We start from the raw sequence: 60,948 nt of genomic DNA, 5'->3' as shown, positions 1-60,948 counted from the left end.
GGTTGTGTCCTCTCAGGGGGCGGCTGTGTCCTGTCACGGGGGGGGGGGGAGGCTGTGTCCTGTCAGGGGGGGGCGGCCGTGTCCTGTCACGGGGGGGGGGGAGGCTGTGTCCTCTCAGGGGGCGGCTGTGTCCTGTCGGGGGGCGGCTGTGTCCTGTCACGGGGGGGCGGCTGTGTCCTGTCACGGGGGGGGCGGCTGTGTCCTCTCAGGGGGCGGCTGTGTCCTCTCAGGGGGCGGCTGTGTCCTGTCACGGGGGGGGGGCGGCTGTGTCGTCACGGGGGGGGGCGGCTGTGTCCTGTCACGGGGGGGCGGCTGTGTCCTGTCACGGGGGGGGGGGGCGGCTGTGTCCTCTCAGGGCGCGGCTGTGTCCTGTCACGGGGGGGGCGGCTGTGTCCTCTCAGGGGGCGGCTGTGTCCTGTCACGGGGGGGGGCGGCTGTGTCCTGTCACGGGGGGGGGGGGGCGGCTGTGTCCTCTCAGGGGGCGGCTGTGTCCTGTCACGGGGGGGGGGGGGGGCGCGGCTGTGTCCTCTCAGGGGGCGGCTGTGTCCTCTCAGGGGGCGGCTGTGTCCTGTCACGGGGGGGGGCGGCTGTGTCCTGTCACGGGGGGGGGGGGGGGCGGCTGTGTCCTCTCAGGGGGCGGCTGTGTCCTGTCACGGGGGGGGGGGGGGGGCGCGGCTGTGTCCTCTCAGGGGGCGGCTGTGTCCTGTCACGGGGGGGGGGGGGGGGCGCGGCTGTGTCCTGTCACGGGGGGGCGGCTGTGTCCTCTCAGGGCGCGGCTGTGTCCTGTCACGGGGGGGGCGGCTGTGTCCTCTCAGGGCGCGGCTGTGTCCTGTCACGGGGGGGGGGGCGCGGCTGTGTCCTCTCAGGGGGCGGCTGTGTCCTCTCAGGGGGCGGCTGTGTCCTGTCACGGGGGGGGCGGCTGTGTCCTGTCACGGGGGGGGGGCGGCTGTGTCCTCTCAGGGGGCGGCTGTGTCCTGTCGGGGGGCGGCTGTGTCCTCTCAGGGGGCGGCTGTGTCCTGTCAGGGGCAGGTTGGGCTCAGCGGTCTTATGCTTCTCTGCAGGAGGTGAGGGGGTCACTCAGCTCTTTTCAGGATACACACAGGGGTCAGACTCCTCGGTGAGCGGCTGCTGTGCTGTTAGTATGAGTGACGCTGTCACTGAGCACACAGCCGGCTCACTGAGGATCCATCTGCTGCAGGGACTGGACTGCAGCCTGGCAGGACACCGGCCAAACACTAATAACACAAGCTTAGACACTCACCAGGGAGGCTGCGCTGCTGCTCAGTGCGTCTCTTGCTGTGACTGTGTGACAGGAGAATACTGTCACTGCACGAAGCCCGCACTCAGCCCGGATTGGATGCTGGAAAGTCCCGCCCTCCTGTTTCTCAGCACTGGCTGACTCTCCCAGCTGTCTGGAGGAAAGAAGGTTTCAGCATACTCACAGACGCGGATTCTTTACTGTAAGAGCAGTGAGACTATGGAACCCTCTGCCGTATGATGTTGTAATGAGTGATTCCCTACTAACATGTAAGAAGGGACTGGATGCCTTTCTTGAAAAGTATAATATTACGGGGTATATACACTAGTCTCCTTAATATTGCGTTGATCCAGGGAGCTAGTCTGATTGCCGTATGTGGAGTCGGGAAGGAATTTTTTTCCCCAATGTGAAGCTTACTGTTTGCCACATGGGTTTTTTTTTGCCTTCCTCTGGATCAACATGTTAGGGCAAGTTAGGATAGGATATGGGTTGAACTAGATGGACTTAAAGTCTCCCTTCAACCTTAATAACTATGTTACTATGTCACAATGACTCCTGCTCTCTCCACACACAGTGCTCCGGTTTATGAAATTTCTGACCGCGGGCCCCTCCAGCTCCCGGGCCCCTTACACCAGTAAGGGTAGTAATGCCCTGATGGCGGCCCTGGGTGTAGGTCCACTGTGTTCTCATTGGCTGTAAGCCATAATCATCAACATTACCAGAAATAAACCCGTGACATAGATCACTCTGTGTGTAATGACTCTATAGAATAGAGAAGAGTCACTTCTGTATTGAAGAACTGAAATAAATTCACTTTTTGATGATATTCTGATGTTGTGAGATGCACCTGTGTCTCCCTAGTGCTGGCACAATTCACTCGTTTTTGGAGCTTTGCGCTGTGTTTCAGGTCAGATTCGTGTATTCATCCTTTGTACTCCTCTATCTATATGGTGACACATTATTGGTGATTGTACCCTCTTCTGTCTGATGGGGCTGTGATCTTTGCCCTGGGGAGGACCTCATTTGGTCTCTTCGTCAGCCGTTTTGGTTTGTAAATGTTATTATATTCTGGTGTATATCTGCTTTTTGTTGTGTCCAATTAAATTATTATTATTTATTATTATTATTATGCATTTATATAGCGCCATTTATTCCATGGCGCGTTACATGCAAAAGGGGAATTATAAGGGTAGTAAGGGTAATAATGCCCTGATGGCGGCCCTGGGTGTAGGTCCACTGTGTTCTCATTGGCTGTAAGCCATAATCATCAACATTACCAGCAATAAACCCGTGACGTAGATCACTCTGTGTGTAATGTGTGTAATAACCTTTCTTTTCTACGGTGATCCGTATTTGTGCGCACGCGCCTTGTTCTCTCATTTTTTCCACGTTTTCGTATGCATAAAGCGGATCCCTGTCCATTATTGGTTTCTGTGTATATTTTGGGTGGTGCCCACTAACCCTCTACATTATAATTACTGACGTGCTGACGTCTTTTATACTTTTCCTCTGATTGTTCCTCTCCTGGTTACAAATACTGATGTAAAATACTGACCGAATACTGAGCGTGTGACCGCGGCCTTAAGGCGTTAAAGGGAACCTGTCAGTAAGATCACCCACCGTAACCCATGTACAGGAGCATGCAGGACAGCACGTGGCATTTTTATATCCAATATTTGTTGCCTGAATTTGGGAAAATCCAAAATCACAATATGCCAATGAGGCACTAAGTGCTTTGTTCCACCCAGAGCACTTAAGAGTAACCACAGTTCTAAAAAATATTTTCACAAATCAATAATATGTGCGAAATAAGAGACTGTACTAAATCTGATGAGATACATCTGAATCTGTCTCCTCCAGAACGGATCCTTCTCTCTCATCTCACAGGAAGAATTCAGAATTCTCATACTGAGATGAGATGATGGTTGGTGCTCATGAAGTTCTACGGAGAACTAGCAGTAACTCTCAGTACTGTGTGCTTGTGTCTACCATGGGGTCTGTCTTGTTTTGTATTGGGAAGTCTGGTGGCGTCTTCAGTAAGGTCCTGTATGGATCGTACTATAAGGCGGCGATCACACATGCGAGAAACACGGCTAAGGCTCGCATGTTAATACCCGGCACTCGGATCGGAGCATGCGGCCGCATAGCAACACATGGAGCCACACGCTCTGCTCCCCAGTGCTGCTGGCAGTTTTCTGTCCATACAGTTCTAGAGATATTTGAGCCTTTTTATTTGGTGCTGATTTTTATGTTCTTTTACACGTCGGTGTGGCTCACAGATCTCTGGGGGGTGTCCTTAGGCCGTTTTGCATAATTACCCTATGTGCCACATCCCCTCGTAAATACCATAAAAATCAACAGTAAAGAAAAAGGCGCCGATCTCTGGACCCATATGGACAGAAAACTTGGGAGCAGCGGAAATAAAACAACAGTAATAATAAAAGTAAAAGCCCCCGATCTCCGGATCTGAATGACGAACTGTAAAAAAACAAAACAACAAAGGTCACCGGGAATAAATAAGACAACACACCGGCCACCTCTGACCCGGGGACAGCGCCTCTGTATTACTATGTCTCAAGTGGGGTACCACAGGGCTCTGTCCTGGGCCCTGTATTGTTCAATATCTTTATCAACGATTTAGATGAAGGAATTGCGGGTAAACTGATTAAATTTGCTGATGACACAAAGCTAGGAGGGATAGCTAATACTAGAGAAGAGAGAGAGAGGATTCAAAAAGATATAAATAAACTGGAGAAGTGGGCAGCAACTAACAGAATGGTTTTTAACAGGGAGAAATGCAAAGTACTACATCTGGGCAATAAAAATGAAAAAAGCATATACAGAATGGGAGGAATAGGGCTAAGCAACAGCACATGTGAAAAAGACTTGGGTATACTAATAGATCACAGACTGAATATGAGTCAACAGTGTGATGCAGCAGCAAAAAAGGCAAATGCAATTCTAGGATGTATAAACAGAAGCATACAGTCTAGATCACGTGAAGTCATTATTGCCCTCTACTCCTCTTTGGTCAGACCTCATCTGGAATATTGTGTTCAGTTTTGGGCACCACATTTTAAAAAAGACATCAACAAACTGGAGCAAGTTCAGAAAAGAGCGACCAGAATGGTGACCGGTCTGCAAACCCTGTCTTATGAGGAAAGGTTGCAGGATTTGGGAATGTTTAGTTTGCAAAAGAGAAGACTGAGAGGAGACTTAAAAGCTGTCTACAAATATCTAAAGGGCTGTCACATTGTAGAAGGATCAACTTTATTCTCATTTGCACAAGGAAAGACTAGAAGCAATGGGATGAAACTGAATGGGAGGAGACACAGATTAGATATTAGAAAAAACTTTTTGACTGAGTGATCAATGAGTGGAACAGGCGGCCACGAGAAATGGTGAGTTCTCCTTCAATGGTGAGTTCTCTCTTCAAACAGAGGCTGGACAGACATCTGACTGGGATGATTTAGCGAATCCTGCTTTGAGCAGGGGGTTGGACCAGATGGCCCAGGAGGTCCCTTCCAACTCTGCGATTCTATGATTCTATGTGATGTGATTGTAAGCGTCAGTAATGGGCCATCTTCTGTCCTCCAGGTGAAGATCCCGCACCTTCTTGTGTCTCCACAAAGCTCCATCATGATGGTAAGTGGACTTTACAGTGAGATCTGGGCGACTGCAGGAGGAAACTAGGAATATGTCTGTGAAAGTGCGGGAACCTCGGAGGCGTCAAAGCGTGGGTACCTCGTAGGCGAGCACCGACTCTGCCGCCACCTCTGGAGCCAATATATATTATATGGTGTATTATTTATGTCACATTTCTTGTTTTTTTTAGAATATTTCCGACTTGTTACTTTACTACAATATGTGATGTTTTATCATTTATATAGGAAGGATTATTCCCCCATAACAAGTTCTTCCCCATGAATAGGGTCGTGGCTCATCTGCTGACTGCTGGGGTCGGACCACTCACGACTTCAGGTCTCTGGTCACCCGCATGCTCGCCCCCGCATCATTCATAACCTATGGGACTGGCAGACATAGCTGAGCGTGCTCCGGCCGTCCTATAGACAATGAGCGGAGTATGCGGGTCACCCGATACCTGAGCTCATGATTTCTGGGGGTCCCAGTGGTCGGACCACCAGCAGTCTGCACTTGACACTTTAAATGTTTTTTAGTTGAACATTTTTACCGTTTTATTTTGTTTCAATCATTTTGGGGGCATTTTGATTCTAAATAAAAGCTCGTCATGAAGTTGTGGTGTGACTGTGGTCCTGCCGCGGTGCTGGATGATCTCACGGAGGTTATGTTTCTCTTTCAGGCCCTGACACTTCTTCTCCTTTTGTCTGCCCTGTCTCCAGGATTGTCAGGTAATGACAGGGAATAGACCCCAGATATTACAGCCGGGGGTGCACTTATTTTCTACAGACCCCAGATATTACAGCCAGGGGGTGCACTTATTTTCTACAGACCCCAGATATTACAGCCGGGGGTGCACTTATTTTCTACAGACCCCAGATATTACACTATGCCCATAAGTTTCTGCCAGGTATATGTCATTAGGAAGTCTTCCTCTATGGGGACATTGCACATCCACCTCCGGAGCCTCTGCGATATCTAATAACGGCCTACTTGGATGGGCTGTAACGTCATGCACCGCGGTGACACCGTCTACCTGGAGTCAGCCCGAGAATCCTCTCTTCCAGTCCGGTGACACAATAGTAATGTGGTCTTTGTAGTAACGTCTGGTAGATGTATCGATGACTCGGGTTCCTTAAATCAAGTTCTTCATTTTTGGCCGCCAATACCTGGAGGTTCCTGGCATCTTTCATAGGAGATAGCGACTTAAAAATCAGAGGATGACAATGACCTCAGACCATGACTGACCACCGCTGGCTCCTCAGTAGCTCCCTCTTGTATTTCCAACCATAACACAGAACCTGGCGCGGGTCACTGTGGACTATGATGAAGCAATGGAGGCATTCTGCAGATCCCGACCAGTCTCCTCGCTCCTTGGCCCTACCATGACTCGTTACTGTCCTATGCTCGGCCGCGGACAGGGCTCCACGGCACCGTCTGTCCAGCTATGGCCCTAATGAGATATTTACTTCACCCCTTAGACCGTCCATTATCACCGTCCATGGTCTATGGAGAGATGGGAGGCCTCCGAGATGTTGGAGGCTGATGACGGGCAGATGTCACTGTCTGTCCAGCTATGGCCCTATGAGATATTTACTTCACCCCTTAGACCGTCCATTATCACCGTCCATGGTCTATGGAGAGATATGGGAGGCCTCCGACATGTTGGAGGCTGATGACGGGCAGATGTCACCGTCTGTCCAGCTATGGCCCTATGAGATATTTACTTCACCCCTTAGACCGTCCATTATCACCGTCCATGGTCTATGGAGAGATGGGAGGCCTCCGAGATGTTGGAGGCTGATGACGGGCAGATGTCACCGTCTGTCCAGCTATGGCCCTATGAGATATTTACTTCACCCCTTAGACCGTCCATTATCACCGTCCATGGTCTATGGAGATATGGGAGGCCTCCGAGATGTTGGAGGCTGATGGGCAGATGTCACCGTCTGTCCAGCTATGGCCCTATGAGATATTTACTTCACCCCTTAGACCGTCCATTATCACCATCCATGGTCTATGGAGAGATGGGAGGCCTCCGAGATGTTGGAGGCTGATGACGGGCAGATGTCACCGTCTGTCCAGCTCTGGCCCTATGAGATATTTACTTCACCCCTTAGACCGTCCATTATCACCGTCCATAGTCTATGGAGAGATATGGGAGGCCTCCGAGATGTTGGAGGCTGATGACGGGCAGATGTCACCATCTGTCCAGCTGTTGCCCTATGAGATATTTACTTCACCCCTTAGACCGTCTATTATCACCGTCCATGGTCTATGGAGATATGGGAGGCCTCCGAGATGTTGGAGGCTGATGGGCAGATGTCACCGTCTGTCCAGCTGTTGCCCTATGAGATATTTACTTCACCCCTTAGCCCATCCATTATCACCGTCCATGGTCAATGGAGAGATATGGGAGGCCTCCGAGATGTTGGAGGCTGATGACGGGCAGATGTCACCGTCTGTCCAGCTGTTGCCCTATGAGATATTTACTTCACCCCTTAGCCCATCCATTATCACTGTCCATGGTCTATGGAGAGATGGGAGGCCTCCGAGATGTTGGAGGCTGACGGGCAGATTTCACCGTCTGTCCAGCTATGGCCCTATGTGATATTTACCCCTTAGACCGTCTATTATCACCGTCCATGGTCTATGGAGAGATATGGGAGGCCTCCGAGATGCTGGAGGCTGACGGGCAGATTTCAGAGTCTCCTTAATGTCCATGTTCTTTGTAGGTGTCATTCCGCTATCACAGAAGACCGTGTCCACCTACCTCTACGGCACGGTCACGCTGCCCTGCCACGCTTCTTTTGTGGACGGTGTCGCTGGGTTGACCATGATCTGGATGAAGAAAGAAAACAGAGAAAATCTAATTCTTTACAAACTCCTCAGTGGAAAAGAAAATCTGGAGGAGCAGGATCCGCGGTACGGAGGTCGTGTGGAATTATCCACGGCGGTGTCGCAAGGAAATCTGGACCTGACGCTAAGAAACGTCTCGTATGAGGACGAGGGGTCTTACTTCTGCCGAGCCGCCAACGCCAAGGGCCACGGAGACAAGATGGTGACATTATCCGTAGGAGGTAAGCCCTTTCCATCCATCAGAGATTTTTCCTCGTCTTGTACGGCAGTGCTTTAAAGTTTGTGAACCCTTCAGGATTTTCCAAATTTCTGCATAAATTTGACGTAAAACTTCAGATTTTTACAAAAGTCCCAAAAGTGAATAAAGAACCAAATCAAAGAACTGAGTCAAAAATATTCCACTTTGTGATTTTTATTAAATGAGGGAAATGAACCGATATCAGACGTCAGTGAGAGGTAAAAGTATGTGAACCTTTAGGGTTAGCAGATAATCTCAAGAAGGGGAGTAGTGAGCGCTGACCACAGAAGAGCGAAGCTTTTAGAAATTAATATTCGACAGCTTTGTCTAAATTTTTCCCAAAAATGTAACTTGCAGCGAATCGTAAGTTCTGCAAAGCCTCCAATTACCTTGTAAAGCTTTGTGTAACGCTCGGGATGCCCTAGGACTGAATCCTGCCACTTTCAAGCTTTCTCACACAGACGCACATATCTGGATGGCCGTTCTCCTCTCGGTGCGGTCTCGCACTATGGGCCGGATTCTTCACTTGCGTTATTTTTCCTTTTTTTATCTTGTGGTATTCGCTGAGCTTTATTGTACCGAATTTATCAAAATGGCGAACACGGTTCATGAATTTTGCGCAGAGCCGAGAACAGTCGCTTTTCCTTTCTTAATCCTTGTTTGGTCTTTTAGAGCAAAATGTCGAATCGTTTTCAAAATGTTGCAAATGATGAATCAGACGAAAACATCTACAATGGCGGACTGAAAATCAGTGCACACGTGTAAAATCTATATAAAGAAGGCGCAAATGGAAAGATGAGCAAACAATAGATAGGCACAAAGCACCAAAAACTAGAGAAACTACAGGCGCCAATGCGATAATGAATCCGGTCCATCTGTAATGTTTATTCAGTGCTTATGGCTTTCTCTGCTGATCACTGAGCTGTGACGTCCTCTCACTATCCAGATTCACCCTACAATGGCTGCTGCATTCCCTGCTCAGCTTTTATACAGGCTCTGATAGTCCTTTGTGCTGGCTGGGCTATGCCATGTGATGTAAAAGCTGTAAGGCATTATGGAGAACCCCATGCAGCCTGAGGTCTTACGAGCCTCCTCTCACTCATGACTCTGAGCATTTTTTTTGATGATGAAGTCACGTGGCTTTACTAACTTTCGAGACAAAAATTGATTTGTATGCGATGGTGACGGCTCGGCTCCAGTTCTGTGCTGCTGACGACGTGTCGTCCCAGTGTGAGGACAGAAGCCATTCTCAGCTATGATAGTCAGACGCCAATATTTAACCTTCTCCGGTGGCAGGGACCAGGTGCCGGGGATCAGAGGCTGAGCCTCCACCAACATGGCGCCAAACCTGAGGATCAGGGTCAAAGTCATCGCCCTGGAATGTGAAGTTCTCTATTTCTGACGCCATATTCCTCTTTTTCAGACCTGGATGCAAAGTCTCCAACAATCACTCTGGTGACTGAGAAGCGACAGCTGAAATGTCTGAGCACTGGTGTTTACTACGCTCCTCAGATCCAGTGGATCACTGCATTCGGGGTGGATCTATCCATACACGGAAGCTTCAACGTCACCGATCAGGGTGACGGCCGGAAGAAGGTGGAATCTGTCCTGGAACATGACATAAAGGCAGAGGAACAAGTGTTGTGTCACATCCACGAGGGACGGCTGAAAAGATCTACTCGAGGCGTCATATCAGGTATCGTCCTCAGAAATAACACAAGACGTGACAGACGGGAGAGGAGATCAGTTACTGTAAGAGAGCTCTTACAGTAGAGAATCCACAGTGTGGCCGCTCTTACGGTAGAGAATCCACAGTGTGACCGCACTTACGGTAGAGAATCCACAGTGTGGCCGCTCTTACGGTAGAGAATCCACAGTGTGGCCGCTCTTACGGTAGAGAATCCACAGTGTGACCGCTCTTACGGTAGAGAATCCACAGTGTGGCCGCTCTTACGGTAGAGAATCCACAGTGTGGCCGCTCTTACGGTAGAGAATCCACAGTGTGGCCGCTCTTACGGTAGAGAATCCACAGTGTGGCAGCTCTTACGGTAGAGAATCCACAGTGTGGCCGCTCTTACGGTAGAGAATCCAGAGTGTGACCGCTCTTACGGTAGAGAATACACAGTGTGACCGCTCTTACGGTAGAGAATACACAGTGTGACCGCTCTTACGGTAGAGAATCCAGAGTGTGACCGCTCTTACGGTAGAGAATACACAGTGTGGCCGCTCTTACGGTAGAGAATCCACAGTGTGGCCGCTCTTACGGTAGAGAATCCACAGTGTGGCCGCTCTTACGGTAGAGAATCCACAGTGTGGCCGCTCTTACGGTAGAGAATCCACAGTGTGGCCGCTCTTACGGTAGAGAATCCTCAGTGTGGCCGCTCTTACGGTAGAGAATCCTCAGTGTGGCCGCTCTTACGGTAGAGAATCCTCAGTGTGGCCGCTCTTACGGTAGAGAATCCACAGTGTGGCCGCTCTTACGGTAGAGAATCCACAGTGTGGCCGCTCTTACGGTAGAGAATCCACAGTGTGGCCGCTCTTACGGTAGAGAATCCACAGTGTGGCCGCTCTTACGGTAGAGAATCCACAGTGTGGCCGCTCTTACGGTAGAGAATCCACAGTGTGGCCGCTCTTACGGTAGAGAATCCACAGTGTGGCCGCTCTTACGGTAGAGAATCCACAGTGTGGCCGCTCTTACGGTAGAGAATCCACAGTGTGGCCGCTCTTACGGTAGAGAATCCACAGTGTGGCCGCTCTTACGGTAGAGAATCCACAGTGTGGCCGCTCTTACGGTAGAGAATCCACAGTGTGGCCGCTCTTACGGTAGAGAATCCACAGTGTGGCCGCTCTTACGGTAGAGAATCCACAGTGTGGCCGCTCTTACGGTAGAGAATCCACAGTGTGGCCGCTCTTACGGTAGAGAATCCACAGTGTGGCCGCTCTTACGGTAGAGAATCCACAGTGTGGCCGCTCTTACGGTAGAGAATCCACAGTGTGGCCGCTCTTACGGTAGAGAATCCACAGTGTGGCCGCTCTTACGGTAGAGAATCCACAGTGTGGCCGCTCTTACGGTAGAGAATCCACAGTGTGGCCGCTCTTACGGTAGAGAATCCACAGTGTGGCCGCTCTTACGGTAGAGAATCCACAGTGTGGCCGCTCTTACGGTAGAGAATCCACAGTGTGGCCGCTCTTACGGTAGAGAATCCACAGTGTGGCCGCTCTTACGGTAGAGAATCCACAGTGTGGCCGCTCTTACGGTAGAGAATCCACAGTGTGGCCGCTCTTACGGTAGAGAATCCACAGTGCGGCCGCTCTTACGGTAGAGAATCCACAGTGCGGCCGCTCTTACGGTAGAGAATCCACAGTGCGGCCGCTCTTACGGTAGAGAATCCACAGTGCGGCCGCTCTTACGGTAGAGAATCCACAGTGCGGCCGCTCTTACGGTAGAGAATCCACAGTGCGGCCGCTCTTACGGTAGAGAATCCACAGTGCGGCCGCTCTTACGGTAGAGAATCCACAGAGTGGCCTCTCTTACGGTAGAGAATCCACAGCGTGACCGCTCTTACGGTAGAGAATCCACAGCGTGACCGCTCTTACGGTAGAGAATCCACAGCGTGGCCGCTCTTACGGTAGAGAATCCACAGCGTGGCCGCTCTTACGGTAGAGAATCCACAGCGTGGCCGCTCTTACGGTAGAGAATCCACAGCGTGGCCGCTCTTACGGTAGAGAATCCACAGCGTGGCCGCTCTTACGGTAGAGAATCCACAGCGTGACCGCTCTTACGGTAGAGAATCCACAGCGTGACCGCTCTTACGGTAGAGAATCCACAGCGTGACCGCTCTTACGGTAGAGAATCCACAGCGTGACCGCTCTTACGGTAGAGAATCCACAGCGTGACCGCTCTTACGGTAGAGAATCCACAGTGTGACCGCTCTTACGGTAGAGAATCCACAGCGTGGCCGCTCTTACGGTAGAGAATCCACAGCGTGACCGCTCTTACGGTAGAGAATCCACGGCGTGACCGCTCTTACGGTAGAGGATCCACAGTGTGACCGCTCTTACGGTAGAGAATCCACAGTGTGACCGCTCTTACGGTAGAGAATCCACAGCGTGACCGCTCTTACGGTAGAGAATCCTACGGTAGAGAATCCACGGCGTGACCGCTGTTACGGTAGAGGATCCACAGTGTGGCCGCTCTTACGGTAGAGAATCCACAGTGTGACCGCTCTTACGGTAGAGAATCCACAGTGTGACCGCTCTTACGGTAGAGAATCCACAGTGTGGCCGCTCTTACGGTAGAGAATCCACAGTGTGGCCGCTCTTACGGTAGAGAATCCACAGCGTGACCGCTCTTACGGTAGAGAATCCTACGGTAGAGAATCCACGGCGTGACCGCTCTTACGGTAGAGAATCCACAGTGTGACCGCTCTTACGGTAGAGAATCCACAATGTGACCGCTCTTACGGTAGAGAATCCACAATGTGACCGCTCTTATGGTAGAGAATCCTACGGTAGAGAATCCACGGCGTGACCGCTCTTACGGTAGAGAATCCACAGTGTGACCGCTCTTACGGTAGAGAATCCACAATGTGACCGCTCTTACGGTAGAGAATCTACAGTGTGGCCGCTCTTACGGTAGAGAATCCACAGTGTGGCCGCTCTTACGGTAGAGAATCCACAGTGTGGCCGCTCTTACGGTAGAGAATCTACAGTGTGGCCGCTCTTACGGTAGAGAATCCACAGTGTGGCTGCTCTTACGGTAGAGAATTCACAGAGTGGCCTCTCTTACGGTAGAGAATCCACAGCGTGACCGCTCTTACGGTAGAGAATCCACAGCGTGACCGCTCTTACGGTAGAGAATCCACAGCGTGACCTCTCTTACGGTAGAGAATCCACAGCGTGGCCGCTCTTACGGTAGAGAATCCACAGCGTGGCCGCTCTTACGGTAGAGAATCCACAGCGTGGCCGCTCTTACGGTAGAGAATCCACAGCGTGGCCGCTCTTACGGTAGAGAATCCACAGTGTGGCCGCTCTTACGGTAGAGAATCCACAGTGTGGCCGCTCTTACGGTAGAGAATCCACAGTGTGGCCGCTCTTACGGTAGAGAATCCACAGTGTGGCCGCTCTTACGGTAGAGAATCCACAGTGTGGCCGCTCTTACGGTAGAGAATCCACAGTGTGGCCGCTCTTACGGTAGAGAATCCACAGTGTGGCCGCTCTTACGGTAGAGAATCCACAGTGTGGCCGCTCTTACGGTAGAGAATCCACAGTGTGGCCGCTCTTACGGTAGAGAATCCACAGTGTGGCCGCTCTTACGGTAGAGAATCCACAGTGTGGCCGCTCTTACGGTAGAGAATCCACAGTGTGGCCGCTCTTACGGTAGAGAATCCACAGTGTGGCCGCTCTTACGGTAGAGAATCCACAGTGTGGCCGCTCTTACGGTAGAGAATCCACAGTGTGGCCGCTCTTACGGTAGAGAATCCACAGTGTGGCCGCTCTTACGGTAGAGAATCCACAGTGTGGCCGCTCTTACGGTAGAGAATCCACAGTGTGGCCGCTCTTACGGTAGAGAATCCACAGAGTGGCCTCTCTTACGGTAGAGAATCCACAGCGTGACCGCTCTTACGAGAGAGAATCCACAGCGTGGCCGCTCTTACGGTAGAGAATCCACAGCGTGGCCGCTCTTACGGTAGAGAATCCACAGCGTGGCCGCTCTTACGGTAGAGAATCCACAGCGTGGCCGCTCTTACGGTAGAGAATCCACAGCGTGGCCGCTCTTACGGTAGAGAATCCACAGCGTGACCGCTCTTACGGTAGAGAATCCACAGCGTGACCGCTCTTACGGTAGAGAATCCACAGCGTGACCGCTCTTACGGTAGAGAATCCACAGCGTGACCGCTCTTACGGTAGAGAATCCACAGCGTGACCGCTCTTACGGTAGAGAATCCACAGCGTGACCGCTCTTACGGTAGAGAATCCACAGCGTGGCCGCTCTTACGGTAGAGAATCCACAGCGTGACCGCTCTTACGGTAGAGAATCCTACGGTAGAGAATCCACAGCGTGACCGCTCTTACGGTAGAGAATCCTACGGTAGAGAATCCACGGCGTGACCGCTCTTACGGTAGAGGATCCACAGTGTGACCGCTCTTACGGTAGAGAATCCACAGTGTGACCGCTCTTACGGTAGAGAATCCACAGTGTGGCCGCTCTTACGGTAGAGAATCCACAGCGTGACCGCTCTTACGGTAGAGAATCCTACGGTAGAGAATCCACGGCGTGACCGCTGTTACGGTAGAGGATCCACAGTGTGGCCGCTCTTACGGTAGAGAATCCACAGTGTGACCGCTCTTACGGTAGAGAATCCACAGTGTGACCGCTCTTACGGTAGAGAATCCACAGTGTGGCCGCTCTTGCGGTAGAGAATCCACAGTGTGGCTGCTCTTACGGTAGAGAATCCACAGTGTGACCGCTCTTACGGTAGAGAATCCACAGTGTGACCGCTCTTACGGTAGAGAATCCACAGTGTGGCCGCTCTTGCGGTAGAGAATCCACAGTGTGGCTGCTCTTACGGTAGAGAATCCACAGTGTGACCGCTCTTACGGTAGAGAATCCACAGTGTGACCGCTCTTACGGTAGAGAATCCACGGCGTGACTGCACTTACAGTACAGAATCCATAGTGACCCTGTTCTCGTTCTAGTGGGTTGTTGATGCCCCTGCCGGTGCCCAAGAGGCCATGGACCCATATCTCAATGGATTTTATTTCTGACCTTCCTCTCTCTTAGAGAATTACTTATCTGGGTGATTTGTGATAGATTTTCGAAGATGGTCCATCTTGTACCACTCCCAAAGTTGCCATCTTCTGCTGAGTTGGTGCCCTTGTTTTTACAACAGGTGTTTCGGTTACACGGGATTCCTGAGAACATTGTGTCCGATAGAGGGGTCCAGTTTGTTTCCAGATTGTGGAAAGCCTTTTGTTCCAATCTGGGAATTCAGTTATCCTTCTCCGCGTTTCACCCTCAGACCAATGGGCAGACTGAGAGAACAAACCAGACCTTGGAGTCGTATTTGAGATGTTTTATATCTGCTGATCAGGATGATTGGGTCTCATTTATGCCCTTGGCCGAATTTTCGCTGAACAATAGAGCTAGTTCTGTCACTTTGATGTCACCCTTTTTCTGTAATTTTGGGTTTCATCCTCGATTCTCTTCAGGGCAAGTGGAATCTTCGTCCTGCCCAGGTGTGGACACTGTGGTTGTGAGAAAGCAGCAGATATGGGACCAAGTGGTGGATAAGTTGTCCCTCTCTCAGGAAAAGGCCCAGCGTTTTTCCAACCGGCATAGGACCATTGGTCCCCGGTTTAAAGTGGGTGATATGGTTTGGTTGTCGTCTAAGAATATTCCTATGAAGGTTGCATCTCCAAAGTTCAAGCCAAGATTCATTGGACCTTATAAGATTTTGGAGATTCTTAATCCTGTTTCTTTTCGATTGGCTCTTCCAGTTACGTTCAAGATCCATAACGTATTTCACAAATCTCTGTTGAAGAGGTTTGTGGAGCCAGTGGTTCCTGTGGCGGCACCTCGTGACCCTGTATTGGTTAAAGGCAATGTGGAATATAAGGTAGAGAAAATATTGGATTCTCGTTTGGTCAGACGGAGACTCCAGTATTTGGTCAAATGGAAGGGTTATGGCCAGAAGGATAATTCATGGGTCTCTGCTTCTGACATTCATGCCGATAGATTGGTTCGTGCTTTTCACCGGGCCCATCCTGATCGGTCTGGTGGCGTGGATGAGGGTTCGGTGACCCCTCCTCAAGGGGGGGGTACTGTTGTGAATTATCTCTCTGGCTTCCCTCTGGTGATTCCTGAAGATAGTGGAGCTGGTCAGATTGAGAGTTCTCTTTCTGGGCTCCCTCTGGTGGTTACTGGAGGTAATAGAGCTGATCTGATTGACAGAGTCTTGCCACCTGATAATGAGGAAGATGATTGAAGATCTGGGGTTTCTGATTGGGATTTAAGACAGCTGAGTCCCTCTATCCCTGCTGGTGATTTTCTCCCTGTGCCTCCTGAGGTCTGATGTCTCCTGCTCGTTCCCTGCATGTTCAGCTAAGTTGTTCATTTGCTATTCTGTTTGCATTTGATCTGGTTTTGTTTATTTCTGCTTTGTGCGGGTCAGCCAGCTCCGGCTGGGGCTGTGCTGAATCACCGCCCATATGTTACTGCTTGTGCCAGTTTGTTTTGTCCCCTTTTATATTGGACTCTTTTTGCTTTGCTTTCAGAATATACCAGAGTGCTGATATAGTGGGAGAAGTCGTGCAACTTCAGTATTTTTTGCATCAGACGTGTTGGGCTTTTTGCAGGGTTTTTTGCGTGATTGCAGACAGTGTCTTTTCCTGTCCTGTCCTGTCTAGTTAGTTTGAGCCCCATCGTTTGCTCATTTTATTTTTCTGCCTGCGTTTCTGTTTTCATCTTGTCTCAGCGACAATATATGTTTGGAGGCTATCTGTTCCTTTGGGGTCTGCTCCGGGGCAGTTTAGATTTCCCTTTTCTTGCTTTAGGCTCGTATTTAGTCTTCCGGCTGTGTCGAGGCGTCTAGAATCATCGTAGGTACACTCCACGGCTACTGCTAGTTGTGTGGATAGGATCAGGGGTCTGCAATCTGCATAGTTACCAACCTCTCTGGTTTTCTGTGGCTTAGCCGGGGCCTGCTATCCTCCTCAGTGACCCATTCATAACAGTGACCGCTCTTACAATAGAGAATCCACAGCGTGACCGCTCTTACAGTAGAGAATCCACAGTGTGACCACTCTTACAGTAGAGAATCCACAGCGTGACCGTTCTTACACTAGAGAATCCACAGTGTGACCGCTCTTACAGTAGAGAATTCACAGCGTGACTGCTCTTACAGTAGAGAATCCACAGTTTGACCGCTCTTACACTAGAGAATCCACAGTGTGACCGCTCTTACAGTTGAGAATCCACAGTGTGACCGCTCTTACAGTTGAGAATCCACAGCGTGACCACTCTTATAGTTGAGAATCCACAGCGTGACTGCTCTTACAGTAGAGAATCCACAGTGTGACCGCTCTTACACTGGAGAATCCGCAGCGTGACTGCTTACAGTAGAGAATCCACAGCGTGACCGCTCTTACAGTAGAGAATCCACAGCGTGACCGCTCTTACAGTAGAGAATCCACAGCGTGACCGTTCTTTCACTGGAGAATCCGCAGCGTGACCGCTCTTACACTAGAGAATCCACAGTGTGACTGCTCTTACAGTAGAGAATCCACAGTGTGACCGCTCTTACAATAGAGAATTCACAGTGTGACCGCTCTTACAGTACAGAATCCATAGTGGAGATTTGGGGTATGTTCGGGGTGGCAAGATTCTTACAGTAGAGAATCCACAGTGTGACCGCTCTTACACTAGAGAATCCACAGCATGACCGCTCTTACACTAGAGAATCCACAGTGTGACTGCTCTTACAGTAGAGAATCCACAGTGTGACTGCTCTTACAGTAGAGAATCCACAGTGTGACTGCTCTTACAGTAGAGAATCCACAGTATGACTGCTCTTACAGTAGAGAATCCAGTGTGACTGCTCTTACAGTAGAGAATCCACAGTGTGACTGCTCTTACAGTAGAGAATCCACAGTGTGACTGCTCTTACAGTAGAGAATTCACTGTGTGACCGCTCTTACAGTACAGAATCCATAGTGGAGATTGGGGGTATGTTTGGGGTGGCAGGATTCTTACAGTAGAGAATTCACTGTGTGACCGCTTTTACACTAGAGAATCCACAGCGTGACTGCTCTTACAGTAGAGAATCCACAGTGTGACCGCTCTTACAGTAGAGAATCCACAGCGTTACCACTCCTACAGTTGAGAATCCACAGCGTGACCGCTCTTACACTAGAGAATCCACAGTGTGACTGCTCTTACACTGGAGAATCCGCAGCGTGACTGCTCTTACAGTAGAGAATCCACAGCGTGACCGCTCTTACAGTAGAGAATCCACAGCGTGACCACTCTTACAGTAGAGAATCCACAGCGTGACCGCTGTTACAGTAGAGAATCCACAGCGTGCCCGGTCTTTCACTGGAGAATCCGCAGCGTGACCGCTCTTACACTAGAGAATCCACAGTGTGACTGCTCTTACAGTAGAGAATCCACAGTGTGACCACTCTTACAATAGAGAATCCACAGTGTGACCGCTCTTACAGTACAGAATCCATAGTGGAGATTGGGGGTATGTTTGGGGTGGCAGGATTCTTACAGTAGAGAATCCACAGCGTGACCGCTCTTACACTAGAGAATCCACAGTGTGACTGCTCTTACAGTAGAGAATCCACAGTGTGACTGCTCTTACAGTAGAGAATCCACAGTGTGACTGCTCTTACAGTAGAGAATCCACAGTGTGACTGCTCTTACAGTAGAGAATTCACTGTGTGACCGCTCTTACAGTACAGAATCTATAGTGGAGATTGGGGGTATGTTTGGGGTGGCAGGATTCTTACAGTAAAGAATTCACTGTTTGACCGCTCTTACACTAGAGAATCCACAGTGTGACTGCTCTTACAGTAGAGAATTCACTGTGTGACCGCTCTTACAGTACAGAATCCATAGTGGAGATTGGGGGTATGTTTGGGGTGGCAGGATTCTTACAGTAGAGAATCCACTGTGTGACCGCTCTTACACTAGAGAATCCACAGCGTGACTGCTCTTACAGTAGAGAATCCACAGTGTGACTGCTCTTACAGTAGAGAATCCACAGTGTGACTGCTCTTACAGTAGAGAATCCACAGTGTGACTGCTCTTACAGTAGAGAAACCACAGTGTGACTGCTCTTACAGTAGAGAATTCACTATGTGACCGCTCTTACAGTATAGAATCCATAGTGGAGATTGGGGGGTATGTTTGGGGTGGCTGGATTCTTACAGTAGAGAATTCACTGTGTGACCGCACTTACACTAGAGAATCCACAGCGTGACCGCTCTTACAGTAGAGAATCCACAGTGTGACCGCTCTTACAGTACAGAATCCATAGTGGAGATTGGGGGTATGTTTGGGGTGGCAGGATTCTTACAGTAGAGAATCCACAGTGTGACCGCTCTTAGACTAGAGAATCCACAGCGTGTCCGCTCTTACCCTAGAGAATCCACAGTGTGACTGCTCTTACAGTAGAGAATCCACAGTGTGACTGCTCTTATAGTAGAGAATCCACAGTGTGACTGCTCTTACCCTAGAGAATTAACAGCGTGTCCGCTCTTACCCTAGAGAATTCACAGTGTGACTGCTCTTACAGTAGAGAATTCACAGTGTGACTGCTCTTACAGTAGAGAATCCACAGTGTGACCGCTCTTACAGTAGAGAATCCACAGCGTGTCCGCTCTTACCATAGAGAATCCACAGTGTGACTGCTCTTACAGTAGAGAATCCACAGCGTGTCCGCTCTTACCATAGAGAATCCACAGTGTGACCGCTCTTACACTAGAGAATCCACAGCGTGACTGCTCTTACAGTAGAGAATCCACAGCGTGACTGCTCTTACAGTAGAGAATCCACAGCGTGACTGCTCTTACAGTAGAGAATCCACAGTGTGACCACTCTTACACTAGAGAATCCACAGCGTGACTGCTCTTACAGTAGAGAATCCACAGCGTGACTGCTCTTACAGTAGAGAATCCACAGCGTGACTGCTCTTACAGTAGAGAATCCACAGCGTGACCGCTCTTACAGTAGAGAATTCACAGCATGACCGCTCTTACAGTGCAGAATCCATAGTTGAGATTGGGGGTATGTTTGGGGTGGCAGGATTCTTACAGTAGAGAATTCACTGTGTGACCGCTTTTACACTAGAGAATCCACAGCGTGACCGCTCTTACACTAGAGAATCCACAGTGTGACTGCTCTTACAGTAGAGAATCCACAGTGTGACCGCTCTTACAGTAGAGAATCCACAGCGTTACCACTCCTACAGTTGAGAATCCACAGCGTGACCGCTCTTACACTAGAGAATCCACAGTGTGACTGCTCTTACACTGGAGAATCCGCAGCGTGACTGCTCTTACAGTAGAGAATCCACAGCGTGACTGCTCTTACAGTAGAGAATCCACAGCGTGACCACTCTTACAGTAGAGAATCCACAGCGTGACCCGCTGTTACAGTAGAGAATCCACAGCGTGCCCGGTCTTTCACTGGAGAATCCGCAGCGTGACCGCTCTTACACTAGAGAATCCACAGTGTGACTGCTCTTACAGTAGAGAATCCACAGTGTGACCACTCTTACAGTAGAGAATCCACAGCGTGACTGCTGTTACAGTAGAGAATCCACAGCGTGCCCGCTCTTTCACTGGAGAATCCGCAGCGTGACCGCTCTTACACTAGAGAATCCACAGTGTGACTGCTCTTACAGTAGAGAATCCACAGTGTGACCGCTCTTACAATAGAGAATCCACAGTGTGACCGCTCTTACAGTACAGAATCCATAGTGGAGATTGGGGGTATGTTTGGGGTGGCAGGATTCTTACAGTAGAGAATCCACAGCGTGACCGCTCTTACACTAGAGAATCCACAGTGTGACTGCTCTTACAGTAAAGAATCCACAATGTGACTGCTCTTACAGTAGAGAATCCACAGTGTGACTGCTCTTACAGTAGAGAATCCACAATGTGACTGCTCTTAAAGTAGAGAATCCACAGTGTGACTGCTCTTACAGTAGAGAATTCACTGTGTGACCGCTCTTACAGTACAGAATCTATAGTGGAGATTGGGGGTATGTTTGGGGTGGCAGGATTCTTACAGTAAAGAATTCACTGTTTGACCGCTCTTACACTAGAGAATCCACAGTGTGACTGCTCTTACAGTAGAGAATTCACTGTGTGACCGCTCTTACAGTACAGAATCCATAGTGGAGATTGGGGGTATGTTTGGGGTGGCAGGATTCTTACAGTAGAGAATCCACTGTGTGACCGCTCTTACACTAGAGAATCCACAGCGTGACTGCTCTTACAGTAGAGAATCCACAGTGTGACTGCTCTTACAGTAGAGAATCCACAGTGTGACTGCTCTTACAGTAGAGAATCCACAGTGTGACTGCTCTTACAGTAGAGAATTCACTATGTGACCGCTCTTACAGTATAGAATCCATAGTGGAGATTGGGGGTATGTTTGGGGTGGCTGGATTCTTACAGTAGAGAATTCACTGTGTGACCGCACTTACACTAGAGAATCCACAGCGTGACCGCTCTTACAGTAGAGAATCCACAGTGTGACCGCTCTTACAGTACAGAATCCATAGTGGAGATTGGGGGTATGTTTGGGGTGGCAGGATTCTTACAGTAGAGAATCCACAGTGTGACCGCTCTTAGACTAGAGAATCCACAGCGTGTCCACTCTTACCCTAGAGAATCCACAGTGTGACTGCTCTTACAGTAGAGAATCCACAGTGTGACTGCTCTTATAGTAGAGAATCCACAGTGTGACTGCTCTTACCCTAGAGAATTAACAGCGTGTCCGCTCTTACCCTAGAGAATTCACAGTGTGACTGCTCTTACAGTAGAGAATTCACAGTGTGACTGCTCTTACAGTAGAGAATCCACAGTGTGACCGCTCTTACAGTAGAGAATCCACAGCGTGTCCGCTCTTACCATAGAGAATCCACAGTGTGACTGCTCTTACAGTAGAGAATCCACAGCGTGTCCGCTCTTACCATAGAGAATCCACAGTGTGACCGCTCTTACACTAGAGAATCCACAGCGTGACTGCTCTTACAGTAGAGAATCCACAGCGTGACTGCTCTTACAGTAGAGAATCCACAGCGTGACTGCTCTTACAGTAGAGAATCCACAGTGTGACCACTCTTACACTAGAGAATCCACAGCGTGACTGCTCTTACAGTAGAGAATCCACAGCGTGACTGCTCTTACAGTAGAGAATCCACAGCGTGACTGCTCTTACAGTGGAGAATCCACAGCGTGACCGCTCTTACAGTAGAGAATTCACAGCATGACCGCTCTTACAGTGCAGAATCCATAGTTGAGATTGGGGGTATGTTTGGGGTGGCAGGATTCTTACAGTAGAGAATTCACTGTGTGACCGCTTTTACACTAGAGAATCCACAGCGTGACCGCTCTTACACTAGAGAATCCACAGTGTGACTGCTCTTACAGTAGAGAATCCACAGTGTGACCGCTCTTACAGTAGAGAATCCACAGCGTTACCACTCCTACAGTTGAGAATCCACAGCGTGACCGCTCTTACACTAGAGAATCCACAGTGTGACTGCTCTTACACTGGAGAATCCGCAGCGTGACTGCTCTTACAGTAGAGAATCCACAGTGTGACTGCTCTTACAGTAGAGAATCCACAGTGTGACCACTCTTACAGTAGAGAATCCACAGCGTGACTGCTGTTACAGTAGAGAATCCACAGCGTGCCCGCTCTTTCACTGGAGAATCCGCAGCGTGACCGCTCTTACACTAGAGAATCCACAGTGTGACCGCTCTTACAATAGAGAATCCACAGTGTGACCGCTCTTACAGTACAGAATCCATAGTGGAGATTGGGGGTATGTTTGGGGTGGCAGGATTCTTACAGTAGAGAATCCACAGCGTGACCGCTCTTACACTAGAGAATCCACAGTGTGACTGCTCTTACAGTAAAGAATCCACAATGTGACTGCTCTTACAGTAGAGAATCCACAGTGTGACTGCTCTTACAGTAGAGAATCCACAGTGTGACTGCTCTTACAGTAGAGAATTCACTGTGTGACCGCTCTTACAGTACAGAATCCATAGTGGAGATTGGGGGTATGTTTGGGGTGGCAGGATTCTTACAGTAGAGAATTCACTGTTTGACCGCTCTTACACTAGAGAATCCACAGTGTGACTGCCCTTACAGTAGAGAATTCACTGTGTGACCGCTCTTACAGTACAGAATCCATAGTGGAGATTGGGGGTATGTTTGGGGTGGCAGGATTCTTACAGTAGAGAATCCACTGTGTGACCGCTCTTACACTAGAGAATCCACAGCTTGACTGCTCTTACAGTAGAGAATCCACAGTGTGACTGCTCTTACAGTAGAGAATCCACAGTGTGACTGCTCTTACAGTAGAGAATCCACAGTGTGACTGCTCTTACAGTAGAGAATTCACTGTGTGACCGCTCTTACAGTATAGAATCCATAGTGGAGATTGGGGGTATGTTTGGGGTGGCTGGATTCTTACAGTAGAGAATTCACTGTGTGACCGCACTTACACTAGAGAATCCACAGCGTGACCGCTCTTACAGTAGAGAATCCACAGTGTGACCGCTCTTACAGTACAGAATCCATAGTGGAGATTGGGGGTATGTTTGGGGTGGCAGGATTCTTACAGTAGAGAATCCACAGTGTGACCGCTCTTAGACTAGAGAATCCACAGCGTGTCCGCTCTTACCCTAGAGAATCCACAGTGTGACTGCTCTTACAGTAGAGAATCCACAGTGTGACTGCTCTTATAGTAGAGAATCCACAGTGTGACTGCTCTTACCCTAGAGAATTAACAGCGTGTCCGCTCTTACCCTAGAGAATCCACAGTGTGACTGCTCTTACAGTAGAGAATTCACGGTGTGACTGCTCTTACAGTAGAGAATCCACAGTGTGACCGCTCTTACAGTAGAGAATCCACAGCGTGTCCGCTCTTACCATAGAGAATCCACAGTGTGACTGCTCTTACAGTAGAGAATCCACAGCGTGTCCGCTCTTACCATAGAGAATCCACAGTGTGACCGCTCTTACACTAGAGAATCCACAGCGTGACTGCTCTTACAGTAGAGAATCCACAGCGTGACTGCTCTTACAGTAGAGAATCCACAGCGTGACTGCTCTTACAGTAGAGAATCCACAGCGTGACTGCTCTTACAGTAGAGAATCCACAGCGTGACTGCTCTTACAGTAGAGAATCCACAGCGTGACTGCTCTTACAGTAGAGAATCCACAGCGTGACTGCTCTTACAGTAGAGAATCCACAGCGTGACTGCTCTTACAGTAGAGAATCCACAGTGTGACTGCTCTTACAGTAGAGAATCCACAGCGTGACCGCTCTTACAGTAGAGAATTCACAGCATGACCGCTCTTACAGTGCAGAATCCATAGTGGAGATTGGGGGTATGTTTGGGGTGGCAGGATTCTTACAGTAGAGAATCCACTGTGTGACCGCTCTTACACTAGAGAATCCACAGCGTGACTGCTCTTACACTAGAGAATCCACAGTGTGACTGCTCTTACAGTAGAGAATCCACAGTGTGACTGCTCTTACAGTAGAGAATTCACTATGTGACCGCTCTTACAGTATAGAATCCATAGTGGAGATTGGGGGTATGTTTGGGGTGGCTGGATTCTTACAGTAGAGAATTCACTGTGTGACCGCACTTACACTAGAGAATCCACAGCGTGACCGCTCTTACAGTAGAGAATCCACAGTGTGACCGCTCTTACAGTACAGAATCCATAGTGGAGATTGGGGGTATGTTTGGGGTGGCAGGATTCTTACAGTAGAGAATCCACAGTGTGACCGCTCTTAGACTAGAGAATCCACAGCGTGTCCACTCTTACCCTAGAGAATCCACAGTGTGACTGCTCTTACAGTAGAGAATCCACAGTGTGACTGCTCTTATAGTAGAGAATCCACAGTGTGACTGCTCTTACCCTAGAGAATTAACAGCGTGTCCGCTCTTACCCTAGAGAATTCACAGTGTGACTGCTCTTACAGTAGAGAATTCACAGTGTGACTGCTCTTACAGTAGAGAATCCACAGTGTGACCGCTCTTACAGTAGAGAATCCACAGCGTGTCCGCTCTTACCATAGAGAATCCACAGTGTGACTGCTCTTACAGTAGAGAATCCACAGCGTGTCCGCTCTTACCATAGAGAATCCACAGTGTGACCGCTCTTACACTAGAGAATCCACAGCGTGACTGCTCTTACAGTAGAGAATCCACAGCGTGACTGCTCTTACAGTAGAGAATCCACAGCGTGACTGCTCTTACAGTAGAGAATCCACAGTGTGACCACTCTTACACTAGAGAATCCACAGCGTGACTGCTCTTACAGTAGAGAATCCACAGCGTGACTGCTCTTACAGTAGAGAATCCACAGCGTGACTGCTCTTACAGTAGAGAATCCACAGCGTGACCGCTCTTACAGTAGAGAATTCACAGCATGACCGCTCTTACAGTGCAGAATCCATAGTTGAGATTGGGGGTATGTTTGGGGTGGCAGGATTCTTACAGTAGAGAATTCACTGTGTGACCGCTTTTACACTAGAGAATCCACAGCGTGACCGCTCTTACACTAGAGAATCCACAGTGTGACTGCTCTTACAGTAGAGAATCCACAGTGTGACCGCTCTTACAGTAGAGAATCCACAGCGTTACCACTCCTACAGTTGAGAATCCACAGCGTGACCGCTCTTACACTAGAGAATCCACAGTGTGACTGCTCTTACACTGGAGAATCCGCAGCGTGACTGCTCTTACAGTAGAGAATCCACAGTGTGACTGCTCTTACAGTAGAGAATCCACAGTGTGACCACTCTTACAGTAGAGAATCCACAGCGTGACTGCTGTTACAGTAGAGAATCCACAGCGTGCCCGCTCTTTCACTGGAGAATCCGCAGCGTGACCGCTCTTACACTAGAGAATCCACAGTGTGACTGCTCTTACAGTAGAGAATCCACAGTGTGACCGCTCTTACAATAGAGAATCCACAGTGTGACCGCTCTTACAGTACAGAATCCATAGTGGAGATTGGGGGTATGTTTGGGGTGGCAGGATTCTTACAGTAGAGAATCCACAGCGTGACCGCTCTTACACTAGAGAATCCACAGTGTGACTGCTCTTACAGTAAAGAATCCACAATGTGACTGCTCTTACAGTAGAGAATCCACAGTGTGACTGCTCTTACAGTAGAGAATCCACAGTGTGACTGCTCTTACAGTAGAGAATTCACTGTGTGACCGCTCTTACAGTACAGAATCCATAGTGGAGATTGGGGGTATGTTTGGGGTGGCAGGATTCTTACAGTAGAGAATTCACTGTTTGACCGCTCTTACACTAGAGAATCCACAGTGTGACTGCTCTTACAGTAGAGAATTCACTGTGTGACCGCTCTTACAGTACAGAATCCATAGTGGAGATTGGGGGTATGTTTGGGGTGGCAGGATTCTTACAGTAGAGAATCCACTGTGTGACCGCCCTTACACTAGAGAATCCACAGCTTGACTGCTCTTACAGTAGAGAATCCACAGTGTGACTGCTCTTACAGTAGAGAATCCACAGTGTGACTGCTCTTACAGTAGAGAATCCACAGTGTGACTGCTCTTACAGTAGAGAATTCACTGTGTGACCGCTCTTACAGTATAGAATCTATAGTGGAGATTGGGGGTATGTTTGGGGTGGCTGGATTCTTACAGTAGAGAATTCACTGTGTGACCGCACTTACACTAGAGAATCCACAGCGTGACCGCTCTTACAGTAGAGAATCCACAGTGTGACCGCTCTTACAGTACAGAATCCATAGTGGAGATTGGGGGTATGTTTGGGGTGGCAGGATTCTTACAGTAGAGAATCCACAGTGTGACCGCTCTTAGACTAGAGAATCCACAGCGTGTCCGCTCTTACCCTAGAGAATCCACAGTGTGACTGCTCTTACAGTAGAGAATCCACAGTGTGACTGCTCTTATAGTAGAGAATCCACAGTGTGACTGCTCTTACCCTAGAGAATTAACAGCGTGTCCGCTCTTACCCTAGAGAATCCACAGTGTGACTGCTCTTACAGTAGAGAATTCACGGTGTGACTGCTCTTACAGTAGAGAATCCACAGTGTGACCGCTCTTACAGTAGAGAATCCACAGCGTGTCCGCTCTTACCATAGAGAATCCACAGTGTGACTGCTCTTACAGTAGAGAATCCACAGCGTGTCCGCTCTTACCATAGAGAATCCACAGTGTGACTGCTCTTACAGTAGAGAATCCACAGCGTGACTGCTCTTACAGTAGAGAATCCACAGTGTGACTGCTCTTACAGTAGAGAATCCACAGCGTGACCGCTCTTACAGTAGAGAATTCACAGCATGACCGCTCTTACAGTGCAGAATCCATAGTTGAGATTGGGGGTATGTTTGGGGTGGCAGGAACCATAGTTTGTGACACTCATGTTTTTTCCTAGATGGGATGCACTCTGTGACTGTCCAGGAATAAAGAGCACAGATCTTCAGACATATGTAATAAGTAAGTGAACCCCCACGTGTGACCTGACACTGTATGACCTGTATCAGGGAATGTCAGCCGGTTCTCTTATAATGTCAGTATAGTAGTAAGGTGCAGGAAGAACCACCCAGGGGCTTCATTAGTCCAGTTGGTCAGTGGTGGGGGAAGCCACTCACCGGGGCAGGGGTGTAGGATGTGGTGGGTGGGGGTCAGCCATGATCTGCTGATTAAGGTGGAGGAGGATATTTGTCTCATGGGGCACAACTAATGGCTGGCGGGTCTGACACAAGACACAGACACATGTAGAGTGTACGACCCGCTTACCCACAAAGTCACACCGCCTGGGTGTTACCGAGCGCAACCACAGTGAGGAGCCACTGAGAGCTATAAAGGTTTACCGGGCAGCGAGTGATGTCACAGGGGAGCAGCGAGTGATGTCACAGGGGAGCAGCGAGTGATGTCACGGGGGGCAGCGAGTGATGTCACATGGGGGGCAGCGAGTGATGTCACATGGGGGGCAGCGAGTGATGTCACATGGGGGGCAGCGAGTGATGCCACGGGGGGCAGCGAGTGATGTCACATGGGGGGCGGCGAGTGATGTCACAGGGGGGCGGCGAGTGATGTCACGGGGGAGCAGAGAGTGATGTCATGGGGGAGCAGAGAGTGATGTCATGGGGGAGCAGAGAGTGATGTCACGGGGGAGCAGAGAGTGATGTCACAGGGGAGAGGCGAGTGATGTCACGGGGGCAGCGAGTGATGTCACAGGGGATAGCGAGTGATGTCACGGGATAGCGAGTGATGTCACAGAGAATAGTGAGTGATGTCACAAAGGATAGTGAGGGATGTCACAGGGGAGCAGCGTGTGATGTCACGGGATAGTGAGTGATGTCACAGGGGGCATATAGTGATGTCACGGGATAGTGAGTGATTTCACAGAGAATAGCGAGTGATGTCACAGGGGATAGTGAGTGATGGCATAGTGAGTGTCACAGAATAGTGAGTGACGTCATAGGGGGTAGCGAATGATGTCAAGGGGTAGTGAGTGATGTCACAGGTGGATAGCTAGTGATGTCACAGGGGGGCGCTGTGATACCGCTCCTGGTAGGACATCCTTCTTCCACTGATTCCTTATCTGTGTTTGCAGGTCACGATCTACAATGTGATGATGGTGAAGTGTCAACCTCGGCTCCTGCCCAGCACAATCCTGGGATTCATCCGCTGCTATCTGTAATAACCAACCCGTTACCCCACCACGCCGTGACCCCCAGAGCTCACAGTCTACAGCAGAAGCCTCCAATATTCTCACTGCAGAAGACACCGCACTGTGTACAGGGCAGATTATGGAAATAGCAGCCCCCGACTGTTACCTAGAGCTTGGATTGTTCACCCAGCCGGACCCCCTGAACTAAAGCAAACCTTCATCCAGAATCACTGAACACAGACCCCAGATAAACACAGACCCCAGATAAACACAGACCCCAGATAAACACAGACCCCAGATAAACACAGACCCCAGATAAACACAGACCCCAGATAAACACAGACCCCAGATAAACACAGACCCCAGATAAACACAGACCCCAGATAAACACAGACCCCAGATAAACACAGACCCCAGATAAACACAGACCCCAGATAATCACAGACCCCAGATAAACACAGACCCCAGATAATCACAGACCCCAGATAGACACAGACCCCAGATAGACACAGACCCCAGATAATCACAGACCCCAGATAGACACAGACCCCAGATAGACACAGACCCCAGATAGACCCAGACCCCAGATAGACACAGACCCCAGATAGACACAGACCCCAGATAGACACAGACCCCAGATAAACACAGACCCCAGATAATCACAGACCCCAGATAAACACAGACCCCAGATAAACACAGACCCCAGATAATCACAGACCCCAGATAATCACAGACCCCAGATAAACACAGACCCCAGATAATCACAGACCCCAGATAGACACAGACCCCAGATAGACACAGACCCCAGATAGACACAGACCCCAGATAAACACAGACCCCAGATAAACACAGACCCCAGATAATCACAGACCCCAGATAAACACAGACCCCAGATAATCACAGACCCCAGATAGACACAGACCCCAGATAGACACAGACCCCAGATAGACACAGACCCCAGATAGACACAGACCCCAGATAGACACAGACCCCAGATAGACACAGACCCCAGATAGACACAGACCCCAGATAGACACAGACCCCAGATAGACCCAGACCCCAGATAGACACAGACCCCAGATAGACACAGACCCCAGATAGACACAGACCCCAGATAGACACAGACCCCAGATAGACACAGACCCCAGATAGACACAGACCCCAGATAGACACAGACCCCAGATAGACACAGACCCCAGATAATCACAGACCCCAGATAAACACAGACCCCAGATAAACACAGACCCCAGATAAACACAGACCCCAGATAAACACAGACCCCAGATAAACACAGACCCCAGATAAACACAGACCCCAGATAAACACAGACCCCTGATAAACACAGACCCCTGATAAACACAGACCCCAGATAATCACAGACCCCAGATAATCACAGACCCCAGATAATCACAGACCCCAGATAGACACAGACCCCAGATAGACACAGACCCCCAGATAGACACAGACCCCAGATAATCACAGACCCCAGATAATCACAGACCCCAGATAGACACAGACCCCAGATAGACACAGACCCCAGATAGACACAGACCCCAGATAGACACAGACCCCAGATAATCACAGACCCCAGATAAACACAGACCCCAGATAAACACAGACCCCAGATAATCACAGACCCCAGATAATCACAGACCCCAGATAGACACAGACCCCAGATAGACACAGACCCCAGATAGACACAGACCCCAGATAGACACAGACCCCAGATAGACACAGACCCCAGATAGACACAGACCCCAGATAATCACAGACCCCAGATAGACACAGACCCCAGATAGACACAGACCCCAGATAGACACAGACCCCAGATAGACACAGACCCCAGATAGACACAGACCCCAGATAGACACAGACCCCAGATAATCACAGACCCCAGATAGACACAGACCCCAGATAAACACAGACCCCAGATGAACACAGACCCCAGATGAACACAGACCCCAGATAATCACAGACCCCAGATAGACACAGACCCCAGATAATCACAGACCCCAGATGAACACAGACCCCAGATAAACACAGACCCCAGATAATCACAGACCCCAGATAGACACAGACCCCAGATAGACACAGACCCCAGATAGACACAGACCCCAGATAATCACAGACCCCAGATAAACACAGACCCCAGATAAACACAGACCCCAGATAGACACAGACCCCAGATAGACACAGACCCCAGATAGACACAGACCCCAGATAGACACAGACCCCAGATAGACACAGACCCCAGATAGACACAGACCCCAGATAGACACAGACCCCAGATAGACACAGACCCCAGATAGACACAGACCCCAGATAGACACAGACCCCAGATAGACACAGACCCCAGATAGACACAGACCCCAGATAGACACAGACCCCAGATAATCACAGACCCCAGATGAACACAGACCCCAGATAATCACAGACCCCAGATAGACACAGACCCCAGATAGACACAGACCCCAGATAGACACAGACCCCAGATAGACACAGACCCCAGATAGACACAGACCCCAGATAGACACAGACCCCAGATAGACACAGACCCCAGATAAACACAGACCCCAGATAAACACAGACCCCAGATAATCACAGACCCCAGATAATCACAGACCCCAGATAGACACAGACCCCAGATAGACACAGACCCCAGATAGACACAGACCCCAGATAGACACAGACCCCAGATAGACACAGACCCCAGATAGACACAGACCCCAGATAGACACAGACCCCAGATAGACACAGACCCCAGATAGACACAGACCCCAGATAATCACAGACCCCAGATAAACACAGACCCCAGATAATCACAGACCCCAGATAATCACAGACCCCAGATAGACACAGACCCCAGATAGACACAGACCCCAGATAGACACAGACCCCAGATAATCACAGACCCCAGATGAACACAGACCCCAGATGAACACAGACCCCAGATGAACACAGACCCCAGATGAACACAGACCCCAGATGAACACAGACCCCAGATAATCACAGACCCCAGATAGACACAGACCCCAGATAAACACAGACCCCAGATGAACACAGACCCCAGATAAACACAGACCCCAGATAAACACAGACCCCAGATAAACACAGACCCCAGATAAACACAGACCCCAGATAAACACAGACCCCAGATAGACACAGACCCCAGATGAACACAGACCCCAGATAAACACAGACCCCAGATAAACACAGACCCCAGATAAACACAGACCCCAGATAAACACAGACCCCAGATAAACACAGACCCCAGATAGACACAGACCCCAGATAATCACAGACCCCAGATGAACACAGACCCCAGATAAACACAGACCCCAGATAATCACAGACCCCAGATAGACACAGACCCCAGATAATCACAGACCCCAGATGAACACAGACCCCAGATAAACACAGACCCCAGATAGACACAGACCCCAGATAGACACAGACCCCAGATAAACACAGACCCCAGATAATCACAGACCCCAGATAGACACAGACCCCAGATAAACACAGACCCCAGATAAACACAGACCCCAGATAGACACAGACCCCAGATAATCACAGACCCCAGATGAACACAGACCCCAGATAAACACAGACCCCAGATAAACACAGACCCCAGATAATCACAGACCCCAGATAGACACAGACCCCAGATAATCACAGACCCCAGATGAACACAGACCCCAGATAAACACAGACCCCAGATAGACACAGACCCCAGATAATCACAGACCCCAGATGAACACAGACCCCAGATGAACACAGACCCCAGATAAACACAGATCCCTGATAAAGTCCGCTAATAAATATAGACCCCAGATAAACACAGTCCCCCTACGAATACCCATCCCAGATACAGACCCCACACCAGACCCCTAGTACAGCAGCCACGCACAGTCCCCACTGCTGCTCTGTCCTCCAGTCCAGGACACATTGGCGACAATCCTCTCACAAACATACATGGTTGCAGACTAGAGGCAGGAGGATTCCAGGAGATCTCTGACCTTTTCTGGGAATGTTCCTTCCATCGCTGATATTCCTGCGGGGTCTTTATGCTGCATTATAGGATTAGTTCTGAGGTTTGCACCCTGCGCTTTATATAATACCGCTGACTATGGATATGACAAATGTCTGACTTTATGTATATTCACCACTGAAACACAGAAAAACAAACGTATAAAGATGCTCTGTTGTAAAAAAGTAACAGTAAACAGCAAGTGCTGGTAAAAAGATGATAACAAAACAGGGTATTTGGTTGATACATTTTTTGCAAAAAATGTATACTAAGCCGCTCCACCAAACATCAAGGTAACCCCATCTCAGAGCAGTCCTAACTGATGTATTTAAAAACCTGATCATGTGTATGGTACCTATATGAGCAGGATTCAGAAAGGTAATGTCCGATGTGGACATGCCGTAGAAGATGGCTTATATGTGCATGGCCCACAATGGAGGGGTGGAGACCTCCCTAATCTTGCAAAAACAAGAAACCAATTGAATATAAACACATGGGCCATGCACACAGTGAACAAGTCTGTAGGACAATGTTCACACTACTAGAAGACTGAAACAGAGAAAAACACAGTAAGACAAACGTATAAAAAGACACTGAGTAGTATATATGTATACACCTTGTGTCAGTTTTCTACATTCTGAGACTATGTAAAGGTTTTGGGGAAGAAGGTGGAGCAGACTCTGTGATATCCGAGGTCGGGTATTTACAAGGGTAAGATCGCACACTCTGGATAATATTGAAGCTTTCTGCCTCCCGAAATAAGTTACAGAGCTGACCCTGTGGCTCCTGATCTGCCTGATGGTGACCACCCTGCTGACAGTCTCCAAACAGAATATCTTGTCCTCCCACTGGCGGATCTCGGGCTGCCGAGACCCCCACTGATGACTACAAGATTGGTGGTGCTGAGCACTGTGCTCCTCCGAGACCAGAGACGGACCCCATAGATCTTGAATGGAAGCAGAACTGGTGGGAGGGTAGGGGGATTGTCCCAGTGAAATGTTTGGATAGGTTTTTATTAATTTTCCAAAGTTTTTTTTAAACTTAAGGTAACATTTAAAATGTGATGCACTATGATCAGTGCAATGATTAGAAAATTCTAAAAAAAAATTAAAAAAAGGAAAAAAAATAAAAGTAGAAAGTAAAAAACAAAACCCAAACCTTAATGTAAAGGAAGAAGGTGAACAACTCTAGGGAACTCTCCTCCTAGACCTAGAAAGCCATCATCCTCATAAAGATCTCGGCTCCAATGTGTAGTCTTCTCAGTGTGACCAGATCTTGTGATCGTCACACACAGGACACAAGAGCTGACAATCCACTCCTTGTGCAGGAAGATCTGTAGACCGGAGAGGACGGAGCGATGTCTGTGCCCGGACCTCGTAATCAGATGAATAAAAGCAAAGTGATCTGTGTAATCTGTATCATTACTGAGATAGAACTCAGCACAGGAAGATGGACGCCGGCCTTGTGGACCGTAAGAGGCCTTCCACTCAGTGTGGCCCCCGGTCTGTTCCTGAGACTGCTGGAGAGCGAAATAGGAGCAAAGACCTAGGACGTCTGACACGGAGAACCGCTGCTGCGTGAGGGTGAACGGCTGATTTCCAGCAGAGACGAAGAGTCAGACCGGGCTGCAGCCTAAGTCCAACGCTCTTCAACATGACCACGGCAACCCACGCAAACACCCCCCTTCGGTGATCCCCCTCCAGAAACATCCCATCTAACAATAACGAGGCAAACACAAAGAATTGGTGGGTGAAGGTCGGTCACAGCCTTAACTTATCATAGAAATATATAACCATAAAGGAAGCAGTTGAAACGTAACAAAAAAGACCAGTAGCCAAATGCCCTGCAACATCTCCAGGCAAGTCAGCCTACTTAGCCGCAACATTCCGGAGCTTCCTTCGTTGATAACCGCCACGGAGGAACCTGGGCAGTGCTCCACAGGACTCCGACCCCCACCCATCAGGCACAATGCTTGTTCTATCCCATCTTGGAGACCCGACAAGAGAATATCCAATATCAGTGAGGTGGACACCATCTGACCTCAGAAGAGATGAGTTGTCGCCTTCGAGCTGGCGATGCCTCACCACCACACCAAACTTATCCTGCACAAACTTGGACATACATGCGTTTATGGTGCGTCTGGTCCACTCCACTGCCATCCCGTCCCGAGCTCCGTGCCACACAGCTCGGGGGACTATCTCCGACCAAACTAGTATGAGTTTGGAGAAAAAACTGGGAAACTATTCCAGGTCCGACCTCATCATAGTTATAAGCTCAGCAACTTTATAGGAACACAAATAATTATCGCCAGCATGTAATACTAGTATTACTAGTCCTGAAATATCTCTCCCAATGTCAACCACCTCTTGCAACACCTAAAGCCATTTCATACCTATAATATCTCTCCAATTTACATCCATACCCTGAAAACCCAGATTTCTTCCAACTGGGCGACTTTCTGCCCTCTGAGCCGCCCAGAAAATGTAAGAGTGGCCTAGGAGCCACATAGCTGGCCTGGAGGGATCTAAACCAAAAAGAGAAAAATTAAATTACATTAGTAAATCTGTCTAATATACCTGGCATAGCAAGCGGAATGCCACCTTCCTATCCTATGAACCTCTCCCTCTGGCAAACCCGCCCTTGCGGCCTTGGTAGCGACCTCTATTCGAAAAGAATGTGTCCCGTATTCCACCGGTTGCACTCCGGAAGCCTGTAGGCACTGGTGAAAAATTGACTGGAATTGAAATTTAGTTAAAGGGGACCCATCCGCATGCGCTAAGAAAAATTTTCCACTACATCTGCAATCTAAGTAATTTGAAACCATCTTAACAGGGCAAACTGTACCTAAAACTGGGTTTAAAAGAATCCAAGTGCCTGAAGGGTCAGTTTTTGATTTGCGAATACAGAGAAATATCACATTCTCTATGACAACCACGTCTTGAAACAATAAACCCCCTTCTGGCCTGTTCTTTGACTTAGGCACTAATTCGCTAATGTGCAAGGCACCAAAGTACAGGATGGCATACGCAGAGGAGAAAAGGGCAGATTCACATTGAGAAGAGCAACTAAAGGGAGTAAAGGCAATAATCTTATTTAGTAACGAATTAGAAATGGGACGTCTACATTCTTTACTGGGTTGTGATCTTTTCCACCCTTTTAGGGCCTGCCTGATTATAAAGGCCTTCGTAACATCTGGTCAACATAATAATTGAAGATAAAAAGCCAAGCCAGATAATCGTTGCTGGGCCAAAAAAACACGAAATCCTAGAATTTAAGAGTAGCATCAAAAATTCAATTGTTACAACAAGTTTGAACTGGCAGCAAGAGTGAAGTAACATAGTAACATAGTTATTAAGGTTGAAGGGAGACTTTAAGTCCATCTAGTTCAACCCATATCCTATCCTAACTTGCCCTAACATGTTGATCCAGAGGAAGGCAAAAAAACCCCATGTGGCAACAGTAAGCTTCACATTGGGGAAAAAAATTCCTTCCCGACTCCACATACGGCAATCAGACTAGCTCCCTGGATCAACGCAATATTAAGGAAACTAGTGTATATACCCTGTAATATTATACTTTTCAAGAAAGGCATCCAGTCCCTTCTTAAATTTTAGTAGTGAATCACTCATTACAACATCATATGGCAGAGAGTTCCATAGTCTCACTGCTCTTACAGTAAAGAATCCGCGTCTGTGAGTATGCTTAAACCTTCTTTCCTCCAGACGTAGAGGATGCCCCCTTGTCCCCGTCACAGGTCTAAGAGTAAAAAGATCATTAGAAAGGTCTTGGTATTGTCCCCACATATATTTATACATTGTAATAAGATCACCCCTAAGCCTTCGATTCTCCAAACTAAATAACCCCAAGTGTAATAACCTGTCTTGGTATTGCAGACCCCCCAGTTCCCTAATAACCTTGGTCGCTCTTCTCTGCACCCGCTCCAGTTCAGCTATGTCTTTCTTATACACCGGAGACCAGAACTGTACACAGTATTCTAAGTGTGGTCGCACTAGTGACTTATATAGAGGTAACATTATGTTCTCCTCATGAGCATCTATGCCTCTTTTAATGCATCCCATTATTTTATTTGCCTTTGCAGCAGCTGCTTGACTCTGGCCACTAAATGTGAGTTTGTCGTCCACCCATACACCCAGGTCTTTTTCAGTGCCTGTTTTGCCCAGTGTTTTACAATTAAGCACATAATTATACATCTTGTTCGTTCTACCCAAGTGCATGACCTTACATTTATCCCCATTAAAGCTCATTTGCCATTTATCAGCCCAAGCTTCTAGTTTACATAAATCCTCCTGTAATATAAAATTGTCCTCCTCTGTATTAATTACCCTGCAGAGTTTAGTGTCATCTGCAAATATTGAAATTCTACTCTCTATGCCCCCTACAAGGTCATTAATAAATATGTTAAAAAGAAGCGGGCCCAAAACTGACCCCTGTGGTACCCCACTGCTAACCGTGACCCAGTCTGAGTGTGCTCCATTAATAACCACCCTTTGTTTCCTATCCCTGAGCCAGCTCTTCACCCACCTACACATATTTTCCCCTATCCCCATTGTTCTCATTTTATGTATCAACCTTTTGTGTGGCACCGTATCAAAAGCTTTTGAAAAGTCCATGTACACCACGTCCACTGCATTCCCTTGGTCCAGTCCGGAACTTACCTCTTCATAAAAGCTTATCAGATTAGTCTGACAGGAACGGTCTCTTGTAAACCCATGTTGATATTGGGTCATGAGGTTCTTCTTCTCCAGATACTCCAGTATAGTATCTCTTAGAAAACCCTCCAGGATTTTACCCACAGTTGAGGTTAAACTTACTGGCCTATAATTTCCAAGTTCAGTTTTTGTCCCCTTTTTGAATATTGGCACCACATTTGCTATACGCCAGTCCTGTGGTACAGACCCTGTTATTATGGAAAAGTGATCTTCCTTTGATCAAGCAGCACCACTCTTCCCAAGACTTTCCCTATGATTGCCAAGTAGAGGAAGCCACTGAGGAACGGACCAATGGCATCAACTGTTGGCCACTATGTCCCATAGGGAAGAGGGGCAAAGCAAACCTTTCGGGTGGGCACTGGGGAGGAGCTCTCTGAAAACCTGCCAATTAAAAATGTGACAAAGCATCAGCGATTCCATTTTCAATTCCTTGAACATGGCGGGCCCTGAACCATATCTTCTTGCTTAAACATATAAGAACTAAACAACAAAGAAGGACAAGTTCCGGGGGGGGGGATGGGAGATGAAGTCAAGCGATTTATGCAGAGAACCACACTGAGATTATGTGGCGCCCCCAGGAGTATGGTCGCTACAGTGGCATTGCCTTCCTCCTAGGGAGAGTGATGTCATGCCTGGAAGCAATGAAGGGTTTCTCTGGCAGTTAACCATAACATGCAACACAGTTCCCACTCCGGGCCAGCAGAGGGAGCTCTGAACCAATACTAAGGGGAAGAGCTTCTCTCTGGGGGCCAGGAGGGAAAATTAGTCAGTGTGAGGAGGGTGTCGTGTGCAGACGTGGAGGAGAAGAGCTGGGGAGACTGAGGAAAGGGGAGAGCTCAGCCCCAGTGATAGCGCATGATCTAGAGCCTGGTCTCCAAGGGTGTATGGATACTAACGGTCCTACACCAGAAACCAGAGGAATAGGAAGCTGTAAATGCTCTATTCCCACATAATCCTCGGAGGCGCAACAGCGATGGGTGAGCCAAGAGAGATAGAAGGCTACGGCTGTCTGCCATGCGAGTGGAGTGTGGATAACATCAGAAAGGAGGAACTCCAGTGTAACTCAGTACTGGGAGTACTTCATTGAGAGCGCTAGTAAGGAGGCTGCACAACCCATCTGCCAGAGTGGTTCCTGATTTGCTTCCAGGCTAACCAGCTCCTGTGCCATCTGTACTCGGGACCCTGGACTGCATTTTCCAAGTAAAGGTAAAGAAACTGCAACCTATTGTGTGCTTGCCTTCTTGCTGCAACCTCCCCGGCACTGCTGCATCTCTGTGCCTGACACTGCACCTTCCTTCCCAACACCCATCTACTCTGCCCTGGGACAACAGCCCTGCCTGTGGAGGGTATAACATCATTGCTGCACTACACCATCTGTCCCAGAGGATCTGTCTGCAGCGTCGGCTTAACATTTGCCGAACACCACAGGTGGCGTCACGAATCATCTATTCATAAACTTATTCCACCACTTCACTCCCTTACATGGACGCCCAGGGCCACGGACCGGGTCACCGCTACTGTCACACTTCCCTGTGAAATACCGGCCCGGTACCGAGTACCCCACTGCCCTGGCGGGCGACCCAGTTATCACACCAAAACCATATTTTTTTGTTGATCAATTGGGCCCATATTTCTACAGCTGCTACAATGGGAAAAAGTTCTAATAAAGTAAGGCTTTTGAAAAACCCTTGAGATCTCCATGAATATGGCCAAGAGGCCGCACACCACTAATCTCTGAAAATGGTACCGAAACCAGATGACTCTCCAGCATCTGAAAATAAATTTAGCTCCGGACACTGCTCTGGAATCCTCCCAGCATCAGGTCTTACCCTTCATGACACCCAGGTGAAATTTTTGCTGTATGCATATTATTATCTTCTGCTGTCACCAACCAAGAAAGATCTCCAAGTCAACTTGCAAATCCTGGAGAAGTTCAGCTCCTCATGGGCTCTACCAACCAAGCCAAACTAACATCATGGTGTTCCAGAGGAGAAAGACTAGATCAGATCAGCACCCTTCAGTTGTGCTAAACAAATGCCCGCTTACAGGAATGAACAAATACAACTGCTTGGGCCTGGAAATCCATCCATCAGGGAACTTCAAACAAGCCTTAGTGATCCTGAAAGACAAGGCCTGCAAAACCTTCTCTGCCATCTGAAGGAAACTCTCCCATCTGAAGTCGACAGTGAGGATCTGGCTAAAAATATTTGATGCCATCATCATACCAATCCTCCTATACGTCAGTGAAGTCTGGGGTCCTCACACAATCACAGGCCGGTCAAGGTGGGATTACAGCCCAACAAAAATATTCCACCTGGAATTCTGTAAGCCCCTTCTCCAGGTCCATCGGAGCACCACCAACAGTGCCTGTTGGGCTGAGCTGGGGAGATTACCTCTACATCTAGTGCTCCTGAAGGGGGCACTATCATTTTAGGCTCACATGTGTAAGGAACTAGCAGGAACGCAGGATGCAATGATGGACGGGAAGCAGAGCAAGGGTTAACAGGTTTATTTACAAAGGAATACTCCACGCAGGGAGATAAAGGGTTAAACAAAAAGTTAACAGCATAAAGGCAATGATATGGTGAAGTGGACAACAACGTTCCAGACATCGGCAGTTCATTAGCACATGCGTCAGGAAGTCCTTAAACTGCAGCTCTTGCTGTGAACTCAATAGCGCCGGCAATGGTGGGCACAGTGTCGTTTCCAGAATGATGCTGTAGTCGATGGTCCGTCTTCTGGTGACAGTGGTCGGTCTCTGGTACTTTCCACTGTCCCTAGTCCATATACTGCTGTGGTTAACAAAGGCACGGGCCACAGTCCTGTATGAGCCCAACGTGGCTCCTAAACTATCTTCACTGGAGAAGTCAGGTCACAAATGTCAGGGCATCTATATGCTGACAATGTCAAGGCGCAAGTGTCAGTCTCGTATGCGGTCTCTCTTGGGCAGAGGCGTGTGCGGTACTCACGGTCACGTAGTGTACAGTGGGTCGCCCTCGCACACCCAGGGCAGCGGGGTACTCGGTACCGGGCCGGTGTCAAGGCGGGAATGTGTCACAGCAGCGGTGACCCGGTCCGTGGCCCTGGGCGCCCAATATTAATGGCGGTGATGTTAATGGTGTTAGAGTTTATATGAATAGTTCGTGACGTCACCCGTGGTGTTTGGCAAGTAAAATGGTAAGCCAACGCTGCATACAGATCCACTGGGACTGATGGTGTGGTGCAGCAGAGATGGTATAGCTCCCCACAGGTGGAGCTGTAGTCCCAGGGCAGTGTAAGTGCAATGGATGACGAGAGGCGCAGAATGTATGGAGGCTGGTACCCAGGTGTGGAGGTGCTGAAATAACTGGAGGACACCAGAGTATGTGGTTCCAAAGCTTTACTCACTGTTTGCAGTTCACACAATGGCCTGCCTCCGTACTGTGTTCTCCAGGTCAGGGCTACAGCCAACCTCCAGGCAGGATAGGATTCTCCCTTCCACACTCCGCCAACATGTACCTTACTGAACGACTCCTCCAATGCGCCTTTAGGTGCGAAGCACTCCAGTACTTAGTTACCCTGGAATGCCTCTCTCTAGGTGTTCCTAGTCTTTACTTGTATGACAGACAGCTGTAGCCTGCTTCGGGGACTCCTCTCTGCGTCCCGGCTCTCTATTCAGTTGCTGTTGTGTCCCAAGTCTATGATGGGAGCAAGGCGTTAGCGGCTCACTACTCCTCCGCTGTCTGTTGCCGGACATAAAGATCCAATCAACTTCGGGGACCGGGCCCCGGCCTTTGCGCTCTCTGGACTGGAAGGGTTCTCTCTCTTTCTCAACCTGCTTCCCACCGTCCTTCTATTCTCCTTCGTTCCGATCTGTTCTCTCTCTCTCTTATGGAATCTGTAGTCTTCAGTCTACGTCTCTTTCTCCTTCTCTTCCTTCCCTGAGGAGCTCGTTCCACTAAGACCAGTCCTCAGCCTCTCCTGACTGACTGCCTTCCTCCACCTTGAGCTCCTCTCAGGCTGACCTGCTGTCAGCCTGCTCTCTCTCTGGGACTCACCCCAGACTGACCTTCTGTCAGACTGACCTCAAATCCTACACCTTCCCTCTCTTTTATATCTAACTCCACCTGCCTCCCCAGCACCTCTCGTGTTACGAAGCCAGGGACCACAAAAGGCACCCTATGACCTTTCCAGCATAAAGCATGGATGGGTCCCTGCTGAACTATCCTGTGTGTGGGGTGCAGGTGTTGGAATGTGGAAAGGAGTTCCCAGCCTGCCTGGATGGTGGGGCACTACACCTTAGGAGAAGGTGCAGTACCTCTGTGGCAACTGAAGCCTCAGGGTCGCCTCATACCACCCCCGTTAAACACAGCACATCCGCGGGCTGTAAGACAACAAAAGGTACATTACAGGAACACACAAAAATTTTTAAATGCTGTTTAACAATACTTATCTAATCTTCCTAATGTAGGAGGCACATTTCTTAAACGTTACAAACAGGTTAACTTCCTATCTTAGTATCAAAAATTTACTTAAGTGCAATTCTTAATTCAAAGTGCTATACTCAACACATTTTCTTTATTACATTTTCTATCAATTATTCTCTTTTCCTTTTTCTCTCTCTACTGGACGCAAGACACTGACCTTCTACTCTTGGCCTGTCACCTGTCACTTTCAATTCTGTATTCTTTATTCAATTCTCACATTCTATCTCAAAACTTTTCTAATTCTCTGTATCAAATATTCTATAAAAGACATTTACTTTTCATAAGACACAATATTATCAAATATGTTATCATAAAACATTCAAAATTCTTGTAAGGTGCTGAACACTGCTCCCAGTCGGGCTTTCTTGCAGTGTCCCTTGAGGTAGACATCATCTTCGAAAAGTGTCCATGCAGAAACATTATCTTCGCAAAGAGTCTCTTTATATGTAAAACCAAGAAAGGGCACCTAAAGAGGTGCAACTATTTACAAGAAAGTTTTGGATAACATAGCGTTCATGATCTCCACAGTTCCATTTGTAGAAAAACACCGCCAATCAAAAGCAGGCAACAAAAGTGCTACCGGAAAAACATGATGGCAAACAAGGCACAACTGGTGCAAACAAATCCTCCTGGGTAACGAGATTTGTAAGTGTAAATTATCTTAGTTGTGGTCCCCTCCTGAGGCTCTGGTAGCTGAACTGGAACTGTTCTCAGAGGTGGTATCTTCCGTTCTGGTACGAGGTCTAGCTCCTAAGGCTTCTGCAGTGTGTTGGTGCTGATGAGCAACTGCCTGGGGATTTGGCAGTGAAGGGATTCCAAGATCACTGTCCCAAAACGATCCAGATCCCCCTCTGACCTGTAGATGTCGGATCGGGCACGCCGGCTCCAACCGTACTCCCACCAGCATGGTCCTCCTCAACAACCCATTAGGAAGGCCAGGGTAAATACCTGGGAGTTCCCGACGGTGCGGCCTCTGCTCCGGGCAGGTGGTGTGGCAGCGGATGCTGCCCGGTGAGACATCGGGGATAGCGGTGGAGCCAATAGCAGTGACAGCAACTCCGGTTCTGCGGGGGCGGCTGGCGGGACCTGCGCAGCCGCGCCATGTCCGGGCAGGAGCTCCTCTTCCTCCGCTTCAGCTCCCTGTTATGATGAGTCACCGAAGGAGGAAAAAACAAAATACAAGCTAAGTCCAGAAAAACCAGAGAGGTTGGCAGCTATCGGATTGCAGACCCCTGAACCTATCCACAACAACTAGCAGTAGCCGTGGGGGGTTCCTATGGTGCCCTAGACCCCTCGATCACAGCCGGAGAACTATATAGCCTAAAGACAGGGGAAAAACTAAACTGCCCCAGAGCAGACCCCAAAGCAATAGGCAGCCCCCAGCATATAATGACGGTGAAGCAAGATGAAAACACTAACACAGATAGAAAGATAGGTTGAGCAAATGATGGGGCCCAAGCTAACTACATAGGACAGGATAGGAAAGCTGCTGTCTGCCATCCGCAAAAACCCTATCAAAATGGGCCAACCGACTGATAGGAAAAACAGGCCCTGAAGTCGCTAGGCTTCAAAAGACTATATCAGCACTCAGGTATATTCTGAAGACAGAGCAAAAGATCAACAGATCAGAGACAAAAATGGAATTCAGCTCACCCCCTGCCGGGGATGGCAGAACTCCCAAAAAACAAGGCTAAACAAAAACAAAACTGAAGAGTACAAAGCAGAGCAGAAAAACTTAGCTTTGAGATGCAGGAATCAGACTGGTCTCCAAGAATCCAGCAGGAAAATCACCAGCCAGGAAGAAGGGCGTCGGCAGCCTTATATCCAGTCCTCAATTCCAGCCACCCAGTCATCATCTAGCTGCCCATGTGTTTGGTAATCAGCCTCACTACCTTCCTTCACCAGAGGAGGGAGTTCATCAGACCTCAATGGTGAAGGGAAAAATGAACTCACAACAGTACCTCCCCCTTGAGGAGGGGTCACCGAACCCTCATCCATGCCACCAGGGCGATTCGGGTGAGCGCGATGAAAGGCACGCACCAATCTTTCGGCATGAATATCAGAGGCAGAGACCCAGGAATTATCCTCCTGACCATAACCCTTCCACTTAACCAAATACTGGAGTCTCCGTCTAGCCAGATGGGAATCCAGTACTTTCTCTACCTCATATTTCATGTTACCTTCAACCAATATAGGGTCAGGAGGTGCCACCACAGGAACTACTGGTTCAACAAACCTCTTCAACAAGGACTTATGAAACACATTATGAATTTTAAATGTGACAGGAAGAGCCAACCGAAAAGAGACCGGATTAATAATCTCCAAAATCTTGTAAGGTCCAATAAATCTAGGCTTAAACTTAGGAGAAGCCACCTTCATAGCGATATTCTTTGATGACAACCAAGCCATATCACCCACCTTAAACTGGGGACCAACGGTCCTACGCCGGTTGGAAAACCGCTGGGCCTTTTCCTGGGAGAGAGACGACTTATCCACTACTTGGTCCAAGATCTGGTGCATTTTCTCCACCACAGTGTCAACACCTGGGCAGGCAGAAGGCTCCACCTGCCCTGAAGAAAATCGAGGGTGAAAACCAGTTACAAAAAAAAGGTGACATCAAAGTGGCAGAACTAGCTCTATTATTTAAAGCAAATTCGGCCAAGGGCAAAAATGAAACCCAATCATCCTGATCAGCAGAAATAAAACATCTCAAATACGACTCCAAAGTCTGGTTTGTTCTATCCGTCTGCCCATTGGTCTGAGGGTGAAACGCAGAGGAGAAGGACAACTGAATTCCCAGCTTGGAACAGAAAGTCCTCCAAAATCTAGACACAAACTGAACTCCTCTGTCAGATACAATGTTCTCAGGAATCCCGTGCAAGCGAACCACCTGTTGCAAAAACAAGGGCACCAACTCAGAGGAAGATGGCAACTTAGGGAGTGGTACAAGATGGACCATCTTAGAGAATCTATCACAAATCACCCAAATAACAGTCATTCTCTGAGAGACAGGCATATCAGAGATAAAATCCATTGAAATATGGGTCCATGACCTCCTGGGCATCGGCAAAGGCATCAACAAGTCACTAGAGCGAGAACAATGTTTAGACCGGGAGCAAGTCCCACAGGACTGCACAAAATTCCTGACATCATGAGACAAGGCGGGCCACCAAAAAGACCGACTCACCAGATCTCTAGTACCAAAAATACCTGGATGACCAGCCAATGCAGAGCAATGAACTTCAGACATCACTCTCTTCCTCCACTGGTCAGGAACATACAACTTTCCACTGGGACAACGCTCAGGTTTGTCCTCCTGAAACTCTTCCAGAGCACGTCTCAAATCGGGCGAGATGGCAGAAAGAACTACCCCCTCGCCTAAGATGGTAGCAGGCTTAGTCACAACAGGAGAATCAGCAAGGAAACTCCTAGAGAGGGCGTCTGCCTTGACATTCTTAGTGCCCGGAAGAAAAGAGACCACAAAATCAAAACGTGTGAAAAACAAGGCCCACCTAGCCTGTCTAGGATTCAAGCGCTTGGCCGACTCCAGGTAAATCAAATTCTTGTGGTCAGTAAGGACCACGACTTGGTGTTTGGCTCCCTCCAACCAATGTCTCCACTCCTCAAATGCCCATTTCATGGCCAACAGTTCCCGATTCCCCACATCATAGTTACGTTCGGATGGGGAGAACTTTCGGGAAAAGAAAGCACAAGGATTCATTTTAGATGTCACAGGATCTTTCTGGGACAACACCGCTCCTGCACCAATCTCAGAAGCGTCCACCTCCACCTGAAACGGGAGTGAGACATCAGGTTGCCGCAAAACCGGAGCAGAAGTGAATCTTCGCTTCAGCTCCTGAAAGGAAGAAACAGCCTCCGGAGACCAATTCAGCACATCAGCACCCTTCCTAGTCAAATCCGTCAATGGCTTGGCAATACCAGAAAAATTAGCTATAAATTTCCGATAAAAATTAGCAAAACCCAAAAACTTCTGGAGGGCCTTCAAAGAAGTGGGCTGAACCCAATCATAAATGGCCTGTACCTTGGCCGGGTCCATTTCAATAGTTGACAGAGACAAAATAAATCCCAAAAATGAAATCCTCTGTACCCCAAAAAGGCATTTCGATCCCTTGACATACAGGGAATTCTCCCTCAAAATCCGGAACACAGTCCGAACATGTTCCACATGAGAGTCCCAATTCTTGGAGAAGATCAAAATATCATCCAGATAGATGATCAAAAATTTATCCACAAAGTCTCGGAATATATCGTTCATGAAGCACTGGAAGACAGAAGGGGCATTAGTGAGCCCAAAAGGCATCACCAGGTACTCAAAATGTCCCTCCGGAGTATTAAACGCCGTCTACCATTCATCCCCATGCTTAATGCGAATAAGATTATACGCCCCCCTGAGGTCAAGCTTGGTAAACCAGCAGGCACCTTTAACTCTGGAGAATAGATCAGAAATCAGGGGTAACGGATACTGATATTTAACAGTAATTTTGTTGAGGGCACGATAAATCAATACAAGGTCTTAATGAACCATCCTTTTTAGCCACGAAAAAAAAAACAGCACCTAAGGGTGAAGAGGCTGGTCTAATATGACCCTTCTCCAATGCCTCCTTAATATAGGATCGCATAGCCTCGTGCTCGGGTACAGATAAATTGAAAAGCCGACCCTTGGGGAATTTACACCCCGGGTTCAGCTCAATTGCACAGTCATAACTCCTATGAGGAGGCAAAGACGCAGACTCATTCTCACTAAATACATCATAAAAGTCCGCCAAATAGTCAGGAACATCATGCGACTGGGGAGAGGTGGAGAAAACAGGAGCATCACTAAGGGCACACCGACAACCCCAACTCACCACACACCACAGACAAAGATTTCCAATCCAGAACTGGATTATGAATTTGCAACCAGGGAAACCCCAGAACAATGGTATCATGCAAATTATGCAACACCAAAAATCTGCAATTTTCTTGATGGTCTGGGGCGACCTGCATTACCACCTGGGTCCAAAACTGAGGTTTATTCTTAGGCAAAGGAGTAGCATCAATACCCCTCAAAGGGATAGGCGTCTGCAGAGGTGTCATCGGAAATCCACAACGTTTAGCAAAATCCAAGTCCATCAGATTAAGAGCTGCTCCTGAATCCACAAAAGCCGTGGCGGAAAATGTGGACAGGGAGCAGATCAGAGTAATTGCCAGAAGAAACTTGGGTTGAACACCACCCACAGAAAACGTGTGTGCACAACGTTTCTCTCGTTTAGGGCAGACAGAAATAATATGCGAGGCATCTCCACAAAAAAAACACAGCTTATTACGCCTTCTGAACTCCTGACGTTGCGCCCTAGACAAAACTCTGTCACATTGCATAGGTTCAGACATTTGTTCAACAGGTGGCAACATCTCTCGTGTAGTTTTGCGTTCACGTAAACGCCGATCCACCTGAATGGCTAATGACATAGAATCGTCAAGACCAGAGGGAACAGGAAATCCCACCATAGTATCTTTTACAGTTTCTGACAAACCCTTCCGAAAGAGGGCTGCCAAGGCATTATCATTCCAGGTAGTAAGGACCGCCCACTTTCGGAATTTTTGACAGTACAACTCTGCCGAATCCTGACCCTGGCTTAATGCCAACAGGGTCTTTTCAGCCTGATCAATAGCATTAGGTTCATCATACAACAACCCCAAGGCTTGAAAAAATGCATTCACATTATTCAGAATATGATCATCAGGTTTCAAAGAAAACGCCCAATCCTGGGGATCGCCGCGCAGCAAAGAGATGACAATTTTAACCTGCTGCGCGGAGTTCCCCGACGAGTTAGGCTTCAAGGCAAAAAATAATTTACAATTATTCTTGAAATTCAAGAATTTACACCGATCCCCCAAAAATACATCAGGAGTAGGAATCTTTGGTTCAGCAGCATGTGAATGAGCAAGATAGGCGGAAATTCCCCACACTTCAGCAGCGAGCTGCTCCACACGATCAGACAATTGCTTCATCTCCATTGAGAGAAAAATTCCCCCTACAGCCTCAGAGATATAGAGGAAAAAATATGCACACAAAAAAAAAAATTCTGACACTTTTTTTTTTTTTTTTTTTTTACAATTCTCTCCTGCTATTGAGTACCCTAGGATCTGCGGTATGGCTGGTGATTCTCTTATGATGAGTCACCGAAGGAGGAAAAAACAAAATACCAGCTAAATCCAGAAAAACCAGAGAGGTTGGCAGCTATCGGATTGCAGACCCCTGAACCTATCCACAACAACTAGCAGTAGCCGTGGGGGGTTCCTACGGTGCCCTAGACCCCTCGATCACAGCCGGAGAACTATATAGCCTAAAGACAGAAAGCAATAGGCAGCCCCCAACATATAATGATGGTGAAGCAAGATGAAAACACTAACACAGATAGAAAGATAGGTTGAGCAAATGATGGGGCCCAAGCTAACTACATAGGACAGGATAGGAAAGCTGCTGTCTGCCATCCGCAAAAACCCTATCAAAATGGGCCAACTGACTGATAGGAAAAACAGGCCCTGAAGTCGCTAGGCTTCAAAAGACTATATCAGCACTCAGGTATATTCTGAAGACAGAGCAAAAGATCAACAGATCAGAGACAAAAATGGAATTCAGCTCACCCCCGGCCGGGGATGGCAGAACTCCCAAAAAACAAGGCTAAACAAAAACAAAACTGAAGAGTACAAAGCAGAGCAGAAAAACTTAGCTTTGAGATGCAGGAATCAGACTGGTCTCCAAGAATCCAGCAGGAAAATCACCAGCCAGGAAGAAGGGAGTCGGCAGCCTTATATCCAGTCCTCAATTCCAGCCACCCAGTTATCATCTAGCTGCCCATGTGTTTGGTAATCAGCCTCACTACCTTCCTTCACCAGAGGAGGGAGTTCATCAGACCTCAATGGTGAAGGGAAAAATGAACTCACAACAGCTCCCTGGGCTGTGTACAACTCCTCCGGTATTAGCGGCAAGGAAGGAACAGAGTACGCTGCTGATGGCATGGCAGCGGCTCCAAGCTCCGCAAAGTCTGCCAGGAAAAGATCCGGTGCAGCAGCGGCAGGTACCGATGTCACGAGTACCGCAGGTGTAGGCCCCTCCTGGGCGCGCTGCCGGCTCAGTCTCCCAAAGGCCTCCTGCCTCAGCCGCAGCTGGGTGGTCAGTTCCATAATTTCCTCGGCTAATTGCCAGCAGTTCATTCCGGAATCAGGGTTGGAGCCGTCAGCCATGGCGCCGGGGAGATTCAGTTCCCCGCACTCCGCAGGCCTCCTTCCCTCACTCTCCAAAATGGCATTCTGGCGTTCTTCTTTCTGCTCCGCCCTTCTGCTCGCCACTGGCTTTCTCTGTCCCTCCTTCCGGGGGCGGCGTCTTTTTTCCGCGCCTCCATACCAAGCCAGTATATAAACCCCTCGGGGGGTGGGCCATGCATCGGTCACATAGTAATTCAGGCAGGGATTGCCCAAGACCCTTCACGGTCTTTTCTTAGGACCTCCCATCTCCTCACGCCCTTCTTCTCCGCGCCAGCGGCCATTTCTAATGTCCATTTTACAGTCTATTAAATTTGGTCTTCTGCACATTTTCAAAAGTTGGAAATCCAAGGCACACAGAACCCGATGGCATCGGGTCTCGTCATCCTGTTCGTGACGCCAAAATTGGGTCGCCCTCGCACACCCAGGGCAGCGGGGTACTCGGTACCAGGCCGGTGTCAAGGCGGGAATGTGTCACAGCAGCGGTGACCCGGTCCGTGGCCCTGGGCGCCCAGTATTAATGGCGGTGATGTTAATGGTGTTAGAGTTTATTAGAATACTTTGTGACGCCACCCGTGGTGTTTGGCAAGTAAGATGGTAAGCCAACGCTGCATACAGATCGGATGGGACTAATGGTGTGGTGCAGCAGAGATGGTATAGCTCCCCACAGGTGGAGCTGTAGTCCCAGGGCAGTGGAGGTGCAATGGATGAGGAGAGGTGCAGAATGTATGAAGGCTGGTGTAGCGGTGCTGGAATAACTGGAGGACACCAGGGTGTGCGGTTCCAAAGCTTTACTCACTGTTTGCAGTTCACACAACTGCCTGCCTCCGTACTGTGTTCTCCAGGTCAGGGCTCCAGCCAACCTCCAGGCAGGATAGTGTGGGGAGGAGGACCCCCATATAGTGATTGGGCCGGAACCAAGGGGACCGCCATCAGAGTTATTGAAGGAATCACATCAGGAGGATTACAAAGGGAGACATGCGACTGAAGTTGTCAGGGCAACAGGGGGCGGGGCTAGGGTAAAAGAAGCAGGGGACACGCTGAAGTGGCAGTTGGGGAAGAGAGGGAGTGAAGGCAAGACGCAGGGTGACTTGCAGGGGCACCGAGAGGAGCCTGCGAGAAAGCAACCGATTGACCGACAAGAGAGACGTGAGAGACTGTGCCCAGAGACTGCTCCCCGCTCCCGTTCTGAGAGAATTATCCCCGCTAACCCCCGCCTTGAAGGGAGAGGAACTTTACCTCCGGTTGTGGCCGTGAGTACTGGTAACCAGGCCTCAGAGACCTGGGCCCTTCCCCCCTGCCTTCCCCCATCACGCCGACCCGGCCATCATCGGCCTCAAGATACGCCACATTGTCACACGCGGGATAAAAGGCTCGCTACCCTGACTTAGGAAGAGACTCCTTGGTAAAGGACGGCTACAGGCCTTTCTGGGGAACTGCGTCATCACCGCGCGCCACCTCCATCATTTACTTCAGGGCCGATGAGCCCCAACGGCACTGCTTTCTTCAGGGCCTGTTGCGCCCCAGCGGCAGCGTTTTCTTCAGGGCCTGTTGTGCCCCAGCGGCAGCGTATTCTTCAGGGCCTGTTGCGCCCCAGCGGCAGCGTATTCTTCAGGGCCTGTTGCACCCCAGCGGCAGCGTTACCTTCAGGGCCTGTAGCGCCCCAACGTCCCCGTTTCCTTCAGGGCCTGTTGCGCCCCAGCGGCAGTGTTTCTCTCAGGGCCTGTTACGCCCCAGCGGCAGCAATACCTTCAGGGCCTGTTTCGCCCCAACATCCCCGTTTCCTTCAGGGCCTGTTGCGCCCCAACTTCCTCATTTTCTTCAGGGCTTGTTGCGCCCCAATGGTATTATTTTCTTCAGGGCCTGTTGCCCCCACCGACGTCACTTTCCTCAGGACAGTGGCCTCAGCGACCTCAACGCGGCCACGCTACTGAACCCCGCAGTCCCTGGAAGGCTAAGTGAAACTATATTTGGTTAAGTTTGTTGAGTCCCTGCGTGGACTGTTGGTGTTATTTCTTTATCCTTGTTTTGTTCAGCCTAGCCCATCGGCTAGAGTTATATAAACATGATTTCGAAAACCACCATTCGTCTAGTGTCTCGTCACTGCATCCTGCGAACCTGTCCGACCCTACAATAGGATTCTCCCTTCCACACTCCGCCAACATGTACCTTACTGAACGACACCTCCAATGCGCCTTTAGGTGCGAAGCACTCCAGTACTTAGTTACCTTGGAATGCCTCTCTCTAGGTGTTCCTAGTCTTTACTTGTATGACAGACAGCTGTAGCCTGCTTCGGGGACTTCTCACTGCTTCCCGGCTCTCTATTCAGTTGCTGTTGTGTCCCAAGTCTATGATGGGAGCAAGGCGTTAGTGGCTCACTACTCCTCCGGTGTCTGTTGCCGGACATAAAGATCCAATCAACCTCGGGGACCGGGCCCCGACCTTTGCGCTCTCTGGACTGGAAGGGTTCTCTATCTTCCTTCAACCAGCTTCCCACCGTCCTTCTATTCTCCTTCGTTCCGATCTGTTCTCTCTCTCTTATGGAATCTGTAGTCTTCAGTCTACGTCTCTTTCTCCTTCTCTTCCTTCCCTGAGGAGCTCGTTCCACTAAGACCAGTCATCAGCCTCTCCTGACTAACTGCCTTCCTCCGCCTTGAGCTCCTCTCAGGCTGACCTGCTGTCAGCCTGCTCTCTCTCTCTGGGACTCACCCCAAACTGACCTTCTGTCAGACTGACCTCAAATCCTACACCTTCCCTCTCTTTTATATCTAACTCCACCTGCCTCCCCAGCACCTCTCGTGTTACGAAGCCAGGGACCACAAAAGGCACCCTATGACCTTTCCAGCATAAAGCATGGATGGGTCCCTGCTGAACTATCCTGTGTGTGGGGTGCAGGTGTTGGAATGCGGAAAGGACTTCCCAGCCTACCTGGTGCAGTACCTCTGTGGCAACTGAAGCCTCAGGGGCGCCACAACAGCACCCGGTTCTCTGGCAGTCACTGGACACACACTGCACATCCTGCTTTCCCTCGTCCCCACTGTTGGCGGCGGGCGACGGCGGACTCTGGTCTGCGTGGCACTGGTTCTCCCAGGACGGAGCACTTCTCTCTGTAGCTACTGCAACACTCAGTTCTGCTCTGTATGCACGGCTCTGCACTGCTCTGATCTCTCTGACTCTGCTCTGCACAGATCTGCTCTATTTGACTCTGCTCCGCACGGCTCTGCTCCGCTCTCTCTGGATTACAGCTTCCCTCAGCACCGCAGTCCCTGCCCTTCCGGTCGACTGCAGCACTGCCTATCGCTGCAGCGGTACTCTTTTGGGCTGGGTAGCGGAGCGCACCGCTCACCTGACTCCACACTGCTTTGCCCTGGCGCCAAACTGCCTTCCTTAGAGCACTTTTTGTTTTTCCTCTTCCGCCCCCCTTCGACAGCAGGAAGCCCCTCCTCTCTAGAGCTTCCCCCAGGCAACAGGGGAGGTCCGCCTTACTCAGGCTTCCCTGCAGGAACAGTGGATGCAGCCTCTAGTTCCGGACTCAGCACGCAGGTACCCTCTGCCTCGTTGACCCCCCTACACCTGCATAGTAGTTCAAACTCCCATCACCATAAAGCCCTGCTACATGTAAGTGGTCCACACGAATCAGGACCCCAACAACCACTCACCCAAACCCAACTTGATAGAAACCTTAATCACAGCAGCCTGACAAAAGCCAGAATGAAGAATCATAGAATCACAGAATGTACAAGTTGGAAGGGACCTTCAGGGTCATCGTATCCAACCCTCTGCTCAATGCAGGATTCACTAAGCCATCTCACACAGATGTCTGCCCATGTTTCCATGTGTAAATGAGAATAATGATGGTCCTTCTACTCTGTGACAGCCCTTCAGATATTTGTAGACTGCTAGTAAGTTTCCTCTTAGCCCTCTTTTTTGGAAGCGAAACATTCCCAGATCCTTTAACCATTCCTCATAGGCCATACTTTGCAGTCCGGTCACCATCCTGTTAGGACTTCTCTGAACTTGCTCCAATTTTTCAATGTCTTTTTTAAAATGTGGTGCCCAGAACGGGACACAGTATTCCAGATGAGGCCTGATCAAGGAGGAGTAGAGGGGATAATTCACGTGATCTGGGCTCTATGCTTCTCTTAAAACATCCTAGAATTGTGTTTCCCTTTTTTGCTGCTGCATCACACTGTTGACTTCTGTGCAGTCTGTGATCTATTAGTATACCCAAGTCTTTTTCACACATGCTGTTGCTTAGTTCTATTCCTCCCATTCTGTAGATGTAATTTTAGCTTTTCTTGCCCAGATGTATAATCTTGCATTTCCCTCTGTTAAATAACATTCAATTAGTCGCTGTCCATCGTTCAAGCTTATATAGATATTTCTGAATCCTTTCTGTCTTCTCTAGTGTTAGCTATTCCTCCTAGCTTTGCATCCTTTGCAAATTTGATAAGTTTACCTTCAGTTCCCTTATCTAGATCATTTATACTGGGGCCAGGACAGAGCCTTGTGGTACCCCACTTGAAACAATGTTGCCAGGACAGAGCCTTGTGGAACCCCACTTGAAACGCTGGGGCCAGGACAGAGCCTTGTGGAACCCCACTTGAAACGCTGGGGCCAGGACAGAGCCTTGTGGAACCCCACTTGAAACGCTGGGGCCAGGACAGAGCCTTGTGGAACCCCACTTGAAACATTGTTGCCAGGACAGAGCCTTGTGGTACCCCACTTGTAATACTGGGGCCAGGGCAGAGTCTTGTGGTATCTCACTTGAAACACTGTGGCCAGTACAGAGCCTTGTGGTACTAGCACTGGGGCCAGGACAGAGCCTTGTGGTACCCCACTTGTAACACTGGGGCCAGGACAGAGTCTTGTGGTACCTCACTTGTAACACTGGGGCCAGGACAGAGCCTTGTGGAACCCCACTTGTAACACTGGGGCCAGGACAGAGCCTTGTGGTACTAGCACTAAGGCCAGGACAGAGCCTTGTGGTACCCCACTTGTAACACTGGGGCCAGGACAGAGCCTTGTGGTACCTCACTTGTAACACTGGGGCCAGGACAGAGTCTTGTGGTACCCCACTTGTAACACTGGGGCCAGGACAGAGCTTTGTGGTACTAGCACTGGGGCCAGGACAGAGCCTTGTGGTACCCCACTTGTAACACTGGGGCCAGGACAGAGCCTTGTGGTACCTCACTTGTAACACTGGGGCCAGGACAGAGCCTTGTGGTACTAGCACTGGGGCCAGGACAGAGCCTTGTGGTACCCCACTTGTAACACTGGGGCCAGGACAGAGCCTTGTGGTACCTCACTTGTAACACTGGGGCCAGGACAGAGCCTTGTGGTACTAGCACTGGGGCCAGGACAGAGCCTTGTGGTACCCCACTTGTAACACTGGGGCCAGGACAGAGCCTTGTGGTACCTCACTTGTAACACTGGGGCCAGGACAGAGTCTTGTGGTACCCCACTTGTAACACTGGGGCCAGGACAGAGTCTTGTGGTACTAGCACTGGGGCCAGGACAGAGCCTTGTGGTACCCCACTTGTAACACTGAGCATCTTTGAGATCTAACACCGCCATAAAGCAATTTTCAATGAGACGTTTTATTGCTGATCTTACAGACTCCATTATAAAGGGGGGCACATTTGGGAATTTGTTTAAACCCTTTAATTTAATAATGGCCCTAAAGGAACCGCTTGGCTTCCCAATCATAAAAAGGGGAATAGAACCCCCTGCCTGACAAAGAAACCTCCACCAGGAGCACCTTGTGCAACAGTTCCAGGACTTCATCTTCCAGGTCCTGTTTTTCTGCCGAGGAGGATCAAGGAGGAATTATCATGAATGAGTCCTGTGGAACTGAAAGAAACTCCATCCTCAGTCCAGATCTTATTGCGCTATGGATCCAGTCACCACTTGATACCTTTGTCCAGGCCGGGTAGTAAGCTGTCAACCCCCCTCCACCTGGGCCATCAATCATTGGGGTGGTTTCTTATGTTCTTGGGACAAGTTTCCAAACATGAAAGATCTACCTTTCCTTCTTCTGTGTTCCCATTTGATCCTGTTCCTGGAGGGCTTTCCATGGATGAATCTCCTCCTCCAGGGAACCGACATACTAGGGAACTTTTTCTTGTCGTCCCCTGGTTTCTCCAAGAGCTCATCTAAGACTGGTGTTCTCCTTCACAGGGAATGGCGCATAGTTTTGATCTAGTCTGGATGTCTCCCGGCCAGCACCTCAGCCATAATGCTCTCCGGGCTGCAGCTCTCGCTGCCAATCTGACCGACTCCACCGAGGCATCCGACAGGAAGGCTGCGGCACCTTGCTTTATTGGTAATGAATCTAGAATGTTCTCTCTAGAAGCCTTATTCTTTATTTAGGCTTCCATAAATGATCCGGTCGTACACATAGCTGTGACCGCTGGTCTGTCAGATGCCGCTGACATCTCCCAAGTGCCTGCAAGAAAAGTATCTGCTTTTTATCCAGCGGGTCTTTTAAATTCTCGATATCCTCAAAAGGCAATGAGGATTTCCTGGACGCTTTTGCTACTGCAGCATCCAGATTTGAGGCTTTATCCCATGATGATGATGCAGGCTCCTCAAAAGGATATTTCCTCTTGAAAGCGGGGGAAGGGAGCCTTTCCTCTCCAGTCTCTTCTACTCTCGCTGTATGAAACTCAGTACGGGTAGAGGTGTTTTGCTGGTGTTTTCGTCTCTACCACCTTGGAGAATCTACCGCAGTGCAGGTTGCAGCTCTTTACTTGCTCCTCTGGGGCCATCTTTTTAGCCCTAGGAAAGCCCACCACATATAACAAGTGCTACTCACTCCCACTACTAGCCAGCTACAATGCAGACATTTCCTGCTGGGCTCCACAGCTCCCACCATTCTGCAGCTGCTCCATCTGCCTTTGTGTTAAATCTACTGGCAGTAAACAGGAATCTTTATCACATTATCAGTGGGGTCGGATTAGTATAATGCAGACCCCATGAGGACCTCTGACCCAGCCGTGTCACCAGCCACAGGGCATTAGGTTTGTAATGGACAAAACCCTCGCTCCTCAGACCAGTGACGTACCATCAGGCATTGTCTGACCAGGGCGAGTTACACGATAGCAGCACCGACACTACACATGTCAGCACTATTACACACATAGTACGATGTGCACCTCACTGTACAGGCATCTAGCAGTAGCGCCATCGGTGCGATCCGCAGCAGGGGACACTGAATAATGGCACGAGGTGTCAGTTCTGTACGTCTCGCTCTGAACACACAGCACAGGTGTGGAAACTTCCCGTTTGCTCAGTAAGTCATATGCGGTTTACATGCGGTCTTACTGCGTATCCGCCACATAGACGCAATAGAAGCCCCCGCATGCTGTTTTATCTATGCATTTTCCACATCTTGTCCAAGGGGAAAGACGTTGATAAGTCGCCTCCGCTTTGCCTGATCTGTAAGGTATAGTATATGCGATTGAAAAAATACACACACCTATTAGAGGTGGTGATACTGAACTCACATTAAGACACAGAGACGCCTGGCGGAGATTCAAATTAAACACCAGAGCGCCCTTCGGCGTGAACAAAAGAAAGGATATAATGTTATTTTATTAAAATAATTTGTTTGTTACTCTATTCCTTTCTTTCATGATTTTTAGGACACAGGTTTTCTCCAAATAATTATGGTAACCCAAAGGAGCAGTGAGAAAAAAGACTTGAGAAGTTTTCTTGCAAGTATTCGATGTATTTAGTTTGTAACTAATAAGTCATGTCAGACTAACTTAATTTCCTTCTATGACGGAATCACTGATTGGGTGGATCAAGGAAATGCTGTTGATATAGTATATCTTGACTTCAGCAAAGCATTTGACAAAGTCTCTCATACAATCCTTATTGAAAAAATGACTAAGTATGGAATGGACAAGGCAACTGTTAGGTGGATTCATAACTGGCTTAGTGATCGGACCCAAAGAGTGGTCGTAAATGGCTGCACATCCAGTTGGAAGAATGTCTCAAGTGGGGTACCACAGGGCTCTGTCCTGGGCCCTGTATTGTTCATCATCTTTATCAACGATTTAGATGAAGGAATTGCGGGTAAACTGATTAAATTTGCTGATGACACAAAGCTAGGAGGGATAGCTAATACTAGAGAAGAGAGACAGAGGATTCAAAAAGGTATAAATAAACTGGAGCAGTGGGCAGCAACTAACAGAATGGTTTTTAACAGGGAAAAATGCAAAGTGCTACATCTGGGCAATAAAAATGAAAAAAGCATATACAGAATGGGAGGAATAGGGCTAATCAACAGCACATGTGAAAAAGACTTGGGTATACTAATAGATCACAGACTGAATATGAGTCAACAGTGTGATGCAGCAGCAAAAAAGGCAAATGCAATTCTAGGATGTATTAACAGAAGCATACAGTCTAGATCACGTGAAGTCATTATTTCCCTCTACTCCTCTTTGGTCAGAACTCATCTGGAATATTGTGTCCAGTTTTGGGTGCCACATTTTAAAAAAGACATCAACAAACTGGAGCAAGTTCAGAAAAGAGCGACCAGAATGGTGACCGGTCTGCAAATCCTGTCTTATGAGGAAAGGTTGCAGGATTTGGGATTGTTTAGTTTGCAAAAGAGAAGACTGAGAGGAGACTTAATAGCTGTCTACAAATATCTAAAGGGCTGTCACATTGTAGAAGGATCAACTTTATTCTCATTTGCACAAGGAAAGACTAGAAGCAATGGGATGAAACTGAATGGGAGGAGACACAGATTAGATATTAGAAAAAACTTTTTGACAGTTAGAGTGATCAATGAGTGGAACAAGCTGCCACGAGAAGTGGTGAGTTCTCCTCCAATGGAAGTCTTCAAACAGAGGCTGGACAGACATCTGACTGGGATGATTTAGCGAATCCTGCTTTGAGCAGGGGGTTGGACCAGATGGCCCAGGAGGTCCCTTCCAACTCTACGATTCTATGTATGCTACAATCATACGCAAGAATAACATATTTTTCCATCTCTGTTTCCATATGGATAATGATGAGACTCTCTTCTAAGGGTATGTGCACACCTAGTTTTTAGGTTGTGTGGATTTTGTTGAAAAATCCGCAGGACAAAAGTCCTGCAGTTTATCTGCGGATTTGCCTGCGGTTTCACACCTCAGAATGGATAAGGTGTGAAACCGCAGCGGAATCCGCACAAAGAATTGACATGCTGCGGATTGTAACCCACAGCAAATCCGCGCGGAAAAATCCGCAGCGTGAGGCTAGTTTCACACTTGCTTTTTTTTGCAGCGCGTTTTTCCCGCAAAAAAACGCATTGAAAAAACGCATACAAAAGCATACAACTGCTGCGTTTTTTTCAAGCATTTTTATGAGCATGCATGAAAAAAACGCAGCGTTTTTATGCGTTTGTATGCGTTTTTAGTGCGTTTTTACCGCGTTTGCGTTTTTTTCCAACATTAGGTGGCCCCTCACACTAACCCAAACCATGACTTTACTAACCCTAACCCTGACCCTAACCCTAACCCTAACCCTGACCCTAACCCTTAACCAAATCATACTTAACCCTAACCCAAACCCTAAACCCTAACTAACCCTAACCCTGACCCTAACCCTAACCCTGACCCTAACCCTAACCCTAACCCTTAACCAAACCATACTTAACCCTAACCCTGACCCTAACCCTTAACCAAACCATACTTAACCCTAACCCTAACCCTAACCCTAACCCTGACCCTAACCCTAACCCTGACCCTAACCCTAACCCTAACCCTTAACCAAACCATACTTAACCCTAACCCTGACCCTAACCCTTAACCAAACCATACTTAACCCTAACCCTGACCCTAACCCTAACCCTGACCCTAACCCTAACCCTGACCCTAACCCTAACCCTAACCCTAACCCTAACCCTGACCCTAACCCTTAACCAAACCATACTTAACCCTAACCCTGACCCTAACCCTGACCCTAACCCTTAACCAAATCATACTTAACCCTAACCCTGACCCTAACCCTGACCCTAACCCTAACCCTAACCCTAACCCTGACCCTAACCCTTAACCAAACCATACTTAACCCTAACCCTGACCCTAACCCTTAACCAAACCATACTTAACCCTAACCCTGACCCAAACCCCAACCCTAACCCTGACCCTGACCCTAACCCTAACCCTAAACCCCCTTAACTAACCCTAACTCTAACCCAAACCCCTAAATTCCATGGTTATCAAAAAAAACGCATGTGCAAAAAAACGCATACATGAGCATGCCAGTGCGCACATATGCGCATCCATAGGCTATAATGGCCATTTTTAGCGCAAAACGTGCGCATATGTGCGCATGCGCTTTTTTGCAGGGCCAAAAAATGCAACATGCTGCGTCTGGAAAATACAAACGCACACCCCAAAAAAACGCAGCGCATGAAAATCGCAAACATGCGCTTACCAGCGCGCAGGTATGCGCACCCATGTTAAATATAGGGGAAAAACGCATGCGCACATATGCGTTTTTTTCCAGCGCTAAAAAACGCAAATGTGAAACCAGCCTAGGCACAGCGTTTTTCAGTTTACCATTGAAAACAATGAAACTGCTGTGGACCCACAGAGCCTGAAACGCTGCGGATCGGCAGCAGAATCCGCACCGTGTGCACAGAGCCTTAAGGGCCTGTCACACTAAGCGACATGTGACGTTATAGCGATATTGCTAGCGACATCGCTGTGTGTGATACTTACCTACGACCCGCTCCCCCGTTGCTTATCGCTGATCGCGTGAGAGCGTCCTGAACCGCGGCTCTTCCTGTGGAGAGACGAGCAACGCGTGGAGCCGGGCGGGAGGACGCAGGATCGCCTGGTGTGAAAGGTAAGTAGCGACCCCCGACCCCTGCGATGTCGCTGGTGAGATCTGCCTGTGTGGCAGCTCACTAGCGACCACTCAGCGATTCACCAGCGATCCTGACCGCGTCATATCACTGGTCAGGATCGCTGGTGCATCGCTAAGTGTGACAGCACCTTTAGAGTTAATGTTTAATCGCATTATACTGTGTATAATTTTGTGTACTCTTTTGAATGACACATTATTCTTTAGTCATTTGTATTCATAAAAAGTGCAGATAAAAAAACAAAAAAATAGCTTTTTATTATCAGAGCAATTTTTTCTTAAACATATTAATCTGCTTAGTCTTAAAATAATGTGCAACATGTTAAGTTTGTGTTCCAAGTCTTGATGAATATGTGCCAAGGCTGTTTGGACTTCACCGCCATTCTTCTTCTTGTTCTAACGCAAAGTGCTGTGTGGTTTTCAGACAAGTCTGCCCTCAGTCACTAGGACTTTCCCCGTTGACTTCCATGAATTGTTAGTTCCCACTTTGTGATTATACAAGTCATGGAGAAGAATATCTTCATCTGCAATTGCGTTTTTTTTATTGTAAATGTTTGTAAATGCCTTCCGTGATATATTATCCCCGGGACTTTACCCCATCATTCCTATGTATTACTCTGTTGCTGGTGAATATTGTCTTTTTGCTCTATTTGTTCATAATAATATGGCTGCTATTTATATGCGCAAAACAGAATATATGTATCAGGGAAACAAAGGATATTGCGTCTGCAACGCACATTTATCTTTTTTCTTTCTTTGCCTTTAAGTCTTGTGAATTTCCCATTTGCTTTTGTGTCTGTCTTCACCTGTTATTTGCTGACGTTAATGAAGTGAGCGAATTGTTTCACCGGATTTCAGCATAAAAATGTTTTGTTGAAGAGCTGTTGGTTATCATGACACCTGAAGCGCGTTGATGACGCACTACCTGCTGCGATCTATGCTGATACTTTTTATCCTCTATTTTGTAAATGTTTGAGTGAATAAAGAATTGATTTTTCACTTTATCGTGGCGCCGGATTTTCCTCTCATTTGAAACACTCTCCTCGCCATGACACGGCGGTTCCGTGCTCCGATCTTCATGATGTCTTATCCGGTGAGCTGGACTTTATTTTATTCATCTAAGGTGTTTTTCTGCCTATAAATCCACAGCA

General features: G+C 48.7%; 1 protein-coding gene across 1 annotated transcript; it reads left to right on the top strand.

The window, feature by feature from the left end:
- The first annotated feature begins 995 nt into the window (after nucleotides 1-995).
- Nucleotides 996-32,694, top strand: LOC141053880 (butyrophilin subfamily 1 member A1-like). The gene is made up of 7 exons (XM_073551025.1): nucleotides 996-1,064; nucleotides 4,856-4,903; nucleotides 5,580-5,628; nucleotides 7,633-7,977; nucleotides 9,418-9,690; nucleotides 27,198-27,259; nucleotides 28,383-32,694. The coding sequence occupies exons 2-6, from the start codon at nucleotides 4,898-4,900 to the stop codon at nucleotides 27,227-27,229; spliced, it is 705 nt and encodes a 234-aa protein (XP_073407126.1). The 5' UTR covers nucleotides 996-1,064; nucleotides 4,856-4,897; the 3' UTR covers nucleotides 27,230-27,259; nucleotides 28,383-32,694.
- Nucleotides 32,695-60,948: the final 28,254 nt, after the last annotated feature.

Source organism: Dendrobates tinctorius, unplaced genomic scaffold, assembly GCF_039654945.1.
Source record: "Dendrobates tinctorius isolate UK_male_01 unplaced genomic scaffold, ASM3965494v1 ptg000172l, whole genome shotgun sequence".
NCBI lineage: Eukaryota > Metazoa > Chordata > Amphibia > Anura > Dendrobatidae > Dendrobates > Dendrobates tinctorius.
Note: the sequence above shows the minus strand (reverse complement) of the source record. Positions and strands in the feature narration are given on the sequence as shown.

What these genes read in the sequence shown, in the direction of transcription:
- LOC141053880 (XM_073551025.1), top strand. An exon ending in GGTGACATTATCCGTAGGAG is followed by an intron (nt 7,978 to 9,417) that starts GTAAGCCCTTTC and finishes CCTCTTTTTCAG; the next exon opens with ACCTGGATGCAAAGTCTCCA. An exon ending in TACTCGAGGCGTCATATCAG is followed by an intron (nt 9,691 to 27,197) that starts GTATCGTCCTCA and finishes GTTTTTTCCTAG; the next exon opens with ATGGGATGCACTCTGTGACT.